Source organism: Acartia tonsa, chromosome 6, assembly GCF_053477335.1.
Source record: "Acartia tonsa isolate MP-2025a chromosome 6, ASM5347733v1, whole genome shotgun sequence".
In the NCBI taxonomy this organism is placed as follows: domain Eukaryota; kingdom Metazoa; phylum Arthropoda; class Copepoda; order Calanoida; family Acartiidae; genus Acartia; species Acartia tonsa.
This window is the reverse complement of record NC_137265.1, coordinates 53,817,858-53,889,946: the sequence shown is the minus strand read 5'-3', so window position 1 is coordinate 53,889,946 and position 72,089 is coordinate 53,817,858. Positions and strand designations below refer to the sequence as shown.

Sequence of the window (72,089 nt, the reverse complement as noted above, 5' to 3'; positions counted from 1 at the left end):
TCAAATGGCACAGATATGAAACTTTTTTTATTTAATATTTTTTGGTTCCATTAATTCTGGCAGCCATGGAATCTATAATCCAGGTATACTTTTAGAGGTTCCTAAAAAATACATTTTATTTTTGCCTTTATTTTGCTCCAAACACAACATAACATTGATAATGCTTGTACTAAGCATTTTATTTAGCAATCTAAAGGCTTTTGACAGGTATACCTGGAACCAGAAGTGTCTGGTATCTGGAGCATTTTGCTGACTTTAAATAGCCATAAAATTCAAAAAATAGATTTAAATATATTTAATTCTATTTATATATAGTACATATCTGTTTCCCTTTACTCTAAGTTATTTTGAGAAACAGTGATATTATGTGTGCAGATTTATAGCCATTGGCAGTGGCAAACAGCTGTTCTATAATATTTTAAGTTTAAAAAAAAACTGTGATAAAGTTGATTATTTGGTAAAATTTTATTAAGTATTTTCAACGTGTGCAACTTATATTATGCCCCTCACCCCTGTCTTTAGGATTCTCTGCAATCTATAATTGAATGCAAAATGAATTGTTTTTATATCACTTCAATTAGTAATTAGTAAATCAATATACATACAAACCTTTTCCAATTTAATCTTCCAAAAATTTTGTCAAACTTTGATTCTAATAAAAATTATTTCTTATAAATAAAGGAACATGTCTATTATTATATTTCTTTTTATACAACTCCTCAACTTCAAAATTTGAATAAATTGTGTTTGGCCTAAATACAAACTCAACCCAGCTTGTTGAGAACTTCATATAGTGTATAAATTCCACAGAAGAAAAGGCCAGACAACAACCAATTATTATCCACAAAATCTTTAGTAGCTTTGCAATCATTATTGATCTGTTATGACAATCCCACCTTCATTACAAAATAAATAATTGTGTGCAAGATATTATATAATGCTACAAATTTAAGTAGTAAGTTTAATAACTTTAAAATTATGATTGTAAACACATTGAGTATAAAATTATTACCATAAATCTTGTTGAGGAAAAGGTAATAGTTCTTGCTGTAAAATATATATTGAAGTAACAAAACTAATCCTATTAGGACAATGGCTTTAAGTTTGTTACATATTCTTAATCTTCTGATTTCCTTATATTGCTTATTATCCATGATTATTTTCTTTTGAGGCAACTGAACAGGAATAAAAAATAACAGATCTGTCAGGAAGAAAAGTTTGACTATTTGAAATTCTGGAATACACATTTTCTAGAAAAGGAATGACAATTACTAAGCTGCACATGAAAGAACTGAAGATGAGTACACCATATATCCATCCAAGACTAAAGAGTATAACACTCATCAGTGTGGCCAATCTAAATAAAAATGATGCAAATATTTCAATAATTTTTTTTGTTATAAATTAGTTTTTTTTTTAAATTATCATGAATGAAGATAATATGATATATTATTAAAGATTATTTATTATGAGAAGTGACAGGTACAACTTATTTATTTGACTACTATGTATATTATGTTCTAAAATGAATTGGGAAGAATATGTTTATTAAATGGTCCTTTTCCAAAATAAACGTATCTTATAAAAATTAGCAAAAGCACACTAACCTTGCAATAATGTCAACAGAATTTCGAATCATCAACACAAATTTATGAAAAACCTTGGGTTCAGTCTGGAAAACATTTATTTTGTAGCTGCTCAGTCCCCACAAAATAGAAATGAGGGATGTAGTAATGCTGATAATTTCAATTGTATAATCCTTATTTGCCATAAAGTCAAGTGACATTGGATCACTGCTAAAGAGTTGAAACAATAGAATTCCAGTCTGTAGAATTATTTGCAAGGTTGATTCAATGCATATTTCATATACCTGCAATATTAAGATAATAATTATAATAAAATTATGACAGTTGATATAATTTGCTTGAATTATCAGTAAAAGTATAATTCAAAATTTGAATGTTGGATAGAAATAAAAAATCATTTTTATAGCTAATTTTCAATTAAATGGTCTAATTTGATAAGTTATGAATATTACCTAGGGACATAAAGCAAAATATTATATTTCATATTTGACAATAGTCCTGATTGGAAGCAATGATGTTGAATAATAATGATCTAATGATTAAAACAAACCTACAAAAAAATAAAAAAAAGGTGATTAACATTACATCCTTTGAATTATAGGAACAAGGTGGTATATATTTTCATTTACAAAAAGTCATTCTTCAGTTTCTTTATTTCAGATTCTAGCTTTAAAGGTTAATTGTGTATATTGCTTTAGTAGATTATGCAAAAAGTTTAAATGAAGACAGAAGAATAAAAGTTTTATGTAAAGATCTTATCTTTAAATTTTTATATAAGACTTTATTGAAATATTTTTCATATTTTTTGTGTCTGATATTGTCTTCTTAGTACAAGATCATCTGGATTAATAAAACAAATGAAACTCTAAAATATCATTAACAGAATATCATATTAGAAAGATATAACATTCAGATGAGATTTGAAAATTCTGATTGTCCAATTACATATATTATGAATGATTAAATTTTAGCCTTATTCTGTGGAGGGGGGGAGGAAGGAGAATTTAATTGTGTGAAAAGTACACTAACAAAATTTTCTGAACTTTCATTTGCACAATTGTACAATTTTTAAAATATATTCGACTAGAAGTTGCTCAATTACAGATAAGGAAAGGTGGGCATTTCCTTCACAATAAAGGAAAATTAGGAAATGATGTTACTAGATAAACTTTAACCTTTAACCACATTGCAGGCTGATAAGCAAATGCAATTATTAGATCCATAAGGCATGTTTTTCCTTCCATAACAAGATCAAGAATGAGAGATAAGCTTGGCAACACCAATATGATAACTGTAAAAAATGAAATATTAATTTTGCTAACATGTTAACAATAGGTTATATTAATTCTGCTGGTGTCCTTTTCCCTTGAGGATAGTGATAGTTAAAAAAATCCAACTTTCTTTTGTGTCTGAATACTACATTTACATTTACATATCTTATTACTACATTAAACAACTATTTAGGTTTAATTTATTAATAAAAACCTGAAGCAATAAGTCCCACAGAATACATCTGTTCTTTTTCAAACTTTATATATCTGTTTTTTACATTGAATAAATCCTGTTCACCTTTTCAACAACAATATCTTAATTTTACTAAAATATTTTTTAAAAACTAAATATGAAAAGCCTTTTGTCATGGTAAGCTGCAATACATTTTAATGCAAATGAATTCAAGTAATATTTCTTAATATACATTCAAATATTGAGTTCATATTATAATTAGAATTCAATAGTTATGATTATAAAATCATTTTAAAAGATATTGGGGTTTTCCTTCTATTTTCACATGATTATTCTAAAAAAATATAAGAAATAATCAGAGATTGTACTGTTTGTTAAAATATAAAAAAGACTTAAATAGCTAAATTAAAAAAATTCAGTTTATTACATACTTTTTATAAAGTTATAACATTTTTTAGTATATGCAAAGAAAAAAAATCTTTACCCAAGAGAAATTTGAGTTAGGAAAATAAACAAATGTAATAACTTTCATATCACTGATAAAATCCCAGGCAGGCAAACAAACATCAAGAAAGAAGAACAAGATGTTAGCAACAATTGACTAAGCCAGACAAAATATGATGGTTTTTCTTCCTGATCCTAAAAATAAAGAAGTTTTAAATTATAAGAACTTAATTTCCTTGTATAACAAAAATAATTTTACTTTCACCTAGTATTTATCATCTATCAACAATCTAATATCACAATTATTCTCATGAGTTTGTTTTGATTTCAAAGAAGATATTTCTAAACATACCTCTGAAAATTTGATATTTAAATCATCTTCTTGAGTAGTATCTCTGCCATTTGATACACAATGCTGAAGTAGAACCTAATTTAAAGGATGAAATTGATTAATGTTGCTGATGTTTAAGAAAGACAATGTCATTTCTACAACTGGCAGAAATACAGTGGATGTATTTTTGTCAAAATTGCTTAATATCGTAGGTAGGCTGACAAATTTACATCTCATACTGGCATTTATACATTCAAAATTGTCAAATACACCAAATTTACATCTAAACTTTTTAATAATAATGTGTCATAAATACATCCTGTACATTTTAATTGATATTAGTGAAATAATAGTGAAATCTATAGTAGATATTTGTTGACAATGCAAGGATGTACATAAAAATATTATATTAGATTATGGTTAATTGTTTAAAATCTAGAAATAAATGTAGAAAATTTAGCTCTCTATCTCTGCTGGCTAGGTAGCATCAGGCCTCTATACAATCGACAAATAATATTAGCAATTTGGTTTGGAAGATTTTTCAGCAATGTGCAGCTTTTTATCCCTTTAGCATTAATCCTCTCAATTATTAGTAGCAAAGCTACTCTACAATTCAAAATGTCCATTCATCCATCTGTCCATTAGTAATCAATAGGGTGAAACATGTTTTTCTTAGCTGCTGTAAAAGACAGAAAGCTTACACTTTTTAACAACAATCCCCTCATTAAGGAACAAATTTTCTCGGCACATAACCGACTTTGTCCCTTTGTCTATTTCATAATATATTTTGTGCTTCACTACTGTTGTCATCCTTGTTTACTTTACCATTGAATGCAATGTACAAAGTATCATTTATAATGTTTAAAATAAGCCCCCCCCCCCAATAAAAAATTTAAAAAATCTAGTTACCTTTCTAACCTGCTCTATTGCTGAATCAACAACATCATTTACAAGAGCATTTTAACTTCAAGGGCAGATTCCCCATTGATTGAATCATCAACCACATGGTCCTTCTAAAATAAAAAAAGTCCTTATCATAAATTAAAGGGACTGGGAACAAGAAAATTTCTCATCAGATTATCAAACCTTAACATCATCTGAATTACAAAACATTAACATTTTCATTCTTCAAGGTAGCATTTTAGGCGTAATCCTGTTTATAATATTCATTAACGATTTACATAGAGCCTCTGATAAAGCCCTAACTGTATTGTTTGCTGATGATGCAACACCACTGTTTTCACATAGCAATTTAAATGAACTAAATGTATTAGTAAATAAAGAACTTAGTAAAATCTGTGACTGGTATAGTGCAAATAAGCTTGCTCTGCATCCAGATAAATCTAATTTTATTTTATTTAAATCCAAATATGACAATGTGGAACAATTGTCTATTAACAATGTAAGCCCTTATTTTCCCCTTTATCTTAACATGAATGACACTAATGAATGTAATATAACTAAAAATAAAATGATAAAGCATGTTCCTAATTCTGATGAAAAAAGTGTATGTGCACTAGGAGTTCTATTGGATCAAGATCTCACTCTAGTAGAACATGTTAAATCCCTACACTCAAAATTATCCAGAAATTTATACTCACTTAGACAAATAAGTAATCTATTCATACATCAATATTAAAACTGGTATATAATGCTAATTTCCAATCTCATATCAATTATTGTTCAAATATTCTGTCTATGTGTACTAAAACTACACTTGATCCTATTATTAAAATGCAGAAGAAAGCTATAAGATTAGTCTCAAAAGTAAAGTATAATGAAAGCACTACACCTCTATTTAAGAAACATAATATCCTACCAATAATGCAACAAATAGAATATTCATCTCTTGAATATGATTCAAATGATTATGCATGACTATTTGAATGAAACTCCATCTCCTTCTTTTTATCCAACCTGGATTAATAATAATCACCTAAATGGAAATTACAATCTTAGAAATGGCAATGATATTTATATAAGGCCTCATAGATATGAATATCTTAAAAAACATCCAATTTTCAACTTTGGCATTCTTTGGAATAATCTAAGTGATGAGCTTAAATCTATTGAAGATAGAAACCTTTTTGCTAAATCTATCAAGTCTAAACTAATTAATGCCTTGCAATAACTTTTTATCATATAATCTAAATCTCCAGCTCTGTAAATTTTGCAATCTTTTTTATGTTCTTTTTATTTTGGCGATACTACCTAGGTTCTATAAGTTTAAAGGGATCCAGGATACCTTTGTTTGATATATTTTGGGCAAAGTAGACAGATCCATAGTGATCTATTCATGGTTACCAAGGCAGAACTGATTAGGATTTAGGTTGTTTATTGTTATAGTAATTTTAATTGTATATTATATTTTTTTGATTTTATTACTGTTTTTTGTTTAATTTTTATGCCGAATTAAATATGTTTATGTTTACGTTTAGTTTTTCCCTGATTTTTCCTTTTTCCCTCCCAAAATACCATGAAATCAAGGCATTAACCCATTAGTGCCAAGCGCCACTTTTATGGGCCGATCAAGCTGAAAATCTCAAGGAAGCTTTATAATGGTAAAAACATAATTCCAAATTTTTTTGTTTTGCTCTAGTGGCATGCACAGGAAAGTTGCAAAAAAACCCGGTTCGGCCTGGCCATAAATACCAACCAGGCATTATGACCCGTTTTGGGTGGTTTACCCAGGCATTAAAATCCCAGTTTTGTAGTAAAAACCCGGTTATTTTGACCAAAAATTGAAAAATGTAATTTTTGAATGCCCAAAGTGAGATGAATACTTTTTAGAACTTTGATACGATCCGTAATTGAAAACTACACAACCTCATGTAATCTATAGAGCTACAAGTAATATACAACGCGATTTATTTCAAATTTAGTGTTTCGGCTACCCTTTTCGGTTAAAAAAAACCCGATTTAAAAGACACACACTAGAAAAAAAAAAAACATATAAAATTTGGGTGTTACATATCAGAAAACGAGCATAAAACTATTGGGTTACACATATAGAGATTACTAGGGTTATTAGGGTGGCTCAAACCCTTACTAATGACGTAAACTGTTATTTTTATTGGTTGAAAAGTTAAAACCGGGTAATAAAAACTGGTAATTAAAACTGTCGGGTATTTATGGCCAGGCCGAACCGGGTCATAATAGGGCGTAAAAAAACGATAAAAAAATCATATAAAAAATAATATTTTGAATAAAACGAATTCACAATTAGATGTACTTGTCAATAAACATTAGATTTTTTACGAAAAAAATCAGCGACTTTACTATAAAAACAAAAAAGTTAGAAGGGGTATTTTGAATTTTCATGATTTTCAAACTTTGTTGAGCTATACCGGCAAACAGAAGTAAGCAAAACTGCCTGCTCCAGGGGGAAATGAAAGCCAGGGTAGTAGAGGGGGGATTCATACTGAGAATGATGCAATTATGAATCCGGAAACCTGTTTTTTTTTCCATTTTTCGGAACCGGGTTTTAATGCCCGGTTCGTCACTAATGGGTTAATCCTGGATATTTTTGTTAATAGGACGTTTTTGGTTGATCAGTGTAGTGAAAGGTGCTTAGAAAATGTTAAGATTTTATAATCAGATGAGAAATTATTAACTTCACACTTCCTTTAACAAGACGTTAAAGGTCAGCAAAAAAATATAGCAAAATTTTTTTTGTTAGCTAAAATCACTTTTATATTAATCACCCAAAAAAAGTATATTAACCTTGCTAACCTGCTTTATTGCTGAATCAGTATCGTCATTTTCAAGGACAAATATAACATCAAAGGCAGATCCCCCATTGGTTGAATCATCAACAACAAAGTCCTAAATATTCATTAATGATTTTTTTAGTAAAAAGTACAAAACTGATATTGTAATTGTAAAATAAAATGTAAATTTCTTTTTCTAAAAGTTTCAAGTACAAAATTTACTTAATCCTATCAATTATCAATTTTACCAATGAATGCAATGTACAACATATAATCTATAATGTTTAAAATTACCCCTATGATTACTATGATTACCTTTTTAGCTGAATCAATAATGTCATTTACAAGAGCATTTATAACTTCAAGGGTAGATTCCCCATTGGTTGAATCATCAATAACATGGTCCTTCTAAAAATAAAAAAAAATCTATTTTATAAATTAACAAACCAACACAAAATAAAGTACAATAAAGTACCAGAATACCTGTGTACTGTTTGATAAGGAAAAGAACATGTTGATAATAAATTTTCAACAATATTGTTATGAAATTACAAAATCGCAGTTACTAATATTTGTTATTGAAATTACTTTTATCTTTTGCAGAAATAAAATGAGAACAACCAATGAATATAATTCACTCACCCATCTAGATTTGGCTTCTTGTATTAATGATATAATAATATCATCTAGTAATTTGTCAACCATCAGAGCATGGTCATCAATATATCTATCATCATCATCTAAGTCCTTTGTTGCCATTTTGGCCTCAATTTAGTTTCAAACAACAGTCAGTCAGTCAGTTATAAATATAATTTACTTATTCTGAAAAAGAAAATTTTATGATATTGGAAGTAGACTTTCAGAGATTAAATTAGATAAAAAACATTTGATAGTTCATAAAAAATGGATGACAACATCTATAAGTAGCAAAGCACAATAACATAAAAAAATGTATAGAAAACAAAGAGAATAACAAAGTATCAATTAGAGTGGATCAGAATAAATTAGAGTAAGTTAAGAATTGTTACCTTATAATGATGGAAAATTTTATTTTGATACTGTATTTAAATTTTTTTGAGAATTATACTAAAAACTATAAAAATACATGAAAATATGTACAAAAAATTATAGTAAAGCTACTTGGCCTTTCATCTACAGACAAAAATCTAATGAAACAAAAGGTAATATAATTTTGATACTATTTACAAATAAAAATTTAAATCAGCTTAAAAAACACCAATGATATGAAAAAATATGAGAAAAATAAAAAAAAGTTGCTTTTCCTTTCATCTACAGACACAAAAATCCCTTTGAAAGACAAGAAATTTGATCTTGATTACTTCACCTAAAATACTGATGGTATGAGGAGAAATAATAATAATTAATAATATATTAATAGCCAAAAAAGCTAATCTGATTGTCATAGATGTTTTATGATTAATTATGCTCCATAATGATAATGTTGACAACAAGTTTCAGCCTTCAATCTTGAATAGGAGCAGAGAAAATAATGATTCCTCCACTTTTTGTCTAACAGAGAGATGGTGTACAGAAGTAGCGACATTTGGAATTATATAATAGCTCCCCTACAAAATAAATTTCAATAAAAACTGATAACTACATATCACAATTTGAGGCAGAGAGAGAAGCATATGTGCACAAGACCTGTTTGTGCAGCTCCAATGATTTTTAAAATGGTGATTCTATGTGAACAAAGTTAATAAAATCCATAAAAACCGAGCTCAACAGATAAGTTGGTTCAACAAGCAAACATTAAGAGGGGATGGGCAACATCTCCTTCAATGAGAAACAAAATTACTATATATTTAAATTAAAATGATTGGAAGTAAAGATTAGCCATGGAGTTTGCTATATTATATCATTCAATTAAGATTTGATATTAAGTCCCCAAAGATTTTGAGCCAATTAATGATGACATTTTTTTTTTAGCTAAAAGTTCAATTTAAAGTTTGATGTCTGCAACTCACTAATACTCACTCCTAACTCTCACAAAAATTAAATGATAAAAGATGCATTTTGTTTCTTGTGATTAATAATTGTTTTCCCAAAAATTTTTTTGAGCTTCCTACCTCTCACTCCCCCCCCCCCTTTTTTTTGTTTAGAATTTGAAAATATATTTGTTGTAGGGGTATCTCTTTCCAATGTCTAAACCTAAAGGTCCTACAGGCCTACCAAGCTTTAAATATAACCTAACTTAAACTGTCATAACCCCCCTCCCCCTTATTTTATCTAATTTATTCTATGATCAAGGGGGTTGGGGGATTGGGCGTTTAACTTGCATTTTGACAGAGTATGCCAACTTTTACTTACTCAGCAAATTTGGTGCAATATGATGCTGTCTTTAATAAGACTAGAATCTAATTGCAATATTATTTATCTAATAATATTATAATATTTAAAAAAAACTCTTTCTCTACAATTACCCAGTTAATTAGAAAGCATATTTTTTTCAATGAATAGTATTAATAAAATAGTATTATAGTATTTCTGTTGTCTCTGGTACAGTGGTAGTGTGATGCCTTGATCCATCAACAAACACAATTAAACCATTTGTTGTTTTCCCTAAAAGTGCCTTGATGAGCAATTAATCTATCTTATTTTAAGAACAAGGGTGGCATCCCCTCACTCTACAGCAGAATATATTTCAATTTACTAAAAAAAAATAGAGAGGGGGGGAGTAGTTCAGTGTTATAAAGACTTTATTGTAGAAAAGCACCATTAGACAAAGGGATGACATAATCAAAAATGAGTAAGACATTATGAAATAAGTTTTGACGCCACAAAAAACATTAATATTGAAATCTTGATGGGGGGCTGGGGGGTTGTGACTTACCAAAACTCACTTTAAGTGCCCCTAGAGACCTCTAGGGGCGTAGCAGCTAGTTTTTTCATGAAAATGCATAACATCTTTCTAAGTAAATCCTTCTGCATCTGACTGACTGCACAATTGATTCTTTTATTTCACCTGCGGCATATTGGGGCTACTGAGTGGTTTAATTTTTCATTTTAATATCCATGGAAAGCTTATCATAATATGTTGAGATAGATAACTTATACTGTATAATACAAAGTAGAATAATGCCTGTCCGTCTTTCCGTCCGTCCCTTAAGATCTTATTAACCACTGAACCAATCGGATTCTACTCTTCAGGGAATATACCTACTGGACCTGACCCCCCCCCCCCCTAAAGATTTTTTTTTTAATATTTAATTATACCTCCTGGGCTAAGCCACTAGAGGCTAGGGGCCAAGCTGCTAGTGAAATATAAAGGAGCAATTCAATCAATATACTCCATAAAACAAAACAAAATTTCATTTGAATCTGTTATAAAGATTACTTAAATTATACAGGATGCTTAATACAAATATACATATTTATACTTTGAGACTTTTTTAATAATTTTTTTTCTTCTAAGACCATTGTGTAATTGTAGAATTGTGCTTTACTGCTACAGGACTCATCATTCAAGTTTGAAATTGATATGACAATTTTTACATGCTTAACCCATTAGTGCCGAGCGCCACTTTTATGGGCCGATCGAGCTGAAAATCTCAGGGAAGCTTTATAATGGTAAAAACGGAAAACGTATTTTTTTGTTTTGCTCTAGTGGTGTGCACAGGAAAGTTGCAAAAAAAACCCGGTTCGGCATGGCCATAAATGCACAACGGGCATTTTGACCCGTTTTGGGCAGTTTCCCTCAGTATTAAAACCCGATTTTGTAGTAAAAACCCGTTTTTTTGACAAAAAAATGAAAAATGTAATTTTTGAACGCCCAAAGTGAGATGAACACTTTTTAGAACTTTGATACGATCCATAATTGAAAACTACATAACCTCATGTAATCTATAGAGCTACAAGTAATATACAAAGCGATTTATATCAAATTTAGTGTTTCGGCTATAGGTGCTGCCATTTTCGGTTAAAAAAACCCTGTTTTGTTGTTGTTGTCAAAACTGGGTAATAAAAATTTCAGACTCCTCCCCCATGTGCCGAACCGGGCTTATATAGGATGTAAAAAAACGATAAAAAAATCATATAAAAAATAATAATAGTTAGGAGGTGTATTTTGAAATAACCTTTTTTTCTTGTTTTTCCAATTTTGTTAAGCTATACCAGCAAACGGAAGTAAGCAAAACTGCCTGCTCCAGGGGGAAATGAAAACTAGGGTAATAGAGGGGGGATTTATACTGAGAATGATGCAATTAAGAAACTAGGAACCATTTTTTTAAAACATTTTCTGGAACCGGGTTTTAATACCCAGTTCGGCACTAATGGGTTAAATTAAAAAAGATAGTTATCCATTACTATCATTACACATGGACAGGATAGTTTTGAAATAATGCTTTCAGTTGTCAAATTTTGGATGGAAGCTTTGTATGAAAAATATATTTTAAAAACTAACTCAAATGTCGTCTTATTTGAAAGAATAATCAAAGATATTTTTTGATTTTTTCAATATCTTCAATTCTTATTTCTATCCTTCTCTATCTTTTTTTTACAACCATAGAACATTTAATTGATATTTCACCTTGTCCGTTTGTTTATCCATGATCTTTTTTATTTGATTATTGTGGATGTTGTCTTTCTTGTTTACATATAAATGATTTAACAGAGAGATTTCATAATTTATTTTTAAAAATTAAGGGGATGAACCCAAAACCTATCAGACAGCAGGTCTAATTCATCTTTATGGAAATATGAGTTTATTTGTTTGTAATTCATAAAAATAAAAAAATGTGTAAATTAGAAATCTAAATTTTGTCAATACTAAATTATATATTTATTTTTCTTATATTATAACTGGTATACACTTTAAATAATATCTAATTTGTACATAATATATTAATATAACCATCATAATAAAGTAAAAGGATCTCTGTCTGTGTGTCTGTCTCAGTGTGTGCATACCAAAGAATCTCTGCTTGAATGATATTGTTTTCCTTTACAGGGTAGCTTATCATTGATCCTAAGAAGGTTTTTATCTATATTAAAAGAGGATACCACACCCTTGTAAAATAATTCCACCATTCAAAAATATAACAAATTAAAAAAAAAATTTTGAATCCGAAATAAAAAAATTTGGTCAACCAAATTTGAGGACTAAAGGGGAGTAGCTGCATGGATATAAATCTTTTTGGTATACAATGAAAAAAGAATTAATGTACAAAACCAGTTATGATGAACAAAATAACCTTTTCTGTAGTTAAAAATCATTGATGCAAAGATTTGAAAATTGCTAATTTGTATTAAAGATAGATAGATAAAGAGATACATATAGAGATACATAGAAAGATAGATAGATAGATTTTTATATCCCTGTAGGGAGAGGGGGGGGGGGGACATTGGACTGATACAAACATGCTCTTAAGCTCTAGTTAGATAAATATATTACAGTATTATATGTTTTAAAAAAATATATAAATCACTAAACCTTTCAAAAATTTTAGGACTAATATTAGATAGATAGATATATAGTTGGATAGATAGATAGATAGATATATAGTTGGATAGGTAGATAGATAGTTTATAGATAGATAGATATTTGGATGGATAGATATATTGTTGGATATATAGATAGATAGATAGATATATATATATAGTTGGATATATAGATAGATAGATACATAGTTGGATAAATAGATAGATAGATAGTTGGATAGATAGAAAGATAGATATTTGGATGGATAGATAGATAGTTGGATAGATAGATAAAATAGATAGATAGATATATATATATAAATGGATAGATAGAAAGATAAATATTGGGATGGATAGATAGATAGTTGGATAGATAGAAAGATAGATATTTGGATGGATGGATAGATAGATAGTTGGATAGATAGATAAAATAGATAGATAGATATATATATATATATATATATAGATGGATAGATAGAAAGATAGATATTTGGATGGATAGATAGATAGTTGGATATATAGATATATAGATAGATAGATAGATAGATAGATAGATAGATAGATAGATAGATAGATAGATAGATAGATAGATAGATAGATATATAGTTGGATAGATAGATATATATATAGTTGGATAGATAGATATATAGTTGGATAGATAGATAGTTGGATAGATAGATAGATAGATAGATAGTTGGATAGATAGATAGATAGATAGATAGTTGGATAGATAGATAGATAGTTGGATAGATAGATAGATAGATAGATAGTTGGATAGATAGATAGATAGATAGATAGTTGGATAGATAGAAAGATAGATATTTGGATGGATAGATAGATAGTTGGATAGATAGATATATAGCTATATATATAGTTGGATAGATAGATATATAGATATATAGTTGGATAGATAGATAGATAGATAGTTGGATAGATAGATAGATAGATATTTGGATGGATAGATAGATAGTTTGATAGATAGATAAAAAGTTGGATGGATAGATATATGGATTGATAGATGGATAGATAGATAAATAGATAGATAGATGAAAATGAGATAAAAAAACACCCATCCTCTCCATCCTCCTACAAATAATAATTATATACATAATAAACTGCAAAAAAAATTTTGTACTTGTATACTTAAAGTTTAATTAAATATTTTGGGGCATTTAGAATTGTATTCACAAAATGGAAATTATATAAAAAAGCCAATATTTTGTAAAATAATGTATACAAGTATATTTATATTTATTACTGTTTAAACTTGTTTTCTGTGATGTGTCTTAAATATATCTCCACTTACGTTTTCAAGCTAGATTTGTACTCTTACACACAGTGGCAATATCCTTCATAATTGATAGTGAGACAAACAATGCCACCCTCTTATTTATAACTTTTTAATAAACTTTTGTGTGATGCTTAAGTCAAGTAAATTTTACGAGAGCAACAAAGGGAAAGTAATTGTAATCACCTCACAAGAATAGAAAAATTACCCTCTAATTTTGTTGGGAGCAAATTTATGTGGTCAATTGAAAAATAAGAGGGTTGTACCCTTAAACATTTTTAAAAAAAGTAAATTATGCATGTGTTATCTATAGTCATGATGGGATTTAACCTTATTTTGAAGCAACAAATGAAACAATCATGTATATCCCAGGACTTAATTAATACCATAAAAAAACCTAGTTTTTACCACTTTTACGGTAAAATTTTACCAGCCTTTACGATTTAAAAGGTGGTAAAATTTTACCATAACCGTGGTAAAAACACTTTTTGTGGTATTTTCTCACGCTTTTTACCAGCAATTTTTACCACAATTATCGGTAAAATTTTACCAGATTTCCGGTAAAATATTACCATTTTAGGATGCAAATTTATACCAGATTTTGACCAATTTTTACCACTTTTTTGGTAAAATCTTACCGCAAATTTCTGTAAGATTTTACCGAAAAAGTGGTAAAACTGTTCAACACCTGGTAATATTTTTGTCCTAAATTGGTAAAATTTTACCGGAAATCAAATCAAATTGGTAAAAATTGACCAAAAATTGTGGTAAAATCGGGTGGTAAAAATCGTGAGAAAGTAGTAAAAAACGACTGACCCTAATTATAGAGAAGCTTTGTTTTTAAAAATAGAAAAAATTATAAAATTTTTTGTTGTATTTTTATATTTATTTAACTTGAACATAAAATAATAATTCTAATAAATCAGCAGCCGTTCTCAATGTCGCGCAGCTGAGGACCCTTGGGTGCGCCGCCAAACACACAAGTGTTCTTGATTCTACTGCTCTGGCCGAAAACTGTTGCGCAACCTCCTGGAATTGCTGGGCACCGGCCCCATTCCCTCGTATAACCATGATATTCAACCTGGAATAAAATTGCTCATTAGTTAATTAGATAATTACAGGGATATAAAGGGATAAGACAATGGCTGATAAATTGATGTTCATCTTTAATGATGATACACATCGTTACCCATTCTGTAGATTACAATAAGTGATTGAAATGTTAGGACACTCAACTTAATGAACCAACCAATAAAAAATCAATAAAAGTACCCAAGGTTGTTAGGCCAAAGAATAAGAAAATGTTATTTGAAAACTTTGGGGGCTAGTGTAATTTACAGCCCAATGTCCCATCCCTCCCTACTAAATATCTAATCTATAATACAAAGTAGAACGATGTCTGTCTGTCTGTCCATCCGTCCCAAAGATAAAGCCTATACTCGCTGTTTACGCAAATGTGTCAGAACTTCCCCCCCCCCTTACTCTCACACCTAAAATTTTCTTTTGAAAGCAAAAATAAAAGTGTGTAGGTTCGACTCCCCCTCTCCCCCCTCATTCATTTCCTACAGGCATCTTGACACGTGGCAAAAAAATCAGCAAACTTATCTAACTAAACATCTTTGAAAACGCAGAACGAGAAAAAATAAAGGGAAAGCTTACCTGGAAAACATAAGCAGTAACAACATCCGTGGCTAACAAGAACAGGCTGGGGCCATAGTACTCGGCTTTACTGAATATATGCTTCAAACTGTTGGGCAAACTTCCCTCCAACACGTGGCGTATGCAGTCGCTGAACGCGGGGTCCTAAGTTATGGAGGATTAAATGAAGGAAGGAAGTGGACTGTTTATTACACTAGTCCCCAAAGCTTTATTTTCTTCTTCGTTGCTTTAACAACTCTAGGGACTTTTATTGAATTTTGAATGGTTGATTAATCAAGTTAAGTGTCTAAAGCTTTCAACAACTAATTATACTCCACAGAAGGGGTAATTTTGTGTATCATCATTGCTGATGTACATCAATTTATCCGCCATTGTCTTGTCCCTTTAGATCCCTGTCCCAAACAAGTACTAATATTAGATAAATTTAGACCTAAAATGGTGGGTAAAATGGTGTAAATATCATAATGGTATCCAAAGTTTCAGAAACAAGTTTACTTATTCGTCAACTCAAAAACTTTGAGTACCTAATTTTTATTAGGTAAATCTTGATTTAATTTCAATACTTCGTCTTTTGTCCTATCCCATAAGAACCATGTTTCCCGTTGTGTCTACAGAAACGTAAATTATTTTAGTACAATCTTTTTTTAAACTTAAACAATATTTTACTTCGTCTTAAATCATTTAATAACCCATTCCTGAATAGCCTTCTTTAAGAAGTTGAGCATAGATTTTAGCAAGGCAGCCCGCTGGGGTAGGCAGGTGAAACCAGGCTTGGGTACGTCCTAAATAATCAGATAGATTGATATTAATAATATGTTTTGTTATATTTAACTATTTTCAATAGTATAGGGCTACGTTATAGGATTTTATTTTTATTTAAGCAAAGTTTGTGTTATACAATATAAGATTAAAATCAATATTTCTTCATATATCCTATCTCTTTTTTACATTTTCGCATATCTTTATAATATTTTATCATTTCTTATTCAACTTCTATAAATGCCAGGAAAGGAAGTTACACTGGACTGTAAGTTTTACTGGTCTTGAAGGTTTAATCAACACATCTCTCATTCGTTGGCTTGCAACTTAAAAAACTTATCGTCCATTGTCTTATCCCTTAAGATCCCTGTATAAATAAACAATGCATACCTGTTGAATAAGATGAGAAGCTAGCCTAGAGCTAGAACCTGAGCCACTAGGACCACCAATGGGATCAACAGCATCCGCATCCTGAGCTTCCGCCAGCTCCTCCTGAGCGGCTATGGCCGCTACGTCATATGAATAGTTTCTGATCTATCACTCTTACAGCCCTAAATAATATTTTTTATTCCATCGTATTATAGATAGCTTTCTGTGGATATTCAAATAAAAATCATATAATTAAAGCCAGTTTTGTTAGCCCTGAGAGGCTTAAGGCTTAGGCTACCAAAACTGGTACTTGTATTATGATTTTTATTTGGAAAATGGTCAGTATACATGTTTTATCATTATGGCTGAGTACCATTTCTAATCGATTTTAATTTGTTTCGAAGCCACGCTGGAAAAAGAATGAAAAACAAATTTTTCTAAACTTTTGAATATATTTCTTATTATAAAGAATCTACTTTATTATAATACGCTTTGTTTGTCCGCTTTATACGTCTGTGATGCAATCTTTAACATGCGATCCTTTTCAAGACAGACGGCGAGAAACCAGTATATAATTTACTACGTCCGTCAGTCATGCTTTAAAAGACAAAGAAACTTATTTTTATAAATTGTGCATATTTTTCTTTATTTCTATGATATACATTATGGATGATGTCAACCTTGTTTTTTTTACCTAGCTTTCAGTGTAATACTTGTATATCAAACCATGAAAAACATACCTAGTAACAAAAGTAATGTGTTCCAATTCACTGCTGGCCAACTGTATGACCTTAAGGAGTGACTCCAACATGCCGCAGGACACCAGCGCCTCGCCGCCGCTCTCATACGACGCCAGGTGGTACAGGAACAGCCCGGAATACAGCAGACCCTGAATATTTTGGTTAGGTTAAAAAGTTATCATTCCTAAGTAAAGAACAGAATAAAAATATGGAAATAAATATTATATATTTAAAGTAATAAAGAAAGATGGATAAATAAAGATCGGTCTTATATGTATTTGATTTGTTTGGTTTTATTTTCTTCCATTCTAGTTTGTAAAGAGAGTTTAAAAATGCATGTTTTAAAAATTAACAATGCTGAGCTTACAAACCGCTGGATCGATCTGTATGGTTCTCCTATTCAATTAGCTTCTCATAAGATCAGGGAATGTTTATAACTATATATATATATATTCTCCACTCCTAGGAAAAGTAACCCTAATATTGTTTTTTTTTTTAATTCTTATTAAAACTAAACAGTAAAGAAAGGGCACCCCAGTACATTTTACGAATGCTCTATGCAAGGTGAAATTCCGAGATTTTAAGCTTCAGACAAAAAAAAGCCTTCCTACTTTATAAAATAAGACATGTGAAAAGCCATTAAAGGGAGTGTGAACGTAAAAATTTCTCATATGATTATCAAATCTTAACATTTACTAAGCACATTTCACTACACTGATCAACCAAAAACGTCCTATTAACAAAAATATCCAGGAATAATGCCTTGATTTTATGGTATTTTGAGAGGGAAAAAGGGAAAAAACAGGGAAAATCTGAACGTTTTTGATTCTTATAATGTTTGTAGGGATATTTAACTTGTCATATATAGTTGAAACAATTTACTTACTGTTAAGGATTTATTTTATGCTATAAAATTGCCAATTAGTTTTTTTATAACGTAGTAGTTAGGTAATAAAGACATATTTTAAATTCGTATTATTGACAAAAAAAATACCTCACTGTCTACAAAGGGTTGAATCTCATAGGTTATTTAAAATAATAATATCCTTTTTTATTGTGTTGGACAATAAATAACCCACTTTGGAGAATTAGTTTACACTTTTATCAGACTGTTTATAAAAAAAATATTGCGTCTTTATTATTTACAAATTTGTAATTAAGATGGGCCATCTAAAGTTAATTGGATAATAATAAAAAACCTGTTTCTGGCTTTGTTATTGTATTTGGTTTTCAATAAAAAATATTGCTTATTTTATCAATTTCTAAGTAACTATACATTGGTTTAAAGCAAGGATTATGTTAAAAGTCAGCTTAACTGTTATGAAAAATCTAGAACTATGTGAAAAAGTTTAATTTTAGCTATAATGGGAGAAAAAATTGGCGTTATCCTCTTAGAAATTTTAATTTCAATTTTTTTCAATTTTGTACCCCCCCCCCCCCCCCCCCAACTACCGAGGAACAACTATTTTAGGTTAGGTTAGGTTTTAGGCTAGGGAGCCGAGCGCTGCGGCTAGGCAGGCAAGTGGGCCGAGCGCTGCGGCTAGGCAGGCAAGGGGGCCGAGCGCTGCGGCTAGGCAGGCTAGGGAGCCGAGCGCTGCGGCCAGAGTTCATAGTTCGCTGTCCGGGGGGGGGGGGGGGGTACTCGAATTTTCAATATTGAAAAAAAAAATTTCTAAGAGGATAATACCAAAAAATCAATTTAATGGACATTTTATATAATACGGAAAATTTCTTCCTTTCCCTGTACCTTATAAAAATCGTCGGAAAAAGCCGTTTTTTAAGCAAACAAAAGCGCGTTTTGCTCTATCTGTGAGATATTATGAATGAGATAATGTTAAGATTTGATATTAAGATGAGAAAAATTTACGTTCACAGTCCCTTTAAAGACACAATACCTGTAATAATAATGTACAAACTTTTCAACCAATAATAATACCCTGGCCTTTCTAATTATAAGCCTAGGCAGAGCCATGCTGGTGATGCTAGCTCAAGCGTGGACCGTGGTTTATGTAGAACTAAATTTCTGAAGCCAATAACAAATTACAGGGTTACGAAAGTTTAAATTGATGTTATTTTTTTTTAATGTTAATATTGAATGTAATATAGTTTTGTAATGACATATAAAATATATTCGATAGAATATAAAAAAATATAGTGCATTCAATATTAAAAAAAATATTTAAATATATATAGTTGTTAACCATATATGAATCTATTTCCGGCCGGGTTCTTAAAAGATAATGCCGCGTTTTTTCGACATTTTTTTACGCTATGAATAACAAGCGCGACATTCACGAAATCTAAAAGAGTATACAATGATTTATTTAATTATTTCGCTTTTGATGGTACGGCCTTCATAGAAAAAAAAAGATTATCTTCAATCCATTTTTGCTGCATATTAATTAATGCATCTTTTTAGAGCTGTGTTAGACATTAGAAAAATTGCTAAAAAAATAATTTAAAAATCAGTATTTTTATGTTATATACTCTGTTTGAAATTCTATCGTCAACGTTCAATCAATCAATGTCTAAAAAACGCCGAAAAAATGTGGCATTCATCTTTTAAAAACCCATCTTGGTGGTATTTCCGGTTGGCAAAGACAACATAAATATAGAAATCATGAAACATTGTTGTTCCACAATTTTGCCACATTTTTAAACATCTTGCTTAAAAAAAATCTTCCAAACAAATTGTAAATTCTACAAATTTAAATATTTAGAGAAAATTGAGTAGTAATTTACTTCTTGATTCAAAATATTTGATTAAATTGAATCAAAACTAATAATTATTTTTGGCACTCTATATTCAAATAATCATAAGCTTATCAATAGTGCGCATGCGCGCACAGAGGTGCCATAAATTTCAAAACTTAAAAATATAAGTTTTGTAGCGAAATTACTCTATAATTCGAAATCTCTGTCTTTCTTTTAGAAACATTCAGGGGAATATACGAAAGCTTATATTTATATTAAAGATGAAAAATCGATAAATTCAAATGCACACGGCACATCTGCGTAAACACACACACCTGGATTTTTTTCTTTTAATTTTAATTCGTATGAAGCTAGCTCTAATAAGTAAATATTAAATTTGATATATTTTTGACGATGCGGGAGGATGTTTTAAAAGAAATGATGAAATAATTTTCAAGGTTTTAAAAAAAAGTTAGCTTCTTTTATGCGAAAAAATTCAATAAAAAGTAAAAATTTTTACCAAAAAGTTGGTCAAATTTTACCAAGTTTTTTTTTTGTCAAAGTCCAAAAATCTGGACTTAGCCTAAAAATTTACCTTGTCAATTTTTTCCAAAAAGTTGGTCAAATTTTACCAAGTGTTTTTTTTTGTCAAAGTCCAAAAATCTGGACTTGACCAGCTTTACCACTTTTCCGGTAAAAAGGGTGAAATTTTGTGGTATTTCGTAGAACCTGGGATACACTGTATTTTTGTATCTGTAGATTAAAAGAAAAGTAATTTTTTTTTCAATTTTTCACATATTTCTCAATTTCTTTGGTGATTTCAATATGTAATTTACTTTGACAGTCAGTCTGTCAGTCATCATTAAAAATGTAAATATTAAAAACTATAAGAGTAAGTTTTATGAGTTTTCTTTTCTGTTCATATTATTTCTGTTTACAATTATTTTAAGAGTGCATATGTGTGTGTGTACTAATATTTAGGCCAGTTTTTTTCAAGCATATGTTTTAATAGATATTTATTAGAGTAATTAATTTTAAAAACTTTAACTAATAAAAAAGCACAAACTTTAGGCTAAAAACATGTTTTAGATTAAACATGCAGTTCTTTATTATATCATACTAGCAACTACGCCCCTAGAGGCCTCTAGGGGCACTTATAAGAAGCTACCCTCTTAAGGAGAACCCAATCAGTTCAGCAGTTAGCAAGATCCTTTGTTACAAACAAACAAATAGACAGACAGACATCATTCTACTTTGTATTATACTAGCGGCTTTGCCCCTAGCCTCTAGGGGCTTTGACCCAAGAGGTGATCAAAAAATTTTTTGGCGAAATTCGTAAAAGGACCAAGGAAAAAAAAAAAAAAAAAAAATGGGGGGGGGGTTTGTTTTTGGGGGGGTTGGGGGTGTCCCACCCCCCAAGAAAATAGTCTAAAACCACCACAGGACCAGTAGGTATATTCCCTGAAGAGTAGAATCCAATCGGTTCAGTGGTTACCAAGATCTTAAGTGACAGACAGACAGACGGACAGACATCGTTCTACTTTGTATTATAGATATTTATTAGAACCAATATAATTATTAATCTCAGAATTTTTAATTTTCATATCTGTGGAAAGCTGTCTTTAATATGATGAGATAAACTATTTTTACATCATTTTTTAAAGTTGATATAAATAATATATTTGTACAGTTCTTCAAAAATATCTCTAAAGTATTTTGTCTATTACAAGATTCTCTGCTCATATGATTTAGTGTTTATGTCTCAATTATTGAGAACTAGCTTTTTAAGCATGTGACAACAATGATATTGTTAACTTTTTTTTTTAACCCTATTTCAGAGGGGGGGGGGGGGGTAAATGACCTCCCCTCCCTAACAATTTGTGCCTCTGAATTTAATTTTATGCCTTTAAATGTGAAATTATGCAACTTTTCTATGAAAAACTTGTGTAAAGCTTGTTAATTCAGAAAATTTAAGCAAGCATTATTACTATTTTACTTTTCTTGTATCCAGAATTTTATATAGAATAACCTTGTAATGATATTTTTTTCCCAAGATGTGAATGTAGGAGGGGGGGGGGGGGGGGGGGAGAGAGGTGTGAGTTGAGCCTAACAATTTAAATTTTGATTGCAAAAGTATACAGTAAAACGCCTTTATTGGAGGGAGGAGGGGGGGGGGTTGCATTGCTTTCTAGGGTGATTAACCTTTTGAGGGTGGTGGTGCCCTATGTGCCTATGAGAGAGTACTTATGCATTGTAGGAGAATCATATCAGTTCAGAGGTTTGGTACACATAGACATAGACAAAATATTACTTTTATATAAAAGTATGTAATATATTCATGTTCTAATGTTACAATTAATTATTTGGTGGGGGGAGGGGGTGGTATAAAATTTTTTAAAGAGGATATTACAACTATTTGTTTATGTTATAAAGGTGGCTTGCTGTTTGACATTGAGTTACTGTAGAAATTTTGATTTGATATTAAATGGAGGTGATATGTCACTTTTCTATTATTTCAGAAGAAAAAAAAACTATGAAACATTTTCACCCACTTTGGGTTAACATAATATGCTTACTCTTGTACCAAGGTTTGTATAATTTTTTGTAGCAAAGCTACTTCATGACTACATTTGTCATCTTTTGTCTGTTATTAGTGTAATATTTTAATGGTAAAAATCACAACATTTTTAAGTTTTAACCTTTGAAAGTCTCACCCCTTTTGCACCTTAATTGGTCAAGGGGGGGGGGGGTGTTAAATGCTCACCTTTATTATCCCAAATCTAAGCTAAAATATGTTGTTAAGTTTGAAAAATATTCCTACTATATAGTTACTGTAGGATTATTTTATTTCATAAGCTCAAAAAATATTTCCAGAAAATGTCTTTTATGTAAATTTTATATTAGAAATCTAAAAACATATGTTTTTGCTGCAATTTCAATTGTAAGGAAAGCCAGATGGGAGTGAATTTTGTCGCCTCCACACTTAAAATAATAGATATTCATAATTTTTTAATTTTAGGAGGAAATGTTCTGGCTTCCAAGAAAACTCCAATCAGAACAGGTTTTTAGTTTATAGATTAGAAATTTATAATCTGAAATTTTGAGTTAATCCTATGGTAAAAGCTTTCTAATTCTGCTTTGAATTAAATTTTAAAATAAACAGTTTTTTAACACATGATTGACTAGATATATAAAAAGTATTTATGGAAACAAAAGTTAAAAACTTATCTTATCTTTCAGCAAAAATATAAAAGATAATAATTTAATTTCTTTTTTTAAATCTTAGATTCTCTGATTCAAGATTTATCTGAAAACTGTACAAGGTGATATGTTTTATGCATGTAAATTTGTTGCAAAACTGTTAAATACAGGATTATGTCTAAAGGGCATACTTACATTTTTAGGACTTTATTATAGAAAAGCTCTCCTTATACTATTCTTATTGTTGTAATAGGAATCATTATTCCAAAAATCATATGTGACTTTTTAAATATGTGTATGGCACATTACCTAGATTTGGAAATTTTTGAATATCTCCATCCTGGAAGGCACAGGATGCCAGCAAACCATCCATATATTTCAGGTCTCCAGAAATCTTTAAAGCCTCCTGTGACTGCAATTTTTTACTTAAAATTTTAAGCTTAAGCTATTTACATGTCTACATAATACATTTACATCTACACTATTTTCCCACCAACCGCCCACTGTAAAAAGTAAAAATCAGTAAAAAATTTCATTGTGCTTCCTAGAATTTTCTCTATAAACAAGATTAAAGATATTTAGAATAGTTATGAACAAATTTTTTATTTCAATATCATTAAAGGGACTGTGAACGTAAATTTTTCTCATCTTAATATCAAATCTTAACATTATCTCATTCATAATATCTCACAGATAGAGCAAAACGCGCTTTTGTTTGCTTAAAAAACGGCCTTTTCCGACGATTTTTATAAGGTACAGGGAAAGGAAGAAATTTTCCGTATTATATAAAATGTGCATTAAATTGCTTTTTTCTCCCATTATAGCTAAAATTAAACTTTTTCACATAGTTCTTGATTTTTCCTAACGGTTAAGCTGACATTTAACATAATCCTTGCTTTAAACCAATGTATAGTTACTTAGAAATTGATAAAATAAGCAATATTTTTTATTGAAAACCAAATACAATAACAAAACTAGAAACAGGTTTTTTTTTAGTATCCAATTAACTTTAGATGGCCCATCTCTTGCCCACCTTTAATTACAAATTTGTAAATAAAAAAGACGCAATATTTCTTTATAAACAGTCTGATAAAAGTGTAAACTAATTCTCCAAAGTGGGTTATTTATTGTCCAACACAATAAAAAAGGATATTATTATTTTAAATAACCTATGAGATTCAACCCTTTGTACACAGTGAGGTATTCTTTTTTGGCAATAATACGATTTTAAAATAGTTCTTTATTACCTACTTACTTTGTTATAAAAAAACTAATTGGCAATTTTATATCATAAAATAAATCCTTAACAGTAAGTAAATTGTTTCAACTATATATGACAAGTTAAATATCCCTACAAACATTATAAGAAACAAAAACGTTCAGATTTTCCCTGTTTTTTCCTTTTTCCCTCCCAAAATACCATAAAATCAAGGCATTATTCCTGGATATTTTTGTTAATAAGACGTTTTTGGTTGATCAGTGTAGTGAAATGTGCTTAGAAAATGTTAAGATTTGATAACCAGATGAGAAATATTTACGTTCACACTCCCTTTAACAACAGATTGTCACAGCCAATTGTTGGCAAAAACTGCTGTATCTGTAAAATGGTTCTAGAAAAAGATAATGGTTGATATTCCAATATACCATATTTGTGCTATTTGAAAAGAAAAAAACTCTACATTCGACACAACTAGAATGTCAGGCAAAAAAGATTTCTAGGGTCTACCTTAATTTCAGCAGTTAGAATGGTGTAATTCTTGCAGAATTACTTTAAGTTAGACATTTATTATAGGTCCAACACAACTTTGTTGTCTGACGGAAAAGTTATGTATATGTTCATGGATGAACATGGATATGGTCGGAGGTAAAGTTAATGTGGCAAATAAAGAGTGTAAATTTAATAATATTAAGATTTAAAGCTAATTATTGGTATGTGACCCACAAATGTCACAACATATAGAACATTGGGAAGGTTCAAAACTGGGCACATTATTTAGTCATAACAAAAGACACTAAATCTGCAGCTTTATCAGATGTGTGTCATGAATAGTTGGAATAGGGAGAATGTATTGATCAAAAACAGGTGCAACTCAATACCATGCACAGAGAAAGGTCATGCAACTAAAGGGTTGGTTGTCATAATACCATGCACAACTATTAAGAATGATTTAGTTTAGAAATGCACCATAATAAGATCTTGTGGTGTATTCCTTCCCAATAGGCTATCATTAAATGTAATATTTTTTTCAATAATATCAAATTCAAAAAGTTTGTACATTCCTTTTATCGTAATTTTGTCCTTTTTTATCTAAATTTTTTTTTCTAGGTTTTCAGATGAGGAAAAAAAATTTGTTAAAAAGCAAATGAAAATGATAGAAGCTTTTCAAGGTCTTGTTTTTTCTTCACTGGTCATAGATTATAATCTTGATTTTATAATAAACATAAACTCAGCTCATAAAAATTATATTTATTTACTTCATATTAGCCTTTATATCTTTTGATTTGTTAAATTAATATTTAAATTTTCAGACACAATTAAGTTTGTTGAAGTGGAGGATAGGAAAGAATGTGGCAACTGTTTGTTTTTTGACAAGAAAGATACCTCAATTAAGTGTTCTGGATGGAAAAGTAAGTAGATTTAAATTAAATCAGTTTTCACTAATTAAAATTTCAAAATTGAGCATTCATTAAGAGCTCTAGTCTTACTCATAGTGTACTCATTCAATGGACTGCTTATTCTATTTCATTGCAACAAAAAGAAGTTTTATTAACCCTTTACAGTAGGGCCCCTTGCCGCACCTTAATCGGTCGGTGGGGTGGCGTTCCATGCCCCCCCTAATTATCTCAGTTCCTATTAGAGCTAGATGGCTAAATTTTTTTGTGCAAGTCCTCTGTTTGATAATGAATTTTTCGACCTTTTCTAAGTCTAAGTCAATTTTCGCTTCCTTCACCCTTTTATTTAACAACCTTTGTTTTTAGGTCTTTTTTATTTAAAAATTTCAAACAGCTGTAATTTTCTTATTTTTGAAGCTAGAAGAAAATTTTTTTTCCAGAAAATGTTTATTTTTATGTAAATTTTACATTAGAAATATCAAAATATAAATTTCAGCGGCCGCAGCTGTACTTGGCAGCTGCCAGCCGCCGCAGTCGTCGGTCAGCGGGAAAACAGCGGCGGATCTTCATGAAATTTTAATACGTTATGTAGACATGTAAGAAAAGCTTAAGTTTAAAATTTGAAGTCTTTAAGTCAAAAATTGCGGCCACAGGAGCCTTTTAAAGATTTCTGGAGACCTGGAGGATCAGGACCTGCAGGATTATACCTGGAACCTGAAAGTGACTTGAACACCTGTATTTCATATAAGGATGTACTACTAGAGGATTTTTTAGTATTTTAGTATGATAAAATGCTTTGTTTTAGTCAAAAAAACATTTTTGCTCTTTACCTGGATGACCCTGCCAGGTTTGCTGGCATCCTGTGCCCGCCAGGATGGAGATATTCAAAAAATTCCAACTTTCAGTTATGTGTCATACCCATACTTAAAAAGTCAAGCAGTTTGGGCTTTTTATCTTTCACACACAGAAAATGAGATAGAAAAAACCAGATGGGGGGGCGTTCAACGCCCCCCCCCCCCCCGACCGTTAAGGGTTAAATTGAAATATAACCTTTTAAATTAACCCATTAGTGCCGAACCGGGTTTTAAAACCCGGTGCCAGAAAATGTAAAAAAACTGGTTTTCGGCTTCATAATTGCATCATTCTCAGTATGAGTCCCCCCTCTACTACCCTGGCTTTCATTGCCTCCTGGAGCAGGTAGTTTTGCTTACTTCCGTTTGCCGGTATAGATCAACAAAGTTTGAAAATCATGAAAATTTAAAATACCCCATCTAACTTTTTTGTTTTTATAGTAAAGTCGCTGATTTTTTTTGTTAAATCTAAAGTTTATTGACAAGTACATCTATTTGTGAATTCGTTTTATTTAAATTATTATTTTTTATATGATTTTTTTACGCCCTATATAGGCCCGGTTCGGCATTTCCATTTTGAGTCTGAAATTTTTATTACCCGGTTTCACTAATAGATCTTTTTTGACAACAACAACAAAACAGGGTTTTTTTACCCAAAATCGCCGGCTAAACACGAAATTTGAAATAAATCGCTTCGTATTATACTTGTAGCTCTTTAGATTACATGTATTGTATCAAAGTTCTAAAAAGTGTTCATCTCACTTTTGGCGTTCAAAAATTACATTTTACAATTTTTGGTCAAAATAACCGGGTTTATACAGGTCAACCGGGTGTTAAAACTGGGGGAAAGCACCAAAAACGGGTGTTAATGCCTGGTTGGTATTTATGGCCAAGCCGAACAGGTTTTTTTTGCAACTTTCCTGTGCACGCCACTAGAGCAAAACAAAAAAATATGAATTCCGTTTTGACCATTATAAAGCTTCCCTGAAACTTACAGCTTGATCGGCCCATAAAAGTGGCGCTCGGCACTAATGGGTTAATCCAGATATCCAATAATGTCTTTTTAATGTTAAAAGTTTTAAATGTGGCTAAAATAAACAAATAATAATAACAACATATTCATAAAGAAAATTCACTGTTTAAAAAAGTTTAGGTATATAATGTAATGATTAGAATAATTGGTTTACAGATTAAAACAAAAATATTTATTTTCTTAAATAGATATTTTAAAAAACAATTGTAACTGTAAGTAAAATATTATTTATGTAGAACTGGAATGAATTAAAATATAAATCTTCCAAATATTAAATTAAAATCGCCTAATTTAAAAAAAAATGGAGGGCATTTAACTTTAGAGATGTCCATCTAGTATGTTTGTCTTCTGGTAAATTTGTCATGTTACCAACATATCTTTCATAAAAATATTATTTTAGGTCAATGTAATGCTTCTATGACACTTGGACACCCAGCCTGTTTTCAACCCAATGGTGATTTTCTAAACTAAAATAATCATGTTTTATTAGAATTGTTTTAAATATATTTTATCCTTTACAATTTTAAAGTCTCCTTAAATTACACTGATAAAATCTTTTTATTCTAAACTAATTTAAATGTCAGGACCTTCAATGTTGCAAGAACTTGTAAAGGTTATAGGACTTGGACCAAAGGAAATAAGGTACTTTTTTATAAGGAGTTGAGAACAATAGTTTTAGAATGTTGGCTATTTGACATTCAAACTTTTGTCATAATATTAGAAGTAAAATTAATAAAATACCAAATGCCCTGGAATGAAAGAAAGTAACCCAACTCCCCACCAATATGAAATAAGAATAATAAATTCTTTTTAACCTATCATTTAACATAACCAATTCAGTGAAGCAGCATTTGAATTTTGGATTGTATACAAAAATCATATCAAAGAACAGATGTTTATAGTCCATTTCATTTATTTCATTGCTAAATATTTAATGATTTTATAATTAATTCTTAAAATATTGAAAAATGAAAGTAGAATTGACAATGCTGGAAGTGATGAAAATATTTTTGGACAAGATGAGTTTCAGGACTATGATGATTTATCCTTAGGTTATTACTAATAGATTATTTATAATGGATTTTAAAAAACCTTTTATTTGTTCCAAATTTTTATTTTTAATCTAGCTGCATAAATTATCAATGATAATTGTGATTAGATTAGAGTGTTTTTTTTTTTTAAATTCAAATAAAAAGTAGTTACATTTTTCACCTTGTAAATATAATAAGTATAAGTGTAAGATATAGACAGTATAGTAAATATAGTAAATATGAATTATTACAATTATTTGATTAATGCAATAATTTATTTTTCAAATGTTGGTAAAGTAAAGTTTTGCCTCCATTTAGCTAATTGAATTACCAAAACAAAATTACTTCAGTATCATTTTGATTCTATGACTCCTACAAGGCAATATAAATATCCTTGTAGGTCTAATAATTCTTGACTTTTAATCTAATAAAAAAAAACACCTGTGCATTTATATAATAATATTCAAATTTTATTGAGAGTAAATGTATTATAAAAATTTATATAATAAAAAAACTAATGAATAAGCCACTTTCAAATAATTTATTGTTTTAATGAAACAGGTGATGTTGATTATGATTCTGGGTACAGTGCTGTCAGGTAAATTTGATTTAATCAATTTTATTTAATATTATGGGGGTTATATCAGGTTGTTTTGCTTTAATTTCAGTTCTGTTTACAATACAGTTATAAAATTTTCTGACTTTTCAAATACCAACAAAACTTTTCATCAAAATCTAAGGATTTTATGAGCCCCCCATGAATAAGGTTAATCTTTTTATAGAAATACAAGTTACAGATGGTATAATGGCACTATACCATTCCAATTTATGGATGAATGGGACTATGGAAGAAGGTAAAAATATAAACCAATAAAATATAGTGAGAGCTTACTAAGTATAACAAATCTATAGATATTAACACATTTCCTCAGCAACTTTAACTATGCAGGTCATCAAATTAAGTTCACCAATTTCAATAGAAGCCTGCCAAACATTAATATTATACAAAGCTAGCTTGAATATGAAGGGATTAATGAGCATATAACAAAACATTTTACTTGTATAATGAACATTTATTTGCAAAAATAATTATCCAGGTATACAGATAATGAGAAGAACCTAATAATGTCACAAATGAAAATAATAGAGGATCAATTACCTAAAGGTAAAACTTTAAATTGTTACTATAAATATAGTTATTTATACATAAATATTTATTTTGGTTCCATTGTACATTTTAAAACTGGAAATGGTTTGGACTGTCTTTTTCTACACATGATTTATTTTTATTGAAACTAAATCATAATTATACTGAATATCATGAAAGGTTGCTTAATTTAGGTTGCATACAATTCCTTGATAAAGAATTGGCAAACCAAACATTTACACAAGAGTTGAAAATTCACAAAAAGGATGCATATGATTGTCATGGTTCAATAGGTTATTTTTAATTAGAATTTACTATGAAAAACTGAACATAGTTTCTTATATTCTTGAAAAGATTAAAAATATTGTAAAGATTAATTAAAAGTTCTAAGATTTAAATATCATTTTTATATTAAAAAATTTTAGGCTACAATGATATTCCATATAAAGGACTAAATCTTGGAAGCCCTGGATGCTTTGGAGAAGAAGGTTATTATAAACTGTTAGCTAAAGTAACAAGTTAAGATAAATCTGGATCTTTAAATAAAGGCTATGAAATTCTTAGATTTTCTTTGTATTAGGTTAAATAGAACCACTGTTGGTATTCTTTTTAGATGAAATGATACATGATGGATAAAATGTTATTCAATAATATCTATCTAAACAAATGATTAAATTACTTTAAAAGAGATTTCTATTTTTTCTTTAGCTTTAAAAAATATTTTTTTTCTTAACTCAAAAATTAAACGTATATTCTGAGGTAGAATCATATTGCATGAATTGGTGCATGTTCTTGGGTTTGTACATGAGCAAAATAGGTAAAAAGTTTGTTTTAAATTGTAATGTTTTATTAAAAATATAGTTTTATTGCCTATTTTTGTAACCAAAAAAATATATTAATATGATTAGTAATAACATTGTATACCTTTTCATATAGTAATAAAGTAATCCAAATTTTGGTATAATACATCTTCCTAGATTACAGTTGAATTTTAATGATTTATATCTAGACCTGATCGCAACCAGTTTGTTGAAATAAAGGAAGAATTTGTAGATAATATGAGAAAGACAATGACTCAAAGAACACATTTCAATGAAACACATGGGGTGATTATTTTATGTCTTCTTTTCAGTTGTCTTCTAAAATTTATAATTCAAAATATTTTTTTTTAATAAAAATTTTTTCAGACTCCATACGACTTCTTCTCCATTACCCATTATACAGAAAGCCAAGGATGCCAAATGGGCACTGTATGCATAATTGTTAAAGAGCCTTTTAGAACACACTTCAATGACACTGATTTGCTAAAACAATATCCTGTGAGTTTTTATCTTTAGTCAAATTATGAATATCTAATATTTATATGCTATAAGCATGAAAATAATTATTTAGCTTCAAAATTATTTTTTTTTATATCAGAGCCCTTACCAGTAGGGAAGTTGAAATTAGCAATTTCCTTACACATTCCTTTACCAGTAACTTAACCAAGACCAGTTATTTATTAAATCTCACTGACCTTATATGATATCTTTAAATATTAAACAAGCCTATTTTCAGAGCCAATTATCTCCAGTGGATGTGGTTGAGATTTCAAGGTAGGTTTTTTTTTAGAAATATATTAGAGAGTGAAGAACGCAAAATATGACTTTGACTGACTTTAAGTTGGAAATTCTTTATCAAACACTGGACATACATAAAATTATATAAGAATCTGAAATATCAGGGGAACATCTGCTACCCCCAACCAATTAAGGTGAGGAAATAGGTCCAACTTTTAACCCTTAACGGTCAGGGGGGGGGGGCGTTGAACGCCCCCCCATCCGTTTTTTTCTATCTCATTTTCTGTGTGTGAAAGATAAAGAGCCCAAACTGCTTGACTTTTTAAGTATGGGTATGACACATAACTGAGACCTGGAATTTTTTGAATATCTCCATCCTGGCGGGAACAGGATGCCAGGACACCTGGCAGGGTCATCCAGGTAAAGATCAAAAATATTTTTTTGACTTAAACAAAGCAAAATACTAAAATATCCTCTCATAGTACATCCCTATATGAAATACATGTGTTCAAGTCAATATCAGGTTCCAGGTATGATCCTGCAGGTTCTGATCCTCCAGGTCTCCATAAATCTTTAAAATGCTCCTGTGACCGCAATTTTTGACTTAGAGACTTCAAATTTTAAACTTAAGCTTTTCTAACATGTCTACATAATGTATTAAAATTTCATAAAGGTCCGCCGCCGTTTTCCGCTGACCGCTGACTGTGGCGGCAAACCTGGCAGGGTCATCCAGGTAAAGAACAAAAATTTGTTTTTGATTTAAACAAAGCATTTTATCTTACCAAAATACTAAAATATCCTCTAGTAGTACATCCTCATATTAAATACAGGTGTTCAAGTCAATTTCAGGTTCCAGGTATGATCCTGCAGGTCCTGATCCTCCAGGTCTCCAGAAATCTTTAAAATGCTCCTGTGGCCGCAATTTTTGACTTAGAGACTTCAAATTTTAAACTTAAGCTTTTCTAACATGTCTACATAATGTATTAAAATTTCATAAAGGTCCGCCGCCGTTTTCCCGCTGACCGCTGACTGTGGCGGCTGGCAGCTGCCAAGTACAGCTGCGGCCGCTGAAACTTATGTTTTGATATTTCAAATATAAAATTAAATAAAATAAACATTTTCTGCAAAAAAAAATTTTCTTCTAGCTTTAAAAATAAAAAAAATTACAGCTGTTTGAAATTTTTAAGTTAAAAAGGACCTAAAAACAAAGGTTGTTAAATAAAAGGATGAAGGAAGCGGAAATTGACCTTGACTTACTTAAGGTCGGAAATTCACCATAACACAGGGGACTTGCACAAAAAATTTTAGCCCTCTAGCTCTAATAGGAACTGAGATAATGAGGGGGAGCGTTGAACGCCCCCCCCCCCCCCCCCCCCCCCCCGACTGATTAAGGTGCGGCAAGGGGCCTGACTGTTAAGGGTTAATAATTGATTTGACTAAATAACTTTTAATGATTGTTTCCAAATGTTTGACACATTCTCTGTACACATGTCACAGGAACCAAAATTGAAAAATCCAAAAGAAACAAGAAATTGTTTACAACTTAAAATTTACAGGAATGGTTCAACAAACAAAAACAAAGTCATTCTAAGTTCCCTGGGGCTATCACTCCATCATTTAATGCCTCAGAATGTAAAAAATCCATTTATGCTAAAAGGGACAAAAATTGTTTTAGACAAATAAAGTTAGATATTTTCACAAATTTTTTAACAAGTGTTGACAAATTGTCAATTCTACAGCTGTACACATTTTATTTACAAAAAGGGTTAAATTAAGATTTTTAAAACTTATTACATATTACTTTTTAAAAGTAGAACAATATTATAAATATTCCATGAAATTTTTTCTCAGTCATAACTCTTTTAAAAATCAGATTATTTGTAATTTTATCTTTTATTTTTCTTTCAGAGCCTATAACTGTAATGTGACTGATGAAATGAATGTAAGATTTACTTTATTTTTAATGAAATGATTTTTAATAAAATAAGGTGTAGATAAGTTTGATTGAAACATTTACTAACCCTATTTATCATCATCCTATTAAATACCGAAAAAAAAAAATATTATATACCATCTTAATTATTTCAGGAGAAGTATGAGGAATACAAGAACATTATAACAGGTTAACAGTGCAAATTATATTTGTCTTTTTTTGGTACCATGAATATCATTTACATCATTTTTTATACATTTTTCACAAGAAATCTAATGTTTTGTGCTGAGCACCAGAATAATAGTTTTTTTTGGGGAGGTGGGGGGGGGGGAGGGGTGAAGGGGGTTGATTTTTAAAAAAATTTTAAAATTATAAAAAGAAATCCAAAGGGGATAATAATGAGATCTTTCTATAGATTAACTTATCCTAAAGTAATGAACAATATTTTTTAATATTTGTTCTTAATTATAAATATTTAGATCTGTTGAATGAAAAAATTAATCTTGGCAATCTTCTTCTTGATGCATCAAAGGCAGGATTCTTGGAGAACGTAAAGTATTATATATCCAATGGTGCTGATGTGAATTTAAAGGATAAAAAAGGTAAGTTACTAACTTTTATATCTCTAATATCTGTATCTACATGTTCATTCTTTTGTTCATAAGTTATTAAGACACATATTAGTGTAAGTAAACTAAATGACTGGTCAAACCATCCTACATCAATCTCTTTCTTTAACTCAGTCTTTAGATTTAATTAAAATACCAAAACATATTACTTTAGAACTAGTTAATATCAAATATCAAAGAATTGAACTTCAGTAGTTTCCCAAAATTGCCTCTTGGACCACTTAATCCACCCATTTTTATGTAATTGAATATAAGAGAGGGAATTAGTTTTGAGATATATAATTATAGGTTTGTTGTTAGGTTAGTTTTTTATTTGTTAGCCCTGCATGGTTAGAGCACCACAGTTGTATGCCCTGTAGTTATAGGACTCCTCTGCAGAAGATAGAATAATAAAACAAGATTTTTGTCCAACCCCCTTATTTTTAATTAAATTTTAAAATATCAGTAGTTAGGGGAGTGGGTTGGGTAAATGTCTGAAGTATGTTGAAGTAACAAAAAAACTGAAAACTTTGAAATAAAAGCTAAAACTAATAATGGTTAATTTTTTAAAATGCTCCAACTTACTTAAAACTTTTCAACATCTCTCACATTTTTTAAGTACCTAAACTACAAATAGCACAAAAATAGTACTTATATTTCCCAAAACTAGAGTTTATGTAAATTCTTACAGTATGTATATCATTTTTTTACTATTAACCCGTAACCCCTAATGGTCAGGGGGGGGGGGGTTGAACACCCCCCTCCTTTGTTTTTTTTCTATCTCATTTTCTGTTTGTGAAAGATATAGAGCCCAAACTGTATGACTTTTTAAGAATGGGTATGACACATAACTGAGAGTTGGATTTTTTGAATATCTCCATCCTAGCGTGCACAGGATGCCAGGACACCTGGCAGGGTCATCCAGGTAAAGATCAAAAATATTTTTTTGACTTAAACAAAGCAAAATACTAAAATATCCTCTCATAGTACATCCCTATATGAAATACATGTGTTCAAGTCAATATCAGGTTCCAGGTATGATCCTGCAGGTTCTGATCCTCCAGGTCTCCATAAATCTTTAAAAGGCTTCTGTGGCCACACTTTTTGACTTCAAATTTTAAACTTTTCTTACATGTTTTCATAAAGTATTAAATTTTTAAATACTGTGAATTAGGAAAGTACACAAATAAAACTTAAAAACTACAGGGTGCTTTTTTTAATAGGACAAAAGTCTTGCCTAATATAACCCACTTGCCATTGACAGAAATAAATAATCTATTTCTTAATTTTTTTATTTGGTTTGGGCAATTTGTATAAGAAAAAATTTTCAGCAAACTACGACTTATTTTTGAAGTTTGCAAAAATGCATATATTTATAAAATTCAAATTGCGCAGTTTGTGTTAATAGTAGAAAAATGTATGCATATTGTTAGAATTGTCATAAACTCTAGTTTTTGGCTGTTTAAGAAGTATTCCTGTGCTAAGTATAGTTTAGGAGCTACGAGGTAAAATGTCCCAACTTACTCAAAACTTTTCAACCTTTCTCACATTTTCCAACATATCTTCTATACTACAAATAGCATGAATATTTCTAAAAACAAGAGTTTATGACAATTCTAATGGTATGCATAACATTTTGTTACTATTAACCCTTACGGATTGTCCCCCCCCCCCTCTAGTTTTTTCAATGTCATTTTTTTTGTAGGTGAGATAGAGAGCTGTGACTTCATGACTTTTTAGTTAACAGGAGAAGGCTAAAATTAATATCGAATTAATATTGAATGTAGAAAGTTTTAGGCACCTTAATTGTCCAATTTGGTCAATTTGGAGCAATATTAGAGAGATTTACATGAGGATACTTGTAATTTTCTCTAAAATATCTAATTTTATGTTTAACTTTTTGGCGGTGTAATAGATTAGATATCTCAAAAAGAATTAGAGCTAGAAAAATGTTAGAGACCTTTTTAGAAAGCTCCAATATCTGTCAATTCAACCATAACAGGAATAAATTTGCATGATGAACATGAAAGTCAAAATGTCTGTGATTGAAGGAATTTCAATGTTTGGTTTTATATGAGGGTTGGCACATTTTATACCCCCTGTCACCTGGTATTTTTGGATAACAAAACCCCTTTCAAGTTTCACACGGGAACCTTTTAACACATCAAAAAACATTTTGTATACTTTTAATTATTTATTCGAACATGGGGCTAGGATACTTTTATTGTATAATACTTTTATTTAAAAGACAATTGTTTGCTCATTTAGGATATACCAGTCTTGTGTATGCATCAAAGGCAGGACACACTGATATTTTAAAGATTCTTCTAGAAAAAAGAGCTGATGTCAATTTACAGAATGTACAGGGTGGGGCAAATAAGACCGGACAAACTTTAAACGGCCATAGCGCCAAAACTGCTTGACCACACTATAAAAAGCTTAGGTAATGACCTTTTAGCAAAAAAAAATCTTTGGACGTAGATGGACACCCATATGTTCAACAAGGCAGATTCCAAATGCGCGGTGGTTTAATGCGCAAAATCATAAAACGTAGGGTCCAATAGGGAAGGAGTTGGAATCCTGACCCCAAATTTTGTGGGTGTCTTAGGCTCATTGAGACACACATTTTGCCGTGTTTAAATCTATTTTAGCTCAATCCTAGCCGAAATGAGGTCGATTTTTAAAGATTTTAAGCCTTAAGAAATCACTAACAGTAGGGCCCGACAGAGAAGGAGTTAGAAATTTAACTCAAATTTTTTTTGTGTGTCTTAAGCTTATCAAGACACGCATTTTGAGTACTTAAAGTTCACTGTAGCTAAATCCTAGCCCAAATGAGAGCAAAAACATGGATTTTGTCAATTTGGCGGCTACTCATGTTCCTAAGGAAATGTGGCCTCCCAGCAGCCCAATCTTAGTTTAATGGACTTTTGGGCCTAGGGCTTCTTTGAAACATGCACCAATAGACGTGCCCATACCACAAAGACCTCCCTCATTGCCACTATCAAGGAGAACTATGCCAGCTTGGACAGGTACATTTTGACCTGGACCAGCCGGCGGTTGAGGAGGGGGGTACAGGCAGTAATTAGGGCTAGCGGCGATTTTATTGAACAATCTAAAAGTCATATACCTATTTTACTTGCCAGTCTTTAAAATTCAATAAAATCTTTAAAATTGACGATTTTATGTTCATTTGTTTAGAAGTTAGAATTTGTCCGATCTTATTTGCCCCACACTGTATATAGTTAGTTACACAATTTATTTTAGTTGTATTTATCCATTTACCCTACTAATTCTTAAAACATGGTTCTGATAGCTATTTAAAGGAAAATTATTGTTAGCTACACAATACTATTATTGTATAGTATTTGTATATATATGTATATGTATGTTCATCTAGGAGAAACCAGTCTTATACTTGCAGCAAGGAAAGGATACACTAATACTGTGAAGATTCTCCTTGAAAATGGAGCTGATGTCAATTTACAGAATAAATATGGTGAGTTACACAATTTATTGTAATTGTATTTATCCATCTACCTTTTAATTATTTATTAGAACATGGGGCTGATGACTATTCATAGAAGAATAATTGTTAGCTGCAAAATACTTTTATTGTATATAATGTTTATAGATTAGACAAATGTATGTTCCTCTAGGAAGTACCAGTCTTATGAAAGCAGCAAGGGAGGGCCACACTGATATAGTAAAGATTCTTCTAGAAAATGGAGCTGATGTCAATTTACAGAATAAATATGGTGAGTTACACAATTTATTGTAATTGTATCTCTCCATCTACCTTTTAATTATTAGAACATGGGGCTGATGACTATTCATAGAAGAATAATTGTTAGCTACAAAATACTTTGATTGTATATAATGTTTATAGATTAGACAAATGTATGTTTATCCAGGAGTAACCAGTCTTAAATGGGCAGCATGGAAAGGCCACACTGAAATAGTGAAGATTCTTCTAAAAAATGGAGCTGATGTCAATATACAGGATAATTTATATGGTTATTTTCTAAATTTATTCTAGTTGTATTTATCCATTTACCCTCTAATTCTTTATTAGAACATGGTGCTGATAACTATTCATAGGAGAATAATTGTTAGCTACACAATACTTTTATTTTTATAATATTTTTATATATGAGAAAAATGCATTTTATCTAGGAGAAACCAGTCTTATACTTGCAGCAAGAAATGGATACACTAATATTGCGAAGACTCTCCTAGAAAATGGAGATGATGTCAATTTACAGAATAAATATGGTGAGTTACACAATTTATTTTAAAAGTATCTATCCATCTACCTTTTAATTATTTATTAGAACATGGGGCTGATGACTCTTTAGAGAATAATGATGATTTAGCTACACAGTACTATTATTCAATAATATTTCTATATATATGACAAATGTATGTTTATTCAGGAAAAACCAGTCTTATGGCTGCAGCACAGAAAGGACACACTAAAATAGTGAAGATTCTAATAGAAAATGGAGCTGATGTCAATAAACAGGGAACAGATGGTTAGTTTCTTAATTTATTTTAGTTGTATTTAATTATCTACCTTTTAATTCTTTATTAAAACAATTGTTAGCTACACAATAATTTTATTGTATAATATGTTTATAGATTAGACAAATGTATGTTCATCTAGGAAGTACCAGTCTTATGAAAGCAGCATGGAAAGGACACACTGAAATAGTGAAGATTCTTCTAGTAAATGGAGCTGATGTCAATATACAGGATAATTTATATGGTTATTTTCTAAATTTATTTTAGTTGCATCTATCCATTTATTTCTTTAATTACTTATTAAAACATGGGACTAGGATAATAATAGTTTAGCTACACAATACTTTGATTGTATAATAGTTTTATATAAAATAAGACAAATGTTTGTTTATCTAGGAGAAACCAGTCTTATGGATGCAGCACGGGGAGGATACACTGATATCATGAAGATTCTTCTAGGAAATGGAGCTGATGTCAATATACAAAATAAATATGGTTAGTTACAAAATTTATTTTAGTTGTTTTTATCCCTCTACCTGTTAATTATTTATTAGAACAAGGGGCTTATGACTATTTATAGGAGAATTATTGTTACCTGCACAATACTTTTATTGTATAATATGTTTAGATTAGACAAATGTATTTTCTATATATAGGATATACCAGTCTAATGTTTGCAGCATTGGAGGGCCAGACTGATATTGTAAAGATTCTCCTAGAAAATGGAGCTGATGTCAATTTACAGGATGATGATGGTTAGTTCCTTAATTGTATGTAGTTGTATTTATCCATTTTCCTCTTAATTCCTTATTAGAACATGGAGTAATTTACAATTTATAGGATATATTTTTGTATTTTTGAAGCTAAAAGAACCATGTTTTTAGAAAATTTGTACTGTTATGTAGATTTAATGTTAGAAATTTATAAACATAAATTTCAGTGGCAGCAGCTGTACTTAGAAGGTCCAGCAGTTCCAGCAGCAGCATTTGGTGGTCAGCTGAAAAATTTTAAATGTCATATAAACATGTTAGAAATTTGAACCTAAAATCTGAAATTGACTTGAATTCCTATATTACATAATAGGATGTTTTATGCTTTCTTTTATTTTCTAAACAAAGGAGCTACAGCTTGGATTGTGATCAGAATTTTCTACTATTGCCCTCCTACCCTGTATATATCTGTTTACAATTTATCTTTTCTGTTCAAACTATTTTTGGTCAAATATTTAGTTATGAATCTAAAATGTGTATTATAGAAATTAATCTGTCTAGGTGAAACAGCACTTGACTGGGCATTAATTGGAGTGGATACTGAAACTGCAGAAGTTCTAAGAGAAAATGGTAAGCTTATATAAAGTCATATTCTTTTTGTAGTTAATTTGTAGAGGAAGGAAGTGTGGCCGGTTCTAAAATAACCGTTTAGCTAGAGGATTGAATATGTATGTGCAGTTCCCTGTTTTATAATTCTGACTTGCCTCCTTACCCATATTATCTAGCAAGCCCTAATCTGTAGGTCCTTTTTGTACTTAAAGAAACCTATAAATTGGCTCCAGGTAGATAAAGAATAAATTTTTTTTTGTTTGGTTTCTTAATTTTTAGAGAGACAGACCAACTGATAGACAGATAAAAAAATAAAGAGTGTTGAGGCTACAAATTTAAGATTGACATTGACAATCTTTTTTTTGTGCTAAATTGCTATTCTCTATACAATATGATCTATTCATGATTTTGTGACACTTTTGTAAATTTAATTTGTCACAATCCCTGCACACAGATAAACAGATATTAATTAACACATTTTAATCAATTTAAATATGTAATGCATACTTTAGGAGCTAAAAGGAGAAGGGAACTTGAATAAATGAACAACAATAAAACTAGGTAAATCATGACATAAATTTGACATATGCAATTAGCAAGAAAAAAACGTTAAAGGTGGAATATTCACTTTATATCATTCAAGCTGAAATTCCATACTATGTTTAAAAAAAGATTAATGTACCAAAACCCCACATCCTCTTTCATTCATTTTCTGTTGTAGAATATTTAAATCTATGAATAAGTTAAGCCCAGAAAATCTTTTTTTGTTGTTGATTTATTTGTTATTTACTTATAATATTCAATGTTAAAACTTCAGAACTGACAAAGGCAGCAGATAAAGATCCTTCATAGAACATATTTTTTTCTTGACTACATATATTTACTATTTACTCAATTTCTATCCAGTTACAAATATTTGACATATTCTCCCTTCATGTAATAATAGTTATTTTTCCCATCATGCTATAAACAGCTTTCCACAGGTATAAAATGTATCATTATAAGATTGAAACCAGTTTTTTAGCCCTGAGATGTCAAAGGCACTGGATAAAAACTGGTTTTAATCTTATGATTGTAAAATTTTATAATTGTAGAAAACCATGCTAGACATTAAAATTAAAACCAGCCCAACATCTTTAGTTTTAAGTTTGCTGTTTCTATCCAAATCTCCTTTACATGAATTTGCATTTTTTTATACTAAAACCTGGCTATCAAAATATTTCTAATACTTATCTTATTTTTTATATAAAAAAAACCTACCCAATTTTCATGATAATTTAATTTTTCCCTTTATTTCCAAAGATCATAGACTCCTGTGTAATTGTATTACTTTTGAAACAAATTTTCAAAAATTCCTATTATTTACTTGCAACTTTTTTTTATCTAAACATTATAATATAGCTAGTTATTTACAGATATAAAAATCATTATAACATATTAATTTAGTTTGTAAGTTTATATTTTGTTAATTTGTATCAATTCAAATCTATTTTTTTTTCTTCTTATAAATTTGTAAAAAGTGATTTTTTGATTCAAGTTTAATCTCAAGCAATATTTCAATTAGATTTGAATACTATAAACTTTTTGATTATTAACATTCATTATAATGGATTAATTGTTCTTGATATATAACCAATAAAATTATTAGCATTCAATGTTTTAATTTTATGATTTTAATTATCTTTTAATTTAATTTACTTTGTATGTCTGTAAAGACTCTTTATTTTGTTTACTAGTTACTTATTTATTATTCAGTTTATTTTTTAAAAAATTTAACAACATTATTATTACATAAAATAGTTAACATAGTAATTTAAATCTGAGTAAAACTAACATTAAAAATCACTAAACCTCTAAAAATTAAATAAATATTATTACAACATAATTGAAATCAGAATAAGACTAAAAACATAATTAATAAATAATGATAGATTTAAGGCATATCCATTCATTTATTACACTAGTCCTCAAAGTCGACCTAGTAAAGTTTTCTTATTCATTGGCTTTACAACCTTGGTGACTTTTTACTGGTTGGATCATATAGTTTTGTGTCAAAATGTTTCAACCACTAATATAATCTACATAATGGGTAATTTGTGTATCATTTGGAGCTTTCAAGTATGGCTCTATTGGCGTTTTGTTGTAATTTGGTAAGATGGACTGACAGACAGACAGTCATGTGAAAGGATAAACAGATGGACAGACGAATAGACAGACGGACAGAGTTACAAACAGAGTTATGGAGAGACATATGGACAGATATACAGACAGTCATGTAGACGGATAAACAGATGGACAAGAAGACAGACAGACAGATGGACGTACAGACAGATGGGTGAACAGAAAGACAACAGACATGTGGAGAGACAGACAAAAAGACAGACAGACAGTCATGTAGATGGATAAACAGATGGACAGAGTTACAAACAGTGTTTTGGCAGACAGACAGAGTTATGGACAGAAAGACAACAGACATGCGGACAGACAGACAAAAAGACAGACAGACAGTCATGTGGATGGATAAACAGACGGACAGAGTTACAAACATAGTTATGGTTTGACAGAAGGACAGACAGACAAACAGATAGACAGACAGTCATGTGGACAGCTTGACAGAAAGACTGACAAACAGAGTTATGGCAGACAGACAGAGTTATGGACAGACAGACAGACAGATGGACAGAGATACAGTTCTACAGACAGACAGACAGTCATGTGGATGGATAAACAGATGGACATACAGATTTTTTTGGTTACTTATCTTAGTATGGCTACAGATGTGGAGGGGGGGAGGTGAAGCTATCAAGGCATGGAGGGAGCATTGGGCTGTTTATTACACTAGTCCCCAAAGTTTTATTATATGATTTCTTATTTGTTGACTTAACAACTTTGATTGGTTGTTTCATTAGGTTCAGTGTCAAAACATTTCAACCACTATTTGCAATCTACAGAAAGGGTACTTTTATGTATCATCATTAGGGGGGTGTACAAGAGTTTATGGGCCATTGTCTTATCCTTTTTGATACCTGATTAAAGATACTTTTTTACCCTAAAATTTTATAAAAATAGTAATTGAATAGATAGGTATTTAAAAATAGGGATATATGATTCAAATGAAAATGAAAAAAAAAATTGCTTTTTAATGGCTGATGTTCAATGTCCGACATACAGCTTGAATTATAGAGAAGCTTCACTACTAAAATTAATATCCAGAAACATATTACTGTGAACTGCACTAGATCCAAATGTTTTAATCATCAAACCTTTGTCAAATTTTTATATGATTTTTTATAGGTAGGTAAATATTTTAGGATTGAATGAATAGATAGATAGATAATAATTCTACCATTCATCCATTGTCATATCCCTATAGGGAGAAGAGGGGATGGGGGCATTAGACTGTAATTAATGTATATACAGTGTGTGTTTTTTTATGAGAACTTTTTTGAAAGCAATTTTATCCCACTTATAGTTATCAGAATTTAATGATTAATGGCTTATTTTCTTCGTTTTTTAAGGCAATTAATAGAACACTAAAAAAATATTACAGTTTTCATTTAAAAAGTGCAGTAAAATCTAAAATTTAAAACTTAGGTGTCAACATCTAAAAATGGTTTAGCGCATTTTTTTTATGCCTAAATCTTCTAAGAAAAAAATTTGAATTTCTGTGGTCGACTTTGGGGGGCCAGTACTCCCTCCCTAATTGAGATATGACCTTTGAACTTTGATATGTTCTAGTACATGTCCCTAATAGTATCTGTATACATTTTTAGCTCTATATCTAAACTTTGAAGTGTTTTGCAGCCATTCTTGCAAAAGGTTGAATATTTGAGCATAAGAAAAATGCGCTGAAACCATTTTTAGTTGTTGACACCTAAGTTTTGAATTTTAGATTTTACTGTTTTTTTTTTAATAAAAACTGAAATATTTTTTTGTTGTTCTATTAATTGCCTTAAAAAACGAAGAAAATAAGCCATTAATCATTAAATTCTGATAACTATAAGTGGGGTAAAATTGCTTTCAAAAAAGTTCTCATAAAAAAACACACTGTAGATAGATACAAATGAGTTCTTAAGCTTTAGTTAGATAAATATATCATATATATATATATTAATAAAAAATATTTTAGAATTAATAATAGATAGATAGATATATATATAGTTGGATAGCTAGCTATATAGATAGATAGTTGGATAGATAGATAGCTAGTTGGATAGATAGATAGATAGTTAATAGTTCTACCATTCATCCATTTTCATATCCCTATAGGGAGAAGGGGGAGGAGGGCATTAGACTGAAATTAATGTATATAGATAGATACAAATAAGTTCCTAATCTTTAGTTAGATAGATATATTGTATATATATATTAACAAAAATTATTTTAATCACTAAACCTTTCTCAAGTTTTATGATTAATATTTGATAACTAGATAGATAGATATATAGTTGGATAGATAGATAGATAGATATATAGATCGATAGATAGTTAGATAGATGGATAGATTTTCATATCCCTTTAGGGAAAGGGGAAGGAACATTAGACTGTAATTAATGTATATAGATAGATACAAATGAGTTGTTAAACTTTAGATAGATAAAGTTGCCTGAAGGGGGGTAATTACCCCTCCTGAAATCTGTTGGCAGGGTAAATTTTGTTTACCCCCCCCCCCTAAATTTACCTCCAGGGTAAAAAATTTTTTGGGGGGTAATTTAAATTTTATTAGATATTCAAGTTTTATGATTAATATTAGATATCTAGAAAGATATATTTATATTTGGTTAGATTTTCATAACCCTTTAGGGAGTGGGGGGAGAGGCATTAAAATGTAATTAATAAAAATCGATAGATACAAATGAGCTCTTAAGCTTTAGTTATATAAATATATTATAGTATTATATATTAACAAAAAAAATTAAAAGTCACTAAACCTTTCTTAAATTTTAGGATTAATATTAGATAGCTAGCTAGCTAGATAGATAGATACACAGATAGATAGATAGACAGTTAGATAGATAAATTGATATAGACAGATAGATAGATAGATAGACAGATAGATAGATAGATAGATAGATAGATAATAGATAGATAGATTTTCATAACCCTTTAGGGAGTGGGGGGAGGGGCATTGAAATGTAATTAATAAAAATTTATAGATACAAATGAGCTCTTAATCTTTAGTTAGATAAATATATTATAGTATCATATATTAATAAAAATTATTTTAATTACTATACCTTTATAAAGTTTTATGATTAATATTAGATAGCTAGATAGATAGATAGATAGTGGGATATATAGATAGGTAGATAGATAGATAGATAGATGGATATATTTTCATATCCCTTTAGGGAGAAGAGGGGGGGGGGGCATTGGATTATAATTAATGTATATATAGATAGATACAAATAAGTTGTTAAACTTTAGTTAGATAAATATATCATAGTATCATTATTTCTATATATAAACATTAACAAAAAATATTTTAATCACTAAACCTTTCTCAAGTTTTAGGATTAATATTAGATAGATAAATAGATAGATAGATAAATAGATAGATAAATAGACAGATAGATAGATAGAAAGATAGATAGATAAATTGATATATAGATAGACAAATAGATAGATAGATAATAATTCTACCATTCATCCATTGTCATATACCTGTAGTGAGAATGGAGAGAGGGGCATTAGACTGTAATTAATGTATATAGATGATACAAATGAGTTCTTAAACTTAAGTTAGATAAATATATCATAGTATCATATACTAACAAAAAACATTTTAATCACTAGATAGATAGAAAGTCAGTCTGTCAGTCATCATTAAAAATGTGATTATTAAAAACTATAAAAATAAGTTTTATGATTTTTCTTTTCTGTTCATATTATTTTCTGTTTAGAATCATTTTAAGAGTGCATATGTTTTTGTCTCCTAATATTTAGGCCAGTTTTTTTCAAGCATATGTTTTAATAATGATTTATTAGAGTAATTAATTTTAAAAACTTTAACTAATACTAAAGCACAAACTTTAGGCCAAAAACATGTTTTAGATTAAAAATGCAGTTCATTATTATATCATACTAGCAACTAGGCCCCTAGAGGCCTCTAGGGGCACTTGATGAGGTGGTAATTGAATTGGATAACCTATTTTCTTAATTTAGTTTTTAGATTAATTTTTAATTTTAGTTAAAAAAATTTAATTAAAAAAACTATTTTTTTGGGGGGAATAAATTTTTTCTAGGGCGACTTCTCTTGTGAGGGTGGTGGTACCCTCCCCCAAAATAGTTTCAACCCTTTCTGGGACTTATGAGAAGCTACCCTGTTATGGAGAACCCAATCAGTTCAGCAGTTAGCAAGATCCTTTGTTACAAACAAACAAACAGACAGACAGACATCATTCTACTTTGTATTATATATTTATTAGAACCAATATAATTATTATTAATCTCAGAATTTTTTATTTTCATATCTGTGGAAAGCTGTCTTTAATATAATGAGATAAACTATTTTTACATCAATTTTTTAAGTAGATATAAAAAATATATTTGTACAGTTCTTTAAAAATATCTCTAAAGTATTTTGTCTATTACAAGATTCTCTGCTCATATGATTTAGTGTTTATGTCTCAATTATTAAGAACTAGCTTTTTAAGCATGTGTCAACAATGATATTGTTAACTGTATTTTTTTAACCCTATTTCAGAGGGGGGGGGGGTTTAAAAGCGTATTAATAAGTTTACCTTTTAAAGATGGCTTGCTGTTTGATATTGAAATGTAGAAATTTGGATTTTATATTAAATTGGGGTGATATTTTACTTATTAATTATTTCAGAAAAAAAAAGATATGAAACAGTTTCACCCATTTTGGGTTAAAATAATATGATTACTCTTGTAACAAGGTTTGAAAAATTTGAGTAGCAAAGCTACTTCATGACTACATTTGTCATGTTTAGTCCAATGACTTTGCTAATTGAATTTAATTTTATTCCCCTTTAATATTACCCTTACGGAGCCCCATTCCGTTCAGAAATAATATAAATAGTAGCAAACTAAATTAAGATAAGGGTTCAATATTTTTGAACGGACAGGAAGTGTAAATTCACACAAATGTCAGATAAAGATTCCAACTTGACACTCGTTATCATAAATTCAGAAATTCAAACTTTAAAATAAATTGAAAAGGGTATTATTTTCATACAGAGCTTCACCGTAAACTTATATTTAGATGATTAAATTTATTTATGAACGGATAGTAAATTTTTGTTTTAAAAAAATCACGCAATCTATTTTTAACAAATGCCTAATTAATACAATTTCGATATATGAAAACTATTTTAACAGATATAAAATTTGTATAGGTGTTGCCGTTAAGTAACAAGTTACTTTTTTATACTTAAAACAATATATATAGGAAACGCTATGACATAGATATATATAAGCCAGTAAAACAACACCAGGGTTTATTAGGCCATCTTAGACAACAGGCCTAGTTCGTTAGGCAATAGGCAAACCCATTTATTCCTACTTTGCTGTTATCACCAGGGTGAGTTTACAAATGAGAATGCCTTTATACTTTTATTATACAGTTTATCATTTGTTTTCAATGCAGCGTTGCAATTTTATGTTAAGGGTCACTGAAAGAATGTACAGTTTACTATTTTGCCGATTTTAAAGCATAAAGATTAAATATTATATAAAATTTAAAGATTTACTATAGTCGAGTAAACATTTTCACAGTATGTCTAAGAAACCGATTAATAACCAGTGGATTAGAACCAGTTCTCAGCCATACTGAAAAATCATGTTTAGCATTGTATTACAGACTATTTTCTATCTACAATACAAAGTAGCTTAATGTCTGTCCATCTGAAGCTTAAGATCTCAGTAATTGCTGAACTGATTGGGCTCTACTCTTCAGGTAATATACCTACTGGTCCTGTGAAGGTTTTAAGCAATTTTCCTGGGGGGTGGGACACCTCCAACCCCCCAAAAAATAAAAAACCACCCCCCCCCCCCCAATGTATTTACATTGAACAAATTGGGCTCCACTCTTCTGGGAATATACCAACTGGTCCTCCAGTGGTTTTAAGCTATTTTCTTGGGGAGTGGGACACCCCCCCCCCACCAAAAAAAATCTCCATTTCCAAATTTTTTTATTTTTTTTATTTTTGTAAACAAAAACCAGTAATTGGGTTGGGGGAACCCCAAAAAAATTATTGGGCTTTTTGCATAAGGAAAAAGGATAAGAGGATGAATACTCACCCCAATTTCATTGTAAAATATTACTTCCCCCCTACTAAAATAATTTGTCTGCTATTTATCTAAACCGTCCGCGGCTTTTTGCATCTTAATCATAACCTATTCTATATATGTAAAAAAAATAAAAAAAAATTTATCTTATTAATTATTATTATTTTTCTGTAATTTATTATGTTTTAAAAAAAATAAAGAAAATATTTAAAATACAATTTGATTTAGAATCTTAAAAAACAAACAGCCGCGGACGGTCTTAGTGCAGCAGAAAAGTATGTTTCGCCTAGTTTAAAAATAGGAGGGTTCACCTTTTATGATCAAAAATTTATTTTTTTTAAAATTAGCCTAAATGTAATATTTAAATCTAATTAACATGATACAAATTTTAATTGTTTACTAATAAAAAATTAATAGTTTAGCTCTCAGCCACCAGGTTCGTTAGTTGTCTACTACAAAGACATACATTAAAACTAAGGCTAAATATTAAATAAAAAATTTCATAACTGAATAATCTAAATAAGTGAATAATCTGTAATGCTATCTATGTTCTTTCTCAGACAATACTCGTTTTTACAATATTTTTAACATTTTCAAGTGATGTTATTTACCCCTCAGGGTTTGGCCCTTTAGTGACAAAAATCCAAAACAAGAAAAATACAGGCAAAATAAAAATTGATGAACGCTTTGATATTCTAGTTCTATATCCAAAGCTAGATGGCACTGAAAAACTGATTATTATAATTTACAATCAAATGTTCATATTAAATTTGTAAAAACGTTTATTTATTAAAAAATATAAGTTAGATAGACTGCAATATAAATCTTATAAGCTGATAATGAGTGTTATGATTAAAGTCAGTAGCAAAGTCATGAAAAATTAATAATGATAATTTTATATTCTTTCATTAGGTTTCATCAGAATGGATGATAATTCAAAATATTTCTACATCATCCCTTAAAAATTAGATTTATGCTTCAAACAGCAACTATAATTGCCTTGAAATTATATTTAATTTTAAGATATTCCCATTTTGAAAAGTGGTGGAATAACATTAAAAATTCAGCGCGGCAATTGCTCAATATAGGCCTCTAGGCCCACTGCCTATTTTAGTCCTTCAAATACCTCGATTTCTCTCTTTTATTATTTTCTCTATGGCTTTTTGTAATTTTTAAAAATTTACATCTTTTAAAAGTTTTTGCACTTATAGGTATTAAATAAAATTTACAGAGTTTTCAATTTTTGTGTTTACGGCGAACAACCTGGGTTTAATTTTTACGAATTGACATTCTGGGTTTAATTTTACCAAAGAGTAATTTGGCAAAGAATAACTTTTTTTGAAAATATAACTCTAAAAAAATTCCTATAGGAGGGTTGACTTTCCATAGGGTGAAGCCTCTAGTGAATTTAAAAAGAAATCATTAAATTTTTAATATCCGCGGTAAGCAGTCACCAATACAATGCAAAAAATAATTATTAAATATTAATGTTATATTTCTTACTTTTCAATTAATTCTTTATAGGTTTTTATTTTTTCTTTGTAGAGAACAGGGACTATTAAGACAAATAAATAAATTAACATTTTTAGTCGTTTTGTCGTTTTTCTGGGCCTAAAAAAACAGTTATTTAGGCCCAAAGGGTCAGGGGCCCGGGCTAACAAAACTGGTAAATATTCTATGGTTTTCCTGTTAAAATTAGTGAAAAATTGTCTTATATGATATTTTTTAGGTGTGTTTAAATCTTCGTTTGTGCTTTGCAGACTAAACATTTAAAGACTGTGCACGCCACTGTTGTTGCCTGCAAGATAGATTCTATAAAGCCTCATTCTTATCATCAAAATATAGTGAGTGTATTGACTTTTATATTGTAGGGAAAACTTGTTTCAAAATGGCATTACTTATTTATTGTTTTTTTTAATATAAATTAATTTTTGCCTTGTGAAAAATATGGTCCTTGTTTTGTAAAGTCAGCAAAAAATTTGAGTATTAATTGCTAGAATTTGATATTTCCAGAATTAATGCAAGCTCTGATATTAATTTGATTATTTTAAAAACGAAGCTTTTCTATAATTAGGGTCTACTCGTAAGTCCGTCCGTTTCTTATGGATAGTGCTCATTGTAAATTTAAGCATGGTTCCTGTAAAAGTAAAGTATGATTTATAAACCATAGCAACTCTACATATAATCTTTTTAACAGATTTCTAAAATAATGATTCCTAGGGCAACAAGGTATATTATTATAAGCAAAATTTGAATTGATTAGTTAACAAATGTTTGGAATGTCAAAAATATTTAACACTTTCATAAACGGATATATTATTTCTTGGATGTTACACTAATTACACATATTAGGCTTCTCTTGAACATAAAAACCAATTGGTCGCATAAATCTAATTATCAGATAAAAAATTTGCTGAGATCTTTTACTTCAAATAAAAACCTTACTACTTTATTATGTTGGATTGATGTAAATTAAATCAACAAAGACAATAATGCTTAATTACAATGCTAAACAAGAAAAAGTTATTGGAACAGACAGAAAAGTTTTGTGCAGAATATTTTTTCCTTTAAGCCGCTTTAACACTTTTAGTTATTCTAATATGAGATTTAGGTGAAAATTCTATTACTTTCTCCCTTGATTTGAAGGCAATCCTGCAAGGAAGTTCTATGCCATTAATTGGATTCCTAACCAGAAGAGTTGGAATCAGACCCAGCATCGCTATTGGATCAATCATTTACAGGTAACATGATTTTTTTCTGGAGGTTTCCCTGAAAGTACCTTGTTGAACACGTAAACACCCCTTCCGCCTTTATGATTGAAATGATTTGATAAAAAGACAAGGGAAAACTTTCGTTTGTTTGTTTATTGCTTTAGGTCAGGTTAGCTTATTTTTGAAAATACACACACAACAAATTTTATAGAAAACAAAATATATAGAAGTATCATCAATTAAATATAACATTTACTGTTTGCTACATAAGATTATCCGGGTATAATCCCTTTCAGTCATATCGTTAGTTTCAAAAACTAATTTACGGCTTCAAAATATTAAAATTGGTGCCAAATATTGCTAAATTCCCTAATTTTCATACTGGGGGTTAAACGTGTGAAAGAAAGGGGTTAAATAGGTATTTGATAAATATTGAAATAGCTATACATTTTCATACGGCCAGGATATCGTTGTAAATCACTAATTATCCCTTTCAAAAACTTAGCTAGACCGTTTAATTTTATTGGGCAATTTGAGTTTTTTAAAAAATAGTGGATTTCTCAAATAAAATAGCCTGTTCATATGATCACGGAACCTTCGCATATTTCTAGCAAAAGTTTTTTTTTGTTGGCTTTTGTCTGAAGCTTAACATTAATAAATACATAAATTTTTAAAAGCAAAAAAGAAAGATAAATATACGAATTAAACTATAAGAAGCTACCCTGTAAAGGTCAGCTAGATCAAAACAGACGCACACACGCACATTCAACATTTAAAATTTTTGCCGTGTTGTTATTTTTGTTTTTTTGGTCAGTAGCTTAAGATTAAGAAATATCTGAACTAGTATCCTATTAGTATTATATAGGTTATTTTTTTCTAAATACTTACTCTTCTTATATTTATTTAAGTCTCGTTGTAAAAGATCCCTCCCCTATTATATGATATGATATGTCATTGGTCAACTTTTGCTAAAAGAGGTGGGGGGGGGGGGGGAGTATAGGTCAAGTGAAAGTTAAATCCTAAAGGGTATTTATATTTCCATCCAAAGTTGCAAGTCAAATATGAATATGAAAGGGGGGGGGGGTTAAAATGTATATTGTCCTTGTTCACGTGACTAAGTTGACCCTTTTATCAATATACCTTGTATATTGGGGAATATTAACAAGGATTAAAACATCCATAAAAACTAGTACTGAAACTTTATGACAAACGGATACAGGAAGCAAATGCCTACATTACCAGAAATGAAAAAAGCTATCCGCTTTCTTACGGATTGACCAGCCCTAATTATAAAAAAGCTATTGTTCTGTAAGATTAAAACGATTTCTGAAACTGTATAACAAACGGATAATAACACTTAAATAGTTTCAGAATAGTCGATGGAATCAAATGCCTAAATTACCAAAAAAGCTATCCGTTTTTTACGGACGGACAAACTGACCCTAATTATAGAAAATTATTGTTCTGTATGAAGATCTCATATTTCTCATGTGAGTTCAGTTAAGTTGACCCTTCCAGTTTCCCTTCCTTAATCAGGTGACATAAATTTTTCCTCCCCGCCCCCCCCCAAAAAAAAAAATATTGTACAGCGATTAAGCGAAGATATTTTATTTACCATAAAAACGAGTACTTTTAAGTCAAGTTTTTATTTCTATATATCAATGATTTCTTTGTATGTAGATTTCTAGAATGATTTCTATGTTTCTTTTAATCAAAAAATTTAATCAACTACTGCTTTGTGAAAAAAAAACTATAGATATAGAGTAGACAGAACAGAAATGTACAATCGTTAGATTATTAAAACCTGTTTTTTAGCCCCGAGGAGCCGTTTAACTATGAAAGAAATATCCGTGGAGATTAACAGACATCCTATTATTTTATTCTTTGGTTTTCAATGATAACTATGATATATAGACAGAACAGAAATGTACAATCGTTTGATTATTAAAACCAGTTTTTTTAGCCCCGAGGAGCCGTTTAACTATGAAAGAAATAGCTATCTGTCTTAAAGAACGAACGAATTAAAAAGTAAAAACTTTGTATATTTGTTTTACATAGAAAAAGAATAGTTTTTATTGCAAATCAAATATAATTTTTTTGCATTTGTTTTTATCCGTGGACCGTGGGACATGAAATTACGTTGTTTCTCTTAAATAAATTAATAAATTCTGCAGATTAAGCATCAAATCCTCCCCCCCTCCTCAAGGGGAAATTAGGAGAATTCTTACATGTCTACCTAATAAAACATCCATAAGTAGCGAAGCTCTAAAATTATGAATAATAAATAGACCATTTGGAACAATGTATGGTTGTCTTTTGAAGCATTAAGCTAATAGAAAAACGTTAAAACTTAAACAATTGAATTTACAATTACATAATCCTAAATTTTCCTAAACTAAAATAAAACATCCATAAGTAGCGAAGCTCTAAAATTATGAATAATAAATAGACCATTTGGAACAATGTATGGTTGTCTTTTGAAGCATTAAGCTAATAGAAAAACGTTAAAACTTAAACAATTGAATTTACAATTACATAATCCTAAATTTGCCTAAACTTAAAATTGTTTATTTCTTATCAGTTCAGCATAGAGAAAGATTGATTATATTAAGTAGGGTCAAGCGGTGTGTTTTTTTTCGGTTTGTTGAACCTGCAAATCATAAGGACTTAAACCTAGGACCCAATACTTTTTTACAGTATAATTTGATAAGTTATTTTATGTTAGTTAATAATGAAAGATACTGTGAAAATGCGATATATAAAAATTAAAAATCTGTTTGTTTTAATTAATTTCATTGCTTCTTAAATAGCGGATGAGGAAACAAAACAGGTCTTCTTATTTAGCTATCACTTTGTATAATTAATACTACTATGTATTATCATAATATTTCCATATTGTTTTCACTTGGAAATTTTCTTTATTATTTGGCGTATATTATCACTTTGCCTTTGTATATTTAAATCTAAAATTCAATATCAATTTTTCAAATAATACAATAAGACCCAATAAGTACCCTAAAAATTCATCTCACAAAAATTTCGTATGAATACTTTTTTGTAGGAACAAATTGGATTTGTTTTTTTTTTTCTGTCAGTCGATTAGAACATGGAGAAAAATGTCATTTAATGAAGGTGGGGAAAAAACTGAGATCGCCCCGCTTTACCCTAAGGTTTAATTATTTAATAAACTTGTTTAAAGCTACATTGTGAGATTTTTACAAATTACACCTCTAAATATATAAAGATAGAATATAGATTATTATTATTGTCCACTGTCCTATCCCCTCCTAATATTTATGTTTTTCCCCCTTTTTTTTTGGGGGGGGGGGAGCTAAACAGATATCCTATTACCTCCTAATATTTATTACATACAACACCAACCCAATTTTAGGGGGTTACATGGGGGGGGGGGGCCCGGGGGGGTGGTGGTAAGTAACTGGTAACATGATATTACAGTCAGCCAAGGTGTTCGTACAGAAATGTTGTAAGAATTATTCTTTAGAAAATTCAAGCTATATTTTAAATTTGAGAACTTAAGTAACTGATATAGATATTATATTAATTATTATAAAAAAAAATTTTGTTTGGTATATTAGATAAATAAATAGCTATTTCTGATCATTGATACATCAAAGTCAAGCAATATTTTGAAAAATTAAGTATCACATATAGATATTATAAAAAAAAATATTTTGAAAAATTAAGTATCACATATAGATATTATAAAAAAACCTTTAGTTGGTATATTAGCTACTTCTGAATCTGATGCATCATTGTAAACCCCCCCCCCCCCATGCCAGAATTCATTAACAATATATATGCACCTGTTTCTCTACTTTGTGTGTGACTCACGTATAAGATATTTTAAGAAATATGATTGGGGGGGGGGGGGTTACATAACATTTTTAAAAAATAATACATAATTAATAAATCTACAAAATCCTATTTCTTTATTTGAACTGACAAACACAACAGAACATAAAGTAACTGGAAAAGTCAAAAGATAAATTAGCAATAACAACTTTGGAGACTTTTTTTCTTTAATTGTGATTGGTTGGTTTATTAAGCATGAAATGCTGCCAAAATGGAAATAAAAAAACAAGCAAAATTAGCAATAAGAACTAAGATTAACTATCTTGATAATCTGGCTATGAGATTGCGTGATGCTATAAAAAAAATCTATTCACCAAACCTCTATTATTCCAAGTCATAAAATTCTAGTGAGGCCATAAACCTTCTTCGTATGATAATATTTTCTGGAATTTTTATGATTTTCTGACAATGTTTGACCGTAAAGATATGTGAACATATGTAGTATCTTACAAATACATCCCAAATCTAGCATAAGTTGACCCCTTCTCTCCGTATGAAAATGTTAACAGAGGTGTGAAGTCTCAATTTCCGGTCGTTTGAATATATCGGGGAATTTGTATATTTTTAGGGTTATTTTAGTATTTTGAAAATATTGAAAACAGTAACATTTCTCTACGAAATCACCCATCGTTTAAGATTTTGAGTATGTTTTGAAAAATACTATAAACTAAAACTATCATTGATCCCTTTCATGGCAACGCTCCTTAAGGGGCGATTCTTCGTTTTTTTCACAGTAGTTTTTCTCCTATTTCTATCCCCTGCAGGGGGCTCTAACCCTGCGTGGCCAATTGCCTAACCCTGTGGGGCAATTACCTAACCCAATATAACCTAACCTAAAATAACCTATCAAAACCCATTTTAAAAATATGACAAATTGCCCCATAAGGGGCGTTGCCACGAAAGGGACCTTTCCCGATTATCCTTATTTTTTTATATATCACAGTTTGCTGTTATGATTTGCTCTGAATGAAACAAAAATTAGGTCACATCCAATAGAATTTCTAAATCTAGACATGGAGTCATTCATAGCAATTTTGTAGAGCAAATTTAGTAAAATTTGAAGCTCTGGAAAGTGTCATTTGTGACATCATAAAATACGTCTAAAAAAGAGATGGATTTAGAAGTATGGTTTCACAAATGACATTTAACCAGAACTTCGTAAGATTTTTCCAATCATCCTTGTTTATTTTCAGCACTGGCTTCTTGCTGACTTACTCGACCATCAAGATGAAGTTCATGATGGCCATTATGACAATGTCCATGCACGGAATCGGGTTCTCATGGGTGTATGCCACGGCCATCAGGGCAGCACAAGCCTGTTTTCCTCCAAGGTGGGCCAATTATCATTTTATAAAAATGCTAAACCATTTAAATAATAAAAGTGAAACTTTTCTACATTTAGGATAGGTTCGTCTGTAATATATTACTTTTTAAAAATGTAATTTTGATGGTATTTTTGCAGGCAATAAATTTTACAAAATATAAAATATGCATCTCTATAATCAATTCTTAAGATGTAAGGGCGTCTTTAAGGATGTCCAAACCATTTATGTTTTCTTTCTTCTTTTTTTTTTTGGGGGGGGGGGGGGTGAAAATGTTTTAAACCAACACTATTGGTTTTAATTGGCAAAAAAATATCAGCTTTGTAGAAGCTTAGAGCCGTGAACTAAGGTGTGAAGCAACCCAAAAGTTTTGTTGAGGTTTTTTAAGTTTTGTGGGAGTAAAAACTACCTCAAAACTCTTGGGGTATCTTATTTGGGTGGAGGAGTAAACAATCACCTTGAGTTTATTATGTTTTTAAATATTTTCACTTTATTAACCCATTAGTGCCGAACCGGGCATCAAAACCCGGTTCCGAAAAATGGAAAAAAAACCGGTTTCCGGCTTCATAATGGCATCATTCTCAGAATGAATCCCCCCTCTACTACCCTGACTTTCATTTCCCCCTGGAGCAGGCAGTTTAGCTTACTTCCGTTTGCTGGTATAGCTCAACAAAATTTGAAAATCATGAAATTCAAAATACCCCTTCTAACTTTTTTGTTTTTATAGTAAAGTTGCTGATTTTTTTTGTGAAATCTAATGTTTATTGACAAGTACATCTATTTGTGAATTCGTTTTATTCAAATTATAATTTTTTATATGATTTTTTTATTGTTTTTTTACGCCCTATTATGACCCGGTTCGGCTTGGCCATAAATACCCGAAAATTTTAAAACCCGGCTCGGTTTCGGTTTTTATTACCCGGTTTTAACTTTTCAACCAATAAAAATAACAGTTTACGTCATTAGTAAGGGTTTGAGCCACCCTAATAACCCTAGTAATCTCTATAGGTGTCACCCAATAGTTTTATGCTCGTTTTCTGATATGTAACACCCAAATTTTATATGTTCTTTTTTTGTAGTGTGTGTCTTTTAAAACTTCGAGCAACGGGTTTTTTTACCCGAAAATGGCGGCACCTATAGCCGAAACACTAAATTTGAAATAAATCACTTCGTATTATACTTGAAGCTCTTTAGATTACATGAGGTTGTGTAGTTTTCAATTACGGATCGTATCAAAGTTCTAAAAAGTGTTCATCTCACTTTTGGCGTTCAAAAATTACATTTTTCGATTTTTGCTCAAAATAACCGGGTTTATACAGGTCAACCGGGTTTTAAAACTGGGGGAAAGCACCAAAAACGGGTGTTAATGCCTGGTTGGTATTTATGGCCAAGCCGAACCGGGTTTTTTTGCAACTTTCCTGTGCACGCCACTAGAGCAAAACAAAAAAATACGAATTCCGTTTTGACCATTATGAAGCTTCCCTGAAACTTACAGCTCGATCGGCCCATAAAAGTGGCGCTCGTCACTAATGGGTTAATAGCATGCAGAGGATTTTGCCTGTGGGGTGTACAAAAAATTCTAGCCACCCCCCATAAACCTAATTCGAAGTGGGTGTAGAGGGATACACCCCTCTGGGTTGCCAACCAAAAGTTAATCAGTGTTCCTGAAATGGTAAATTGACGCGTGTCAGAGGAAGGTGTAGAGGGGTGAAGGAGCGTGGACATCAAGGGGGGGTGAATCCACCCCCTTAATTTTTGCTAGGTGGGTGGATATACCCCCTTCTGTACGTCTTTGTCCAGTACAAAGGGAGGGAGGTATATATGGAGATCCCGTAATTTTAAGTATCGGCGTTATTCCTTAAAGTTTCTAGTGGAGCAGAGAACCCACGGCCCTAAGATTTTGTTACCAATGCAATTAATTGAAGGTTAGTTTAAAAATATACTCTAAAAATATTTTTGTTTTAATTGCAATATAACATTAATTTTTAGCTGTCTATAATGTTACTAAATAAACATTGAGTTACAGGATATCAACAATACATATTGATGTTGTCTCTCTTAGTAAAAAAACAAATGAATTTTGTTTTGTTTTTAGAAATAGATATAAAAACTTTCTAAATTTTTTAGTATTTTCAGCTACCCTTGGAAATTTATTCTAAAATCAAGAACAATTATGTCCAGTTATCTCATCAATTTGTCAGTATTTGTACTAAAAGATCTCGCTAAGCACTTAACTGATATGGTTCTTATATTTTGGGGTAGTATACCAACACACCTCCAAGAGAAATTGCTCCTCGAAAAAAATATCCCAACCTAATTTTTCTTTTCTTTTTAACTAAAATTGAATATTGGGTGGTCGACCCCCCCCCCCCCCTCCATCACAAGTATCCCGAGAGCCCTTCATAAGACAGATATTCCACAGGATGAAGGGACATGTTGGCAGCCTGGTAGTTTCTGGATATGGATTTGGATCTTTGGTCTGGATACCTTTGCAGACAGCATTTGTTAATCCACATAATATAAAGGTAAAAACTTATCATAATCTTATGGTAAAAGATCATTGAGGAAAAAATTGACATTCCCAATCACAATAAACAAAATAGTCACTTCTGTAGATTAAAATTTGGATAGTGCTAGTTTGGACTGACCAATTAAGATTTAATTTAAGTTATTAAAGTTTTTAAGCCAGCGAATAAAAAATAAAATTATTAGCTTATGTTAAAGCAGTCCAATATGTGCCCTCCATATCTGACAAGCTTCTTAGTAGGGTGGGTCGATTTTGGAATTTCACATTATCAGACATTGGCAAGGGTTACTGGGCCAATAAAAAACCCTGTGAAACTTGAAAGAGGTTTTTTAAATGAAAAACAACGGGCGCGCGGGGGGTAAAAAATGTGCCCGCCCCCTTATAAAACTAAAAATTGAAATTCCTTCAAACACAGGCATGTTGCATATCAAAATGACCGCATTGAAATGCTAATTACAGATCTGAAAACCGTTTTGAAAAATATTGATTCAGTCTGATATGATTTTCAAATAACCTACCAAAATGAACAATTTTGACTGAATCAGCTGTTTTTAGGTACTTAATGAGATTTTATTCGAACTAGGAGCAATATTTTTCAAAACGATTTTCAGATTCGTAATCAGCATTTTAATGCGGTCATTTTGATATGCAACATGCCTGTGTTTGAAGGAATCTAAATTTTTGGTTTATAAGGGGGTGGGCACTTTTTATACACCCCGCGCGCCAGCAGCCATAAGAGCCAAATCAATTTTGAAACTTGAATGGGGCTTATCGCACATATATATGACTTCCACAACTTATGATAACAGTAAAATCTAAAAAAAGGGGGAAATGGGCCCACCCTACTTCTTAGCCTGACGAACATACTAATAAAAGGTTGGACAGACATGATTATTTTATAGATTCTACTAATGAACTGGAGTAAATCAGAAAAATGTTCAGTATCTGCTTTCTAAAAGTACATGAAATAAAAATATTTGTATTTATATTTGTATGAAAGTGCCTTGTTGATCACAGAACCCCCCCCCCCCCCCCCCACCTCCTAATTTTAAAACAAAATTGAACATAAGGGAGGAAGTATTTTTAGGTTCATTTTTGCATGTTGGTAAGGTTATGTTTTGTATAACACAGGGTAAAAAACAACCATTCCCCCCTATTTTGTATATTTCAGAAATATGAGAGGGGAGGGGGTCAGTGTTCAACAGATACTTTGTGGGAAATCACCTATTTTTGTTTAGGCTGAGCTAGACAGAAACTGTGAATATTTGGGCACAGAACAACAGGTACAAATCTTACAGTATTATTGTCCAGTTTGATTTCAATATCAGTTTTAATCATTTCATTATTTTCATTAATATATTCATTTTAATATCTGCGGAAAGCTGTCTATAAATAACTATTCTGGCGTTTTTCGTGTTTTATTAAAAGCTTCTCATACATTTGGGGTTGGTCCTTAAGTGATGTTCGTAATTTGATTTAAGCATGTTAGACTCGACCTAATGATTTGAATCAATGTCCTTTATTTAAAAAAAAATATATATATTGTAATCGTTTTATTTTTGAAATATGATTTTTAGATAATGTTTTAAGCTAAGCATCTCATTTTCTATAAAAATAAGTTTGATATAAGCATACAATTCATTTTAAAATAAGGAGGGTTCTTTGTTCTAACAGCACTTTGATATGAATGGCCTTTTTGTATTTCGTGCAACATTTTTACACCCAGAAAAACAAAGTTTCAGCAGGGATATAAAGGGATAGAACAATGGCCAATAAATTGATGTACATACCAAATGATTATTCACAAAGTTACCCCTTCTGTAGATTATAATAAGTGGTTGAAACGTTTGGACACTCAACTTAATGAACCAACCTATTAAATTCAATAACTAAAAGTCTTCAAAATTGTTAAGTCAACGAATAAAAAAACATTATAATAAAACTTTGGGGACTAGTGAAATAAACAGCCTACTGTTCCCTTCCTTCCTGCAGAAAAATTTCAGACACTTGTAAAAAAAATTTCTTTGTATTTTCCTTTTTAAAAACAAGGATGATAACATCCTTAAAAGCGCAGCTCTGAAATGGTAGGATAAACAAATGTTAACACTTGTAGAGTGTCAGAACTATCGAATGAGCAGAATATAAGTTTAAATAAAATTAACTTAGGTTTGATGCAAACTGCTTAAATACAGAATACAGTTAATTAATTGATTAAATCACATAAAAATATTTGTCAAAAAAGCCGAAAAATGTTTGTAATGGAGGTATGCACTTTCTAGTACCGATTATAGAATTGTTACACTTTCTAAATCGTACCTAACTGTTACAGGAATCAGCATGCCAAGTTTGAAATCTATCGGACAACTCTAACATGTCTATATTAACGCTTTTAGGCATAATATTTAAGTTTTAGTTTTTCTTATCTCTTTCTTTTTGTTTACTAGTTCGCTTCTAGTCTCTGGGGAAAGTTCAAAATAGATAAAAACCTGCCTGAAATGTAAAACTATATTGGTTTAGATTTTAGCGAGAACTTAACTGACAAACAAAAAACCTTACTACTTTATATTATAGGACTCAAAATTTTATCTTATTGATATGCAACTCCTTATGTGTTTTGTCCATAATATTTTAGATTTAAAAAGATTCTTTTATAATCAATATTATATCAACTAAAAAAGTTCTAAAGCTCAAAAATCACTATTATTGAAATGTATGTTACGATACTAGTTGCAATAAATATCCTTGTTTTAAAATTTGAATGGATATAATATGTAAGTGGATATTATGACAGGGGAAAAATTGCCGTCAAGTTAGGTGTTACTAACATGAACATCACTTATTGGTCAGTTCGTTCATCCATTAAGAATTGAGGGGACGGGGTAAAGGGGTTGATGGGGAGGGGTGAGTCATTATTTTAGCAAGCTACAAGTTTCACTTTATTAGAGATCATGATAATCTGACATAATATCCATGTAATAACATATCAATTGGTGTTTCCTTTCTAAATGAGCTAAATATCTATATATATCTTGTTTTGTATGCAATTATTTGAAGGATAAATTTCAAATTGTTAAGTTTTTGAAAACAAAACTATTAATAAAATTTGCTACAAGCCTGACTTTTATGTTTGTCTAAAGACGTGTAAATAGCAAGGATGACAACATTCTTAAATTGTAAAGCTCAAATTTTACAGTTTGCTTAAAAATAAGAAATACCAAAACAAAACGACGGACCAACAATGTGAGTTATAAAGTAGATGAACAGTCATCATAAGAATCAGACATCAATCTTTAGTAGCAGCTGAGAAAATTTTACCAGTATGGCTTTGAAACCGATTAATTTTTGCTAGATTAGAATCTGTTTTTATGCCCAGTTTTCTACAAATATTAAATAAAAATTATAATATTATTAACAGTTTTGTTGCCCAGTACTTAGGCTTCTCTCGGGGCTAACAAGACTTGTAATAATATTTAAATATCTGCGGAAAGCTGTTCATAATAGGATACGATTTTAGGATCGCAAGTGTGACAGATATTTTGAAGATCCTGATCTGCTGGAAAGAATTCCATACATGTTTCTTCTTTTGGGAACTATCTTTCTAGGTAATTCAAGTTTATTGTAAAAGTTTGAGATATGCTCCTTTTACAAAAACAAGGACGACAACATCCATAAAGTGAAGCTCTGAAATGGTAGGACAAACGGACATTAACACTTGTATTGTGTCAAAACTGAAAAATCAGAATGTAAATGAATAAGAGTCAAAGCAAAATTGTGAGTAAAAACTTCTTGATACAGGACAATGTTTATGGACATACTTACATTTTTAGAACTTGATTATAGAGTTGCTTTGCTTATAATAATGTACTTAGTTGTCCTAGGAATCAGTATACCAAAAATCAGAACAATAGGATAATTAGATCACATAAAACTTTGTTATTAAAAATGTAAAAAATCAACATGTTTAAAATGGACGTACAGACATTCTGGTAATGATTATAGAGTTGCTTGCTTTCTAAATCGTACCTAACTACTACAGGAATCACCATGCAAAGTTTGAAATCGATAGGACGATTCTAACATGCCTAAATTAATGAAAAAAGCTATCCATCTCAGACGTATGTATGGACGGACCGACCTTAATTATAGAAAATCTTCGCTTTTAAAAATTATACGTATTATAATTCAGGTAGTAAGGAGACAATAAACTGTTTGTTACAGTAGTCCCCAACATTTTATAATTACGTTTTTGTATTTCTTTGCTCATCAACTTTGGGGACTATTATTGAATTTTGGTTGGGTCATTAGGTTTAATGTCCTAACTTTGCAACCACTAATTGTAATCTACAGAGGGGATAATTTTTTATGACATCATTGGGGATTTACCGGCCATTTATTTATCCTTTTAGATCCCAGATTATAAATATAATTAATTATTTAGCGCAATTATAAAAAAAATTATGAAGTCAATACCTATTTATTGATTTTTAAAATTTTTAAAGCTAATTTTTCTTTGTTTTTTTTCTCTAACTAATTTTCAATTTAGCTTAAAAATGTAGGCCCTTAGGGTATAATAAAATGCCCCCCCCCCCCCTTATGATAAACAAAATTACATTTACTTTAGAAAATTTAGGACACTGTTAATTTAATTAATCAAGGTTTAACTTTTTAAGATTTTAAGTAAACGAAAAATAACTAGTGTAATTTACAGTCTGACGGTCATATTATTTTAAATAATCTAAAAAGAAAAATATATATATTAAGTATAAGTGTATAATCCAGAACAACTACCTGGATCCAGTGTTTGGGACCTTTTCCGTATGCTAGCAAATTTCTTTTTGCTCTTTTGTAACAACTTGGAATTGTTAATGTTTACAACGCCATTGGCTAATATTCATGGCCCAATTGAAAGTAGGCTAAAGGTCCATGGGGTTGGGATTTACAGTTATCTAACTCCTTCCCCCTCTATTGTTTTACTTGATTATAGGAATGGGACTTATATCTGTAATTCTGATATCTGACGAGGACCAGAGAGAGAACAAACTTGTGTCATATTCTGCTGCAATTCTGCCCAATTCTGAAAAACAGGTATGGCCCCAGGGATCTAAAGGGATAAGACAATGGCCGATAAATTGATGTGTAACCTATTATAATTCTAGAAAAGTTCCCAAAGCTAACAAATACGATACCGTTAATATAAAAATGTGGGTACTAGTATAATAAACAGCCCAATGTCTCATTCCCACCTATATGCATGGCCTGGTATGTGGCTGAGATATAGGGATGGAGAATATACATGGATATTATGTCAGGGGAAAAATTGTCGTCAATTCAGGTTGTTATTTCCCTCGTCGTTTTTTGGTCAATTCTTCATTCAATTGGAGGGGTAAAAGGAGGTAAGTTATTTTAGCAAGCTACAAGTTTCACTTTATTAGAGTACAATATAATCTGTTGTAATATCCAAGTAATAATAAATCCTCAATATAGAATCAGAAGAAAGATTTTTTATTTATTTTTATTCTATACAAACAGGATGATTCAATATAATAGGTTGAAAATATATTCTCTCAATTGCATAATACATTTGAATAAAAGAATTTAAGTATTTGATTTTTTAAACAATTTGATTACGAACTATCAATAATATTATTCTCTTAATTTTTTTTTTAAATTTAGGAAAATCCTGTATATTTGAAGCCATCAGAAGAACTAAGGACTCTCACCTTCTATCAGGTATTTTTTAACAGAGCTCGGCAGCCAGCTTATTTAGACTATGGGGAAATAAACCTTTTACAATTTTAAAGATCAGCAGCAAGTCAAAAAATGACCTGAATATGGCAATATTACTTTTTTTTAAATCAAAGCTTCAAAATGGGTTTAAATTTGAAGCTTATTCGCGGCTAACACGCAGCTGCTAAACCCTGATTTTTAAAACAAACAATTATTTTTAAGCAATTATCTTTATCTGTCATTATCTATATATATTATTAAATGTATAAAATTTTAGAGTCTCTATACAATAAAGAAATAAGGTTTTTTTGTGTAAAGCCAAAAAATCTACGAAATTGCTATAACAATATCTTTAGGTAGGTTTTAGGCTATTTTCCTGATTCCCTCCCACCTTTTCTTGAGGTTTAGAGTAAAGCAATTAGAATGAAATAAAAGTAAAAAAATAGAGAGGGCACAAGCTATATGTAATTCTACCTATGGGATGGGGACCCTGTGCCGACTTTCAATTGGGTCTTTGAATATCAACCAATATCACCACTAGGGCCAGGTAGTTATCTGGATTATACATCTATACTTAATACTTATACAGGTATTGGAATGGCTATAAGCCATCTGAACCCTAGTATAGTAATAGTAAAAATGGTGGGATTCTTAAATGCAAATATTATTAAAACTTTTTTAGAAGCAGTATTCTAATGGTTATTTGCTCTCTAACTTAACCCTTACAGATCGGGGGGGGGGGTCATATTGACCCACCCCTCTAGTTTTTTCAATGTCATTTTTTTTGTAGGTAAGATGGAGAGCTGTGACTTCATGACTTTTTAAGTTTAGTAATTATGCATTGGCAAGAGTTGATTTTATTAAGATATCTGGTCTGTGTCGGTTGTGGTGTCCGGTCAAAGTCGGTTGGGTAGCACCAAAATTAAAAAAAAGTTCTAAATAAATCTTAATTTCTACATTATGACTTTTGTGTATAAGGTAGAAACCTAAATTTTTTTTGGTGAATACTGAGATATCAATGACCTTATGAGAAAAGTGGTGTTATGACCGTTTGACCGACTTTATGACCGATTTTTGTCCGGCTTTTACTACAGACATATATCATGAATATCGTGGCTTCTATTACAGCTAGAGACCTTAAATTTTTTTTGGTAAATTCTTGAGCAACAATAAACAGATAAAAATATTAATTGGCGCCGCCAACCGCCGTTTTACCGCCATAACCGCCAAAAATGGCGGTTTACGTTATTTGCCGTTTTTCGGCAATGATCAGAAAAAGTAATTTTTTTGTTATGAAAAATAAAAGTTTGTCCTAAAATTTGGTCATCCTAGCTGCAAAATTGGCCGCTCTACAGCTGTTTTAAAATTTAGCGGCTGGCTGCTAAAAAGCGGCTAAGAAGCAGCCTGGCCGCTATGACTAGAAAAAGTAATTTTCTCTAAAAATACACATGAACCACCAGAAAAAAATTTACTTCTTTATCTGTAACAGAAGCCGAGATAGAGGGGGGGGTCAATATGACCCCCCCCCCTGATCTATTAAGGTGGGAATTGGGGCCCGATCTGTAAGGGTTAAAACTTGCGTACAATCTAGGCCTACATGGCCTCTGTCAAGGTTTTTTAACATTTATTAAGTGTGTACTTAAAGAAGTACTGTAAATAAGTTGTACTACTTACTAAAACAATTATTTAGATGCACCAATGATTGTGCTGAAAGTATTGTATGGTATCCTGATGGTCAGCCTGTTCGGCAGTTTTCCTGGAATCTATGCCATTGTAGCAGCGGCAGTTTCCAATACTTTCGGCCACAAATATTATCAGGTAAAAGTATGTATGTATATGGACCACGCTGCGTCATTCTAGAGATGACAATAGCATTACTAACTGAGGTATGGGTGGACAGACAAAGGTAGTTACAGAGTGGCTTTGCTATTCTATCAAATATCCTTTACATAACAATTAAATTGCCGATTGCTTACGCATCAAATTAAAAATTCAAATGTTAATTAAGCTAAAAGTTGCATATGTATAAAGAATAAAAAATGACAATTGCATCATTTTCCATTAAGAGAAAAATCTGACACATTTATCTGCTAATTGTTGCAAAAATCAGGATATGCGTTTTCCAGTATGGGTTAGAAACTGATTAATATCCGCAGGATAAGAACCAGTTCTAGGCCATACTGAAAAATCATGTATAACATCGTATTACAGACAATTTTCTACGAATATTAAATTAAAAATCATAATATTCATACCATTTTTGTTACTAAACGGGTTTTAATCTTATAATATTCTATTTTAATTTCCGCGGAAAGGTGTTTATAATACGATGCAATATATAACTATTGATTGTACTTTGGCGCACTTTCGCGTTAACCAGCGGCTGTTACTCAAACATCTAGGGGCTCTATATTAGAAGCAGAACTACTATTCAATATCATGTCAAGTAGAAAACTCAGTAGCCAAAATGAGACAAACAGTTGCGTGCACAGGGTTTAACTAGAGGGTAAACCTTTAAGGGGGTAAATAAAAGAGTAAGAAATGCCTTCCAAATTTTAATTTTAGGGGGGTGTTGAGTATTGAAAACCTCCTTTAGCTTACAAATACTCCAAACTCTTACGTTAACCTTTATATTTATGTAAGGCTTAATGAAACTTTTAGGATAATTTCATAGACTTGGGGCCAATATTTTTTTTAGGCTAACTTTGGATTGCTGTTCTCGAATGCTGTTTGCTACTGTATTCTTATTATTGTATTTACAAAGGTAAATTTTATTTAAAATGGATAGAAACATCCTAGGAAAATAAAGGGATAAGACAATGGCCGATAATTGATATACAGCCCAATGGTGATACACAAAATTAATACTTCTGTTGATTACAAACAAATAGTGGTTGAAACATATGGACATTTAATTTAACAACCAATCAAAATTCATTAAAGTCCCCTTAGCTGTTAAGCAAACGTTGTTATTAAACATTGGGGACTAGTGTATTTAACCACTCAATGTCCCCTCCCTCCCTAATATCATCCAACTAAGGAAAGCTCTAAAAATCAATATACTTGAAACACTATAGAAGTTACAGCCCTTCAATTTATGATGTACAGAAAATGTTTATCTTTTGTAAGATTTTAAAAAATACTTGATCATAGGGACGTGTGTAGAGAAGCTAGGCTTATAAATCACTTAGGGAGGGAGAGAACATTCGTTGATTTCAACTTTAGGCACTAGCTTTGTCCAAAATCTTCTCCAAAATATTTGTATCTACAGAAGGGGTAAAGTTGTGTATCAACATTTGTAATGTACATCAATTTATCGGCAATTGTCTTATCCCCCAAGATATTATAACGTTTTCTTATGTGTTATTTTAACTACTTTGGGGACTTCTTGAATTTTGATTGGTTAGTTCATTAAGTTGAGTATCCAAAAGTTTCAACCATAAATACAAAAGGGGTATTTTTTGTGTGTCATCATTGGGGATCAATTTATCGGCCATTGTCATAACCCTTTATATTCATAATTTACATCCCTTCCAGGTTCCTGCCATATATGCCTTCCTTGGTTACACAGGTATGTTCCTGGTGGCCGCTGGAACAGCCGCACTTGGAATCATCATATCACTTCTGCTACCCAAAAGACTGACTTGTCAAGAATCATTAAACAAAGTTATGTTTTCCTAGATATGTATAGTTATAAAAGGAATGAAGAATATATTTTTTCAAATATAAAACTAATAGGCTTTTATTTATATTTTTAAGATGCTCATAATTTCATATGACAAAATACAACCATAACATTTGTATCACTGGGTGAAATCGATGTGCCTAATGAAAAAAACGACATACAAATCAAATGACCACTGATAGGCCAGTAAACTTTCAATTGACCAATTGTAAAATTTATCCTGGCCTATCATTTGTAATTTGTATTGTATGGCGTAATTTTTTATTAGGCACTATGAGCTGTTTCGGTGAAAGCCCTTTGAGTGGAATTTAATAAAAATCATAATCATAAAAGTTTCATTATAACAAAAAAATAAACTTTTTATTTAGTTCTACATTAAATTACAAAAAAAAATATTTTTAACTGTAGGAACTTACTAAGGGAATTTGACCCCCTATTTCCTTTTCTTATGTGAGTGCTGTTACTCACCTTTATTCCACTCATATCTGCTTATAATTAAACAGTATAAGTAATTTGCATTTTATAAATCCATTATTATAATGATGAAAAATGTACCAAACATGTATTCAGTACAAAGTTATTTTTTATGTTATTCTATAATACAAAGTAGAACGATGTCTGTCTGTCCGTCTGAAGCTTAAGAACTCGGTAACCACTGAACCGTTTGGATTCTACTCTTTAGGGTAACCTCTTTTAAATGGACGTATGGGTAGGTTTATTAATCATCATTGGGGATGTATATTAATTTAGCGTCCCTTGTCTTATCCCTGAATAAAATTATTTTCTCTCTCTCTCTCTATCTTATATCAATCTATCTAAATATTTATCTTTCTCACTCTTTCTCAGTTTCCCTTCTTTTCTCTCTGTTTCTCTCTCTCTCTCTGTTTCTCTCTCTCTCTCTGTTTCTCTCCCTCTCTCTCTTACTCTCTCTCTCTCTGTTTCTCCCTTCTCTCTCTCTCTCTCTCTGTTTCTCTCTCTCTCTCTCTCTGTTCTCTCTCTCTCTCTCTCTCTCTCTCTCTCTCTCTCTCTCTCTCTCTCTCTCTCTCTTTCTCTCTCTCCCCCCCGAAAACAAAAAAATCCCCCCCTTATTTTTTATTTTGCTCTGCTACAGGCTACCGCAGGCTGCATTTTTTTTTTTTTTTTTTTTGTAACCTTTGTGGAAGGTTTCCACACTTTTTTTACCATCTCTTGGGGCAAAGCCCCTAGAGGCTAGGGGCGAAGCCGCTAGTATTGATTAAAGCACAATTTAATATTAATTATAATGAATATTATAATAGATAGTTAGATAGTTAGATAGATAAATAGATAGATAAATAGATAGATAGTTAGATAGATAGTTAGATAGATAAGTAGATAGATAAATAGATAGATAGATAGATAAATAGATACATAGATAGGTAATAGGATAGATAAATAGATAGATAGATAGATTGATAGGTAGTTAAATAGATAGATAGAATTATATAGTAATTTAAACTGGTACCCAAAGTTATATAGACACATCTCATTTTTTACTTTGGGTACTTAATTGGTTGGTACAAAGTAGCAGTTTCCAAACTTTCCCCCTAATTATTCTACTATTTTTCATGGGAGGGTGTTTGTGATACCCTCCTCCAAAATGGTTATAAACCTTCACTTGACCAATGAGGCTACATTGTAAAGGAGAACCATATCAGTCCAGTGGTTAGCAAGATCCTTCATTCTACAGACAAAAAAACCCTTACTACTTTATATAATAGGATATATGTTTGAGACATTCTGACACTATCACCCTACCCTTCTTTATTTTGAAAAAAATTGAATATATCTAGGGGGTGAGTATTTTTTCATTTGTTTATTTAATACTTTATATTAGGTTAGGTTTGGTTATGTTGAGTACTGGGAAGCCTCGCAGCCAGGGTTAGAACAACACAGTTATAGGGCCTGTAGGGTTAGATCAGATTTTAGGTTACGAAATAAAAAACTCCCCTTCTTAATTTTACCAACTGCAATGGGTGGATACATTTAGGGAGTGAAGAGACATTGGGATGTTAATTACAATGGTACACAAAGTTTAAAATAACGTTTTCATTATTCATTGGCCTATAAACTTTGATAAGACAATGGCCGATAAATTAATGTACATCACAAATGATGAAATTCAAAATTACTCAATCTGTAGAATACAATTAATGGTTAAAATGTTTTGACACTCAACTTAATAAACAAACAAAATTTATTAAAAGTCCCCAAAGTTATCATGCCAATGTTATTACAAAACTTTTGGGACTAGTTTAATAAACAGCCCATTGCCCCTCCCTCCCTGGTAAATTTTACATGATACAAAGATGTAGTAACATATTCCTTAGCTCAAAAACTCTACCCCTCCTTCCTTCCTCATTTATCTTTAAACTACATGGGTGTTTTCTTTTTGTTTCCCTCCTATCATGTTTGTCATTCTTGTTAAACATATAAAAATAATTTTCTGTAGTTGATTGTTGAATGAATTTCATTTTTTATCTTTTATATCAAACATTGAATTAAAGTAAGGTACTGTGACAACCCAAAAAAAATTTACTAGAGCAAACATTAACAAAATTTTGTATTTCAAGAAGTTTTGCAAATATATGTATAATTTTGTCAACACTTATATATTTTTATTTTGTAAATTCAGTTCTGAAACATTATAAGAATTAATGTTTGTCTTCATACCGTTTCAGAGCTTTGCTTTATGGATGCTGTCATCCTTGTTTCATAATAATATCATAATACATGATTTTTGTTATTCCCAATTGAAATTTTAGCTTTAAAAAGGAAAAGTAGAGAAGCTATGTTGTACAGGAGAACCATGTCGGTCCAGTGGATCATTTTTTATGAGGATGTGATTTTTTATTTGGTTAATCATACCCTATATTCTTGGATATATTGTTAACTTCTAATCACAACTGGCGTTCGCAGGTTTTTGTCAAGGGGGGGGGGGGTGTTTATATTGAGACTTCCTTTCAACCAAAATCGAGGAGGGAGTAATACAAACATTTAATGGGATGTAAAAAAAAAATAAAAATGAAAATTTTCATAAAAAAAGAAAGACTCTTATATTGGCATATGAACCGTTTTTTTTGTGACAACCTCCTTAATTTTACGGCAGGTTTGTAGGAGCAATAAATTGTAAGACAATAAACAATAAATAAATAACAGTGGCAGATTAATTGTGTAACATTTCCAATTATGGTACACAAAATTACCCCTTCTAATAGTGGTTGAAACGTTTGGACACTCTACTAATTTAACAAACCAATTATAATTCAATAAAAGTCCCAAAACTGTTAAGCCATCTAATAAGAAAATGTTATTATAAAACGTTGGGGACTAGTGTAATAAACAACCTAATGTCCCCTCCCTCCCTTGGAGGTTTAAATGTTTGTAACCTAACCCCCTAGAATTGGTACGAGGGTGGATATGTCATCTGACTACTCGCCCCTTCTGCACGTCACTGCGTCTAATGTTTACTTTAAAGATAAAACACTTTAAAAATAATAACATGAAAATCTTAAATCATAATTATAAGCAAAAATAAAATAATTATGTCCATACTTAGCTCTAAAGCCGAATAATTTCCGCTGGATTAGAACCGGTTATGATACATACTTAAAAACATGTATTATTTTTTATTCCAGAAAAATTTCTCTACAGATAGACATTATTTTTCTTTT

The 72,089-nt window shown here is 30.5% G+C and overlaps 4 protein-coding genes across 4 annotated transcripts; 3 read left to right on the top strand and 1 right to left on the bottom strand.

The window, feature by feature from the left end:
- Positions 1–15,126: 15,126 nt before the first annotated feature.
- On the bottom strand, positions 15,127–19,806 carry LOC145322958 (E3 ubiquitin-protein ligase HUWE1-like). The gene is made up of 6 exons (XM_080165350.1): positions 19,685–19,806; positions 17,790–17,938; positions 17,071–17,231; positions 16,619–16,703; positions 15,922–16,067; positions 15,127–15,343 (listed from the first exon to the last, which is right to left on the bottom strand). The coding sequence occupies exons 4-6, from the start codon at positions 16,644–16,646 to the stop codon at positions 15,185–15,187; spliced, it is 333 nt and encodes a 110-aa protein (XP_080021476.1). The 5' UTR covers positions 16,647–16,703; positions 17,071–17,231; positions 17,790–17,938; positions 19,685–19,806; the 3' UTR covers positions 15,127–15,184.
- Positions 19,807–38,099: 18,293 nt separating this feature from the next.
- On the top strand, positions 38,100–39,613 carry LOC145323170 (uncharacterized). The gene is made up of 5 exons (XM_080165565.1): positions 38,100–38,214; positions 38,633–38,731; positions 38,893–38,991; positions 39,123–39,224; positions 39,609–39,613. Exons 1-5 carry the CDS (start codon positions 38,100–38,102, stop codon positions 39,611–39,613), a joined length of 420 nt encoding a protein of 139 aa, XP_080021691.1.
- A 28-nt stretch (positions 39,614–39,641) lies between these two features.
- Positions 39,642–41,597, top strand: LOC145323433 (ankyrin repeat domain-containing protein 16-like). The gene is made up of 4 exons (XM_080165842.1): positions 39,642–39,735; positions 40,252–40,320; positions 40,812–40,860; positions 41,117–41,597. Exons 1-3 carry the CDS (start codon positions 39,651–39,653, stop codon positions 40,838–40,840), a joined length of 183 nt encoding a protein of 60 aa, XP_080021968.1. The 5' UTR covers positions 39,642–39,650; the 3' UTR covers positions 40,841–40,860; positions 41,117–41,597.
- A 9,085-nt stretch (positions 41,598–50,682) lies between these two features.
- Positions 50,683–67,361, top strand: LOC145323169 (uncharacterized). The gene is made up of 11 exons (XM_080165564.1): positions 50,683–50,697; positions 51,199–51,293; positions 56,330–56,467; positions 58,881–58,983; positions 60,224–60,268; positions 62,500–62,587; positions 63,970–64,070; positions 64,318–64,378; positions 64,659–64,715; positions 66,403–66,530; positions 67,356–67,361. The coding sequence occupies exons 1-11, from the start codon at positions 50,683–50,685 to the stop codon at positions 67,359–67,361; spliced, it is 837 nt and encodes a 278-aa protein (XP_080021690.1).
- The last annotated feature ends 4,728 nt before the right edge of the window (positions 67,362–72,089 follow it).

Coding starts and splice junctions, on each gene's coding strand:
- LOC145322958 (XM_080165350.1), bottom strand. CDS start 16,646: ATGCTCAACTTCTTAAAGAAGGCTATTC. Junction 16,068..16,618: donor CTTCTTAAAGAAGGCTATTC/AGGAATGGGTTA, acceptor CCTCCATAACTT/AGGACCCCGCGTTCAGCGAC. Junction 15,344..15,921: donor TTACTGCTTATGTTTTCCAG/GTAAGCTTTCCC, acceptor ATTTTATTCCAG/GTTGAATATCATGGTTATAC.
- LOC145323170 (XM_080165565.1), top strand. CDS start 38,100: ATGTATGTTCCTCTAGGAAGTACCAGTCTTATGAAAGCAGCAAGGGAG. Junction 38,215..38,632: donor CAATTTACAGAATAAATATG/GTGAGTTACACA, acceptor CATTTTATCTAG/GAGAAACCAGTCTTATACTT. Junction 38,732..38,892: donor CAATTTACAGAATAAATATG/GTGAGTTACACA, acceptor ATGTTTATTCAG/GAAAAACCAGTCTTATGGCT.
- LOC145323433 (XM_080165842.1), top strand. CDS start 39,651: ATGTTTGCAGCATTGGAGGGCCAGACTGATATTGTAAAGATTCTCCTA. Junction 39,736..40,251: donor CAATTTACAGGATGATGATG/GTTAGTTCCTTA, acceptor TAATCTGTCTAG/GTGAAACAGCACTTGACTGG. Junction 40,321..40,811: donor AGAAGTTCTAAGAGAAAATG/GTAAGCTTATAT, acceptor TGCATACTTTAG/GAGCTAAAAGGAGAAGGGAA.
- LOC145323169 (XM_080165564.1), top strand. Junction 51,294..56,329: donor ATTGGATCAATCATTTACAG/GTAACATGATTT, acceptor GTTTATTTTCAG/CACTGGCTTCTTGCTGACTT. Junction 58,984..60,223: donor TTAATCCACATAATATAAAG/GTAAAAACTTAT, acceptor ATTTTTGTTTAG/GCTGAGCTAGACAGAAACTG.